We start from the raw sequence: 61,671 nt of genomic DNA, 5'->3' as shown, positions 1-61,671 counted from the left end.
GAGGAGTTAAAAAGGAATTATAGTTGTTGATCAATATATAAAGACTATAAATTGCCTTTCATCAGCTCTGCAGTACGTTACTGTGTGTTACGAAGACTTTATTGTTATAGGGCTTGGATTTGGTTGAAACAAATCAGGATATTTCTGGCTCTGGATTGTTATTTTTTGAGGGATCGTCATCGCTTGAATTGTTATGTCATCAATAATGAAATATAATTTAGAACAAATGAATTGTTTTCAAATCTAATTGTTACTTTGTCCTAACTGTTCACGTAATATAAAATACCATAAGCGCCATGGAAATAATTATCAAGCATTCCATTAACTGGCATTGTCTAATTAGAACAATGCAAACTGGAATTGATATGATATATTACGTATTCATTTAAATGTTGTTTTTTTTAATTTACCAATGCATATAATATTCCATTGATGAATAGGTGAGATAAAAATAAAAAAAAACGTTTAAAAAATAAGAACAATCGACATGAGACTGGTGTCTGGTAATTTAATCATACTGCAATAGGGGAACTTTTAACAGGCCGAAGTGCAACGCAGCCAAACTCAAATACATATCAAATACATGCCAGGGTCAGGTCCTTTTGCAGTGAGCTCATAGAAAAGATGGTTCAAACATTGCTGAATGCAAAGATAATTGTAGATTTTCCACCCTGGTCAGGATCATAGCTGTCACTGGAATTAGTTATACGGCTTCTATCAATCTGGGATATGCTTATAAGGTTTTGGTTTATATTCGTCCAGGACTGCTTGTGCAACAACATCTTGTTCAGCATGCTGTCCCATATCAGAATAGTAACAGAGATATTCTATACTATTACTGACAAGTTAGGCTTCATGGAGGTTTTAAGTACCAGGATTAAACACTCTTCTGAGTATTCCTTAAGGCCAAATGTCTAAGATACTATAATTGCCAGTTGCAATGAGACCTGATATTGTAATCTGTGAGACAAGGAAAACAAATATGGTATGCATTTATGATAAACAAATAGCAATACGAGTACGTTACGATCTGAAATGTACTGCAAGCTCAATCATCTCCAACATTGACACTGTATGTAGCAGTTTGCGACGAGAGAATTCTGCAGGTTTTGCACTGTCTGCCGGCATCAGGGCAGAGGGCATAGTAAGTGCAAGACATGGCGTTGCTGATTCCAGGCAGGTGCCGTAGCTGGTGTAACACTACACTAAGCCAAGGCCGATCAGCAGTGGAAACAGTACAATCTCACCCGAGACAAACTGGGGCACCTGCCTGCGCCCGCACCGCTAATGCGAGACCCCGCCGAGGACTTTGATTTCATGCCGACTCTTTTCCCCCCGGATCTCATTATGAGAAGGTCATCATGAGGCCATCATTGCTGGGAGGTTAGGAACAGATGAGACGATGGACCTCAACGATACATAGAGGTGAACATGTGGCAAGTAGAAATCTTTGTATCCATCAATTCAAATCCATCTGTTAATTAATGTCAGTTTAATATATATTATGTTCCATTGACGTTTGTTGTATGATATATGGTGTGCTGTAGTGTTTCTAGCTCAGCAGTATCATATCTTTGAGAAATACACAACATGGAGTTTAACAAGGCATAACATCTTTATTGTTATACACATAACTTCATCTCCAAAGATTTTGCACAAATCAGTGGGGTAACATGAACCTTGAGATATCAAAAGTCTCGCACAGTTCCTTGTTATATCCTAAAATACTCAAACAAGTACATCTGCCTTTTACATCCCCAAATGGTACATACAGTACAACCAATTAGAAATAAAGAATTTTTCCACTGTCAAACATGATCATATGTGCATTACATTACCAATTACAAACAAGTTATATTCATTGTCAAAATACAGGTGTGCAAATTGTTAGAAAAATACCAACTCATACCAGATTCTGGATTGTGCTCTGTAAAAATCCTTACAAATAGTATATAATAATCTATATATAAATGACTCCAACATGCAATGTTGCATTTCAAAAATTATCCCATAAACAGGCTGTTCTGTTAAACCCTCGGAAAACTCCAGTCTTCACCGTGCTCGTGTGAAGACAGTTAAAACAAGAAAAGAGGGTGTAGCAAAGACAGGGTGAAAAATCGTTATTTAATACATCACATTTGTAATATAACAATGTTTTTTTTTAAATATAGTGTCTTAGTCTGCTTATATTGTCTATTCCACAATTTGAATATATTCTGATAGTTACTTATGTGGACAGTTTGCAAACATCTAACAGACTGAAGCATTCTCCAAATGCAACGTGCTGCTCATTGAGTAACAGACAGTCAAGTTAAACTTCAAAACTGAATTGCAGCAAAAAAAAAAAAAAAAAAAACGAGACATATTAAAGCCCTTTTTATGATGACCAATGCTCACAAACACTTCAGTTGAATTTAATAAATTAACCTTGGTAGTGATGACAGTATATGTCATATAAATAACCACTTTTAAAATCAAAGAAACTCATGCCATACCTGCAACAAAGACTACAAACAGCTACAGTGAGGCAAGTTAAAAGCATGATTCAGGTGATGACAACAGTCAGAATATCCCCCCACAAGACAAAGTTAAGACAAGGATGGCATCTCCCAACCCCCCACCCTCCCTCCCAATCCTCATCTTTTTTTTCTGAGGTAAACAGTAGTACTGTTAAAGACTTATCAAGGCATCTCTCATTCTCCCTGGTGCCATATTTCCCATGGCCTCAACCTGAATAAATTCAACTTCCACTGTCCACAAGACCGTCTTGATCCAGGTTCACAAGCACACATGCACTGCTGGGCTGACAGAAGCTGCTGCCCCTTTGCATTTTCGTGGTATGCTGAAACATTGAAAGCAAAGAATAGAATGAAGGAATTCAAGCAAAAGGGTTCATCGACATGGTCAATGAAATCGACACGTGTAACGAAACGATTTTCCTTCTGATTTAATAAATAGCATAAGACATTTGTTACTTCCCTCTCACAGAGCTAGGTAGCTTTTAAAGTGTGAATCTCCTTCATAAACATAATGCTGGCTGATAAGTAACACCCCGACCTCAGAACCAGTCTATTCAAATGTTGAGTCTGTCAAAAATAAATGGTACATAGGATTTATGTAATAGTACAATAGCCCCCGCCCCTTTTTGGCAAAATATACTATTAGCCTTTCTTTGAAAAAAACAAAACATATTGCACTTTCAGTAACATGAACGTGTAATGTCAAATTACAACTCAATGATTAGAAATGAGTAAAATGTCAAAATAAGGGAAAACAAATGTGTTCACTCATTTTGAGAGGAGAGCTTTCCTGTTTTACTACAAGACTGCAGGTAACCAACATTCAGAGAACAACAACGAACAAAAAAACAAACAGAAAACAAACAAAAAACAAAATGTTAAAACTGTACCATGCACGGGGGAGTGTTTCAAAGCAGTGTACCTGGGGTTACACGAGAAAAATGCAGTGACGACTGGGCGAACAGAGTAAGACTGGCGAGTGACCGTGCGAGCACTGACTGCTGGCAACGTCCATGCCCAGTTTCCTGTCGCAAGAGTGGCGTGAACCCCAGAAAACGCTCGGAACACCCGAGCACTCTCGCGCAGCGACTGTTCCCCCCTCCCGTCCCTCCCTCCCGGCCGCCGGGCTCACATCTCCCCATCAAAACGTCAGATGGCAAAATAGAAAGGCAGCTGTTTGCTCCCGTCATCTAAAAGTGCATCTCCACACTCTTCCAGCAAAGTCTGTCAGCCCACCACTCTCTCTGCCAAGGCAGTGGCCTACAGCGACCAGTGCTTGGATCAGCACGCGTGTGGGTTTCAATTACTTTTTTTCGGACTGTGTATGTTTGGTTGCATTTTTTAACTTTTATTTTTATTTATTTTTTAAAATCTCACTAGACACAACATTTCACCTCGGCTTTCAGAGAAGCCAAAGGATTGCTAATTCACAGGACTGGCCCTCAAGGAGGCCCGTGACAGGTTGGTGGTAGTGAGGCCTTCCTCCTGGTTCTCTTCGGTGTCACGCTGATACCTAAACACCTACGGACGGCCACCCCTGTGTCTCACTGGCGCCATTTTCTTTTTGTTCAAGGCTGGCGATGCAACCATGCCGTGGTTTCACTGCAACATAAAACATTTTGTTAGGCTTTATTTGGCTGCTGGTCCAGTTTCAGACACACATTGTGGCCGACTGGACACACAAGACATGGAGTAGAGAGGGCTATTTATCTTTAGAAACACATTTATTATCCTTATTCAATTTGTGATGAACAAAAGTGTTGGGGAAACTGAACTTACCTGAGAAACAGCATCATCATGTCAGAAAATGGACGAATATAATTGCAAGGCCAATATTCAGCAGCATTACCATAGCAACAAGGATTGAGTTAGGACCCTGCAAAAAAAAAAAAATGACATGATGATAAAGATCAGATATCGCATAATAATCTCCAACAACAAACAAATGATATGTTGCTGCAGTACATCCGAACATAACAAGATTGTAAGAAACCATCTGGACATGAAGGACAGTATGAATGGAATAGCGAGATATTTTGGGAAATACGCTATACAATTATTTTTGCCAAAATCTAATACCAGTTATGTTTAAGGTTGGCATCAATCTCACTACTTACTGTTTCTTCCATGTTTTCTGCAATGTCCATACTGGCTTTCTTTGTGTCTGCGAGGCTCTTTGGCTTTAGGGAATCCTGCTTCCTGAGTTTCGGGTCACTCTTGTTCTCCCGGAGGGAGGCTGGCTTAGGAGGGGGGACACTATAGGACTTAGGGGGTTGTGGGGCCATACGTGCCAGGTCCAGGATACTGGGCTCTTCATCTTTTTCCTCCTCAGGCTCCGGTGGTGGTTGGACCCTTGTAGGGGTCTTCACGTAGTAACTGTGGTACTCGGTGTGGAGCTGGCCATTGACTGGCATTGTCGGAGGATGTGGAGAAGGAGCGGACGCTGGGGTTGGCTGCTGAATATTAGTGGGTTTATTTGAAGCCTCGACGTGCACATGAGAACTCTTAGGGCCATCGGTGACGGCCGGCCTCTCCTCTTTACTCAGCTTTCGACTAGACCGCTCATCCTTGCTGGTCTTATGACTTAACTTCTCTTCTTTGCTCGTCTTGCGGGACGGTTTTTCCTCTTTGCTGATTTTGCGGCTGGTGCTGTTGGCTAGCTGACCTTTCTTCTTGCTGTGGTGAGGCGAGGGGGGAGGCGTGGCTACAGGACTGGTCACAGGACTGGTCACAGGGGAGTGTGGAGGAGTGGTTCCTTTGCGGTAGAAGTGGGGAGAATCTTTATGGGAGTTGTCCTTCTTTTCAACAGGGACCTCTTTAATCTCCACAGGCTCCTTCAGTGGTTGTTTTAAGTACTCAGGTCCTGCAGAGGAGAGAGAGGTGATGCAAGTTAACACAATTAATACAAACCTAAACCATAAGCATTCTTCTTCTTATTCTTTGAAAAGGATTTTGGAAAAAGTTTTAAAACTGTGTAGCTTTCTAACTAGGGATTCGCCTCTCAGAAAAACGGGCATTTAGCACTGTGACTCGAATGTAATGATAACACATAAGGGCACAAACACCTGCTTAGCTCGCACATATCCTGACAGTATCACTTACAGGCCCACCAAGATTTGTATGCCACCTTATTGAGGTTCAGACAATTCAATGTTGACACTGGAAATCGAGCCAAACCCTGAGATTTCTGCCTTGGCCACTGTCCAAGAAGCCAGATTAGGAGAACAGAGCACTAGGCCTGCACTATTGCAATATGGCCCACTGCAATTTTCAAATCACTGCAGGCAAAATTAAGGCAACATTAATTTAAATTGAAATCCTCTTCATCATCATTTCAGGCTAAAGAACATATCTTTGTTTGGTACAGATTCCGGAAAAACGCACACCATAATAATTCTAATATTTTTGTCAATGAAAAGGTGAATAAAGATGTAAAGATTATCATTCAGAATCATGTGAAATGAGTCAAAAATATTTGCAATTAGATATTTCTTCAAAATGGTTGAGCGTCACAGAGAACTCCTAATTTGCGATCCACCCTGCCTGACTGGAGAGTTCCACCGCAAGCGAAATTTGAATCAGAGCTGGCTCAAAGCACAGTTGAACTTTCAATTAAAATATTCATGAATCAACATGATATATGCAATCATTCTGCAAAGACTGGGGGAGACAGGGGAAAATAGACTGATTAATGCAGGGTCACAAACACCATTTCACTAAGTAAGCCTCCTCTGCAGGCTCATTTTTATCATCAGCCATTATCTTTTATCAGCATGTTGTTTTCCTGGAAAGGCCCTTGTCTCATTCATTCTCAGCATCCAACCAACACGGCTGTACAGATAAAGAGAATCGACCCTAAGGTGCAGTGATGCCTAGTTTTCTGTCTAGGGAAGCTCCTACTGTTGGTTACTTCTTTTATCTCTCTTATGAGGTCCTGGGCTGTTCACACAGGTCTGAATGCGCACTGATCTACTCTACTGTATGTACTATATTTTCTTCACGGGCATTATGTCCTGTGATGTGTGGACACAATTTAATGCCTCTTGAATGTGAGAAACATTACACTTTATCTGTCTCTTTATTCTGTACTGAATTAATATGTATTAGAGACGTCAGGCTGTTTCACTTTGCCTCAATGAAATGGTGTCAGAGTGACTAAGAAAGAGACAGTGCTGCTTTGTTTGAAATACATCAGATGGCATGAGCCGAGAGGGATCCTGCATGTCCCATAAAGACAATTTCAAATAGAGAGAAATGTATCTAGAAATATAGATTGAACAAATAAGTAATAAAATAAAGGTAGACATAGAGGAAAAGACTATTCTGCTTGTTTTTCACTCTTCTTCACCCCCACCAGATACTAAATCCTGAGTCAGTGTACGGTGATGTGATTCTAATGTTCAGTATTGACTGAGTTATTGTGTTTTAAAACGGGCCAATTGCAGAGATCAATCAAAAGGATTTACCTTTCATATGCATGACCACTATTAAGTTTACACGCTATTATTCAGTGGATAGTATTTCATTTTGGTTTAGATTTGACACTTATCCTCTCAAGAAGCATTGTACAAACAACAAATAAAAAATAAGTAACAAGTGTTCCCAATCCACTATCACAGTAAACAGCCTTATTAGAATCTTTTGGGCCTCGGTACTCATGAGCCCGAAGTATTTTTTAGCTGCATGGCATTTCTAATTTGTTTCATGACAACCACAACCAATAAGACCCACTACAAAGAGACTGGGGGGACATTTGAACAATTGCGAGGCTTAATATATCCGCCGCGCTTAATTTCACACCATAACTCAATAAGAGTTAGGGCTCCGTGGGCGGGCCGGAGCAGTTTCACTCTGTTTGGGGACAGATTCCTGCGAGGGGTTCCAGGCATTTTCTGAATGGTTCTCGGCTCTAAAATGACCCCCAGCCTCACACTCGTGTGGAAGTGCAACAACGGCAGTCATTAAAAATGGCTTCCACTACACTTCTGAAGCAATGCTGTATTCCAGAACATGCTGAACAAGCTTTTTGTTTGTGTTTTGTAAACACTTTAGCATGTTGTAGATCTTGCTGTGATGAGTGAGGGAAGATCTTTCTTCCAGGTCAGCTGGAACATGTACTGGGACTCAATTACTCAAATGGTGTGTTTGTTTCTTTCATCTACGCTGAGTCTGCAGCCTCCTAGAGAGGGTCATTAAAACGGGCCATGGTATTCGCTATGACCAAGACAACAAATCTCATTTGTACAATTAGCACAAATAATAGCCTTTTTTTTAAAACTCAAATGTAAGTTAAGGGCATTTCATTTATTTTCAGGAACTGTAATATATGGTCTTTTTTTTGCCTCATTCGTTCTCTCTTTAGGGTTACTAGAATACACATTTTTGTTTAGGCTGTGGTTGCCAGTTTGCCTCATGTTAGTCCACAGCATATTTTCTGCTCCGGTGCACTCTTGGCAAAACACACTTGCTGACACAAACACAAACACACACATGCGATCATATACTCTCACAAAACCCAACAGATTGTCTCTTTAAGAGCTAGCCTAACCCCGACTGACCTGAATATGAGATGAAGAGAAGTAGTAAGAGTGTACATCCATGTAGGTGGTATGTTTAATTCTATGCTGCAATATATATATATATATATATATATATATATATATATATATATATATATATATATATATATATATATATATATATATATATATATATATACATATACATAAATGTGTTCAGTAAGTTGTGATCACAGCATGTTCTCTACACTGTTATATTTAATATTCCTGACATAATTTGTAGCTTTTTAGATCTTCTCTTTCTTCCTCCTACTCACACTGGCAGATGGGCAGGAGGAGCTGTTATTGTTTAGCCAGATTACATTACTGTTACATAGGGTGCGTTTACATGCACACTAGTATTTTGATTATTATCAAAAAGATAAGGCTCTGAACTGCGATGCTAATGAGCATATTAGCACACTTAGTTGCATTTGTACTCATACACACACATGCAAATAAAGTATGTCCCTTTGTCTGTAGTGGCTGGCTGTGTCTAATAAGGGCCTTCCTGTGCTTTGTTTGTAAGTGGCTCCATTGCAAAGAAGAACACGGGAGGCCTCATGTTCACGTGAGCTGACATGTGACTGATGGAAATAGAGCATGCCAGAAGTCACTGAGTCAAATCCGGAAGTGGAAAACAAATGATATGTTTCTTGGAAATGTGCCTTTCATACTGTTCTGATGCATTTTTTTCCCCTAAAAATGTATTTGAAAAAGGATCAGTTGAGCGGTATTGTCAAATAATGAATATTCAATATCTTTAAAAGAAGTTGCTGAATAACTTTGAAAACCAGCTGAACAGCTTTGAAATGTAATTTACGGCACCTGCTGCGATGAATATAAAGCAGCACCTGCTCATGTCTGGGTTTCAGCTCTGACAGGTCCAGGTTTTTTTGGTTCCACCTGGTCCAAGTGTACCTTGACTGGGTCAAACAGGGCGAAGTGGGATCCCTGCTCCCCCTCCAACCCCCGTCCTCCCAGCGCCCTGATGACTGGCTGAAGGAAGGGACAGCTGCTGCGCGTCAGCTTATGAGAGTGGCGAGGGCAGGGCCGAGCTCCTCTCAGTGCATAAGGATTTCAGCTATGTCTCCATTAGACCCCAGTGAGCACACATCGGCACCAAATATAGCCCAATTAACGTCACCACTTAGGCCACGCCTTGCTGCTCCCCCTCTGGGGTGCTGTGTGTGAACCAATCATAAAGGTCAGGGTCCCATTCCCTGTGACCATCTCTTCCCTTTTGAAGTACACACTCCCAATCTGGGTGATAATCTGCTATGAGTCTGAAATGCCAATTACAAACAACAAGGGGTTTAGACCTTGGTTGTTACCCTTAGAGGACTTACGAGAAGCTGCGGGATGAGGCTAAGTGAGAATATTTCCCCTGTATAGGTAGACATTGAGGAAGCAGAGCAGATTAGTTTGGGAAAGTCACACAAATTCTGCCTAATGCTTGGTACTCAGATTGAGTGGCTTTGTCTCACTGAAGCATCAGGATAGACAAATTGACAAATACTAAAATTGATTCTACACCCACTTGGAATATTTTAAAACAGTACATTTTTTTCTTTGAAGTCAACAACCATTGTGGTTACTTTGCCAGGAAGCTGCACATAGGGGATACTGTTTGCACATAAACATGGTATCACCTGCCGAAGCACAAAGTAGGCCATTCCAGATTTACATGTGTTCTTGAAGAATCCAACTTTAAATAATAACTTTCATAAACTAGAAATATAATGGATGTATAGGAAATGTCTTTGCTTTTTTTTGTTTGTTTTGCAGGTGCCCGTCTGGCTTTCGGCCGGGCTTACCAGACACTGTTACATAACTGAACTGAACACTGCAACTCAGATGTCGCCCCACGCTGCACATTATTATGACATCGGCTGCTTTCTCATTCATGATCTGACTTATAAGGCAAGGACACTCTCTGCACAGACCTGTGAACCCGGAGATCACCCGACCTGCCAAGCATGATCGCCGTTTTCCACAACACAAACAAGCCGCAGGATGTCTCTGGCCCGGGCCAGCCATTTCTGCGGCTTAGTGGAGGGACATGCTTGACTGGGTCCCATTGTCAATCGATGTGTCACCCACTATTTTATGGTGGCTGTTGGCAAGGGCCCAAGGTCGGCTAGCTCATCGGCCTAAATATATTACAAACAGTGGAAGAAGCAACCAGAACTTACGAGATAAATACAAATAAACAAAAAATGACACGCATGACATGGCACTTATGGCACTCCGATCCATCCAAATGACGACTATAGAACAATTTCAAATAATTCATTCAATATATGAGTTTGCTTTGTTGAAATGAAAAACGTATCACCAAAGATGGGTTGATCATTTTTCCAATTTTTTTCATGTATTAGCTGAAACAAACACAGGTCTCCTAATGCTTCCAGAAAAAAACAGAATGAATCAATCGAAAACAATAAGGTGATGCTCCATTAAAAACTCTTTCTTCTTTTCTGCTTGTCCTTTCTGTGCCCTTGTGTTCCACCTCTGATCCCACCTCTTTGACCAAAAAGGATTCGTACCCCTGACTGTTTGCGTAGTAATATATTTCCGGCATTGCCTTGTAAAACTCTGCTTACCTTGTAAATTAACTAAACAGAGTAGAGTCGACACCTGACCCTGTGAGCTGCTGTATACTGTGGCAGTGTGCCTGTTAAACCTCCATGCAAGGGAAAGATGAGAACTACTCGGTAAAGGGCACAGTAGGTTTCATTGACCTTCACACATACTGTACCTGTAAGACAATTCTACACTCCACTAAAGCACTTAAGTTTGATCCAAACATAAAATCATTTTGCTTTTCTTACTTGTTTTTGACAAAATGCAAGGCGACAAAGTTTAGCAAGCTGTAAACAACTTGCCCTTGAGAGCAAAGGGGAGGTTTCCATTCAGAATACACACACACATAGGCCCCTATTGTGGTGTCAGAAGTCATCCTCATTACCTCTCTAGTCTTTGATTACAGTCCTGGCACTGTATTATGGAACTGGGTAAATGTCCCACTGTCTCACAACTCGTGAGTTAAACCAGGCTTCTGTGATAATCTTAGCAAGGAATGCAACTTCATCTCCGGGTCAGTCATGTCTTGTCTAAAATGTCCGAAAACCTTGTTTGCATTCATAGCCTGCCAGGAGTTTATGGAAATGTAGCCACCAGTCAAAGATAGTCAAAGTATTGTATTTCATTACACACTGTGACCTCCCTGACCCCTCAGTGCACATGCAGTCCGAGTGTTTCTTTCACATTCAGAGTGAGAATATATCTAGTATTACTGCTAAGGCTGTCTGATGTCCACACTTTGCCTCTCGGAACACCCTTTAAATATCACACGGGTGCATGAATACTTGTTGTTAAAGGTTACCTGGTTGGTAGAAGTTGGGGGAGAGCTCCCGAGCAACCGTCCTGGCGATTTCCGAGTCATGCACAGCAGAGATGGCGGCCTGGTCTGCAGCCTCGCTTTTTGTCCTGGCATGGGCCGTTCTGGAAGAAGCACAATTAGAGACTATATTAGAGTTGCACGGTAACTCCAAGGTAAAGACAAAAAGAGGATGTATGGCACCATGTTTGAAAGAAGTGTGACCGATATCTAGAAACATAAGACGATTATTGAAGTGACCATGTCATCCATGACATTTACATCATCATCAGCTTTTCCCCTCCGACTATCTTTTTTCTCTTTCTTGCGCCTCCTCTACTTCCATACCTCCCTCTTTCTCCTGATCTTTGAGCTATATCACTCCGCCCGTCCCTCTTGGGGATAACACAACACCTCCCCTTGTGCTTCTACCGCAAATCCAAATCCTGATTTTCCAAATGGAGCGCAGCCACATCCAAGCAAGACCTTAATCCAGTCTGGAGCACTGCGCTGCTGCTGAACCAGAGCCCAAAAGGCACACACACACACACACACACACACACACACACACACACGGTACAGGATCATATAAAAGAAAACAATGTTCTCTATTAAGAATTACCCCTCGAAATGTTTCATTTTCAAGAAGGTCCTCAACAACAAAGGTGTGAACATGATGTCTTAGTTTTAGAATACATATATGTATATAAAATAGTGAGACAGACAAAATCAGGAGGTCATACTCAAACAGAGCATTAAAATAGATCTTTCTTTCATACGTTATAGAAAAGTATTCATGTCATTATTGAGATGCACAACTGAACCTATAGTAAGAAGACAGGAAAAAATATATGGATCGAATATTTAGAGGTAGATTATTGCAACCAGAGGGAGCTTTGAACATGAAGGCATTCTTAACTATTGAACAACTGTAATATATATATATATATATATATATATATATATATATATATATATATATATATATATATATATATATATATATATATATAGTGATGGATAGGTTTGAATCCCATCTGAAGGAAGGTGTTTTTAACTCTACTCAATAAACCTACAAAAGTAATGACGATACGTAGCCTTCCCAGCAGCAAGAGAAAAGCCTGCATCCACATCTGCACTATGCTGATGCTCAAAAACCAAAAAGGCAGAAGAGTAATACATTGTGGAAGCAATGTGGGCTTAGCATTAGCACTGACAGGTATTATGGCAGCTGCTCAACAAATCCCATGAAAACTTAACCGTAAGATACTGTATATGTAAACAGATGCATCATTACAGGAGGGCATATTCACTTGCAAGGATGATGCTACAGTTACAGCACACTGCCGCCACCAGACTCCCTTCAAAAAACACATAATTATGCAAAGATATGCATCAGTTAAAGCTAGTGGATTAGTCACTCACTGTATGAACAGCGAGAGCGCCTCTTATACAATACATGACAGTGTAACATGGAATGCAAGGATCCAGATGGACTGTCCAAGTATCACTATAAGTATTGACAGCTGTGCCTTGTGCCCTGCTTAACCCCACTCATCCATCTTCCTCTCTCTCTTTCTTTCACATCCCCTCTTTCTTTCAATCAATGCTCTTGTTTTTTTTGTTTTTTTTCCGATCCTTTTTCATCTGTCTATTGACGCTGCATCTCCTCATTCTCATTACTTCCCTCCCTCTCTCCATCTTTCTGTCAGAGTGACCCCAAAGGACAGATGTCTCTATTTCCGACTACTTCTCTGTCCTTGGACTCTGGACTGACCTGTTTTTTATGCGCTGGGACAGTAAGACATTAAAATGCATTTGGAGCCATATGCTGGCTGGAGAGAGTCCCTGCTTCACCCACAGACAAAGGACACACTCAGGCTGCGTTAACAGCCTCCTAAAAAACACTGACCAGCTGCAGATAAAAATAAGATCGAAGAAGTTATCACACAATGCTTTGCTTCTTCCCATGAGTTATTACAAACATAAGAATTTCAACGGCGTGGCTAGAAGCAGCTTCATAGTCTTACTGAAGAGCACTTCCATGTTTAAAATTGACATTAAAGCATTCCAGTTACATCACACTACTGATATGTATACCGTAGACATCCACTTGCCACTCATGCTGCCACAAGGACATACATGCTTCTATTTCTGAAATGTGTCAAATGTACAAGCAAACGAAAGGACGCTTGAATGCGTCATGAATGCATACAACGTGCCCGTGACATAGTCGAAGGATTTTAACAGTTCCCTTTAGGTAGAGTGGGCATAAAGTCACGGGCAGACCCGGGAAGCGATGCAGACTGTTCACAGACAGGATGTCTGGTCGTGGGAGGTGACAGGCAGAGAATGATGGGAGTAGAGGTGTGATCGAGCGGTGGAACAAGAGTGAAATGAGAGGCGAGAAAACATGGGCATGTGGAGCGAAGAGACGAAAGGGTTCGTTGGTTTTCTTCCAGGCTTCGGAAAATGTCTTCTTATGTTCACTTTTATTATAACTAGCGAGTGACACCAGCACCTTCCACAATGCATGGACTGTTAAACAGGCAACATTTAGATTTTTTTCTCCAATTGAAGGCAGTGTAAGAAGCGATAAACACAACGTTGACATATTGTACATCAATATGCACTGTCCGGCTTTTTACATGAACAAAAAAAAGATAAAATGTGTGCAGAAAGATGATAAAATCCTTCGTACAGCTGAGGGAAATTGCGTGGTAAGGGTTCATCGCTTAGAGAAACCCCTTTCTCACTGCACACATTCTTTTGTTAATAATAAAACATTGCTTGCAGCAGCTTTAATATGCATTCCCCTGCGGACTTGCGGCTTGCAATGACTGTCGACAATGTGCAGGAGGACGCAAAGAGACGGACAAATGCTTTTTCAGGCTAAATTATGTAATGCATTGTCACACGTACAAGGCAAAACAAAGTCTGGGTAAACAACAATATGCAAGCTGACGATTGACCTCTGGAAAAGTTTGAGGTTCTGTTACTTGTCAGCAGTCTGCAGCCTCCCTACTTGAAGCAGATCTGCCTCTGAATATAAAGCAACACCTGTTCATGTCTAGTTTTGGGCTCCGCCGGCGCTCCTGTCAGGTTGAGTGCTGGGGATGGGTCCAAGCAAATCACGGTATTTAAATCCCAAAATGCACCTGCTGGCACAAATGCAAATATCACTCAAACACACCCGCGCACCATTTTGTAGAAATTTGGACAAAGTGGAGAAAGGAGCAAATGCTTTGAGGCAATTGTTTTGGACCACAACACCGCTTGGTTGTTTCATTACTGTGACAAATGAATTGCTTGGTAAAGTGTTGAGTCAGTTTGGCAGTGAGTGTTGCTGGTGCGGCTCTTTCTCTCTGTGTGTCTTTGCGTGTGTGTGAGATAAAGAATGAGGGAGGTAAAAACACAGACCTAGAAAAAGGTGGCAAGGAGAGCCAGAGCTGCAGAGAGAAAGAGAATGACACCCGGGTATTTAGAACTGCTGAGTTATGCATCTCAGTCCCTCTAATTTTACTGCCGGGTTACATTTCAAACCCAAGCTCCCATGCCGGACGATGCCACCTCCTTTAAGGTTTGTTTTTTTTTATAACTAGGCCTCCCGCAGAATACAGTATCTGAATTCTGTGCCCCCAGTGTGTGATTGTGTGCAAATCGCCCGACACCCCCAAGTGACGCTTCAGTCCATCACTCCCCAGGCTATAGCCTATTTGAGGAATCACCATCACATATGCTGACACAGTTCTGCACCCCCTTCCTTCACCCTTTTGCTTCATCCAATAATGCCCCCCCCTCCTTCCTCCTTTCCTTCTCTTCATCACCATCTCTTTCCCTCTCCCCGCCAAGGCGGTTAAGCCTGGTAACTGAAATGCTGACTTGTACAGTATATAATAAGATAGAAGATTAGTCTCGACCTTACCAGTGATAAAAATCAGCACTCAACGATCTTCCATTAAACTTCATCACTCTCTTTCATCGCCCATGACTAAGAGCTACCACACAGCGGGAGTCATATTTCAAGACTGTGCTTCATTTGATGCTCCTGTTCGGAGTGAGCAAATCTGCTCATGAAAGGATATTACACATCAACAGAAATGACTGCCCTTTATCTTACCCAAACAGTCCCCAGGTCCAAAGGAACAGCACCGCACATCACAGAAAGTCTGCACAAATTAGCACTTAGTTTGCCCTGCACATATCTCTCATATCCGTGCAGGCCTGCTATTGAATTCCCGGTTGGTGCTAATTCAGGATTACTCAAGCGTGACTAACACCATTAGTGGTTAGCTAAAACCAACTCTGAAATTATTCAGGAATTATTCCTGGGTTGATGTCTGGGCTCACATTACCAGGGGCTGCAATGGTGGGGGACAATGGCGACAGCAAATGAGGCTTTAAATGTGAGACGAAGTGACTGTTATTATGAGATAAGCTAACTTTATCCTGATGAGAGTGCTATGGAGCTGTACAATCAGAATATTTGGGCATGGTTACTGTACTTGAAGCATTTTAAATCTTAGGACATCGTGGTGGTTTGGCAGACTGGGGCTCCAGGAACATTCCTTGTCTTTTTTTTCTTCTTCTTCTATCCTGTCATTTTTTGCAGTAGAGATGTATGCATGGCCAAAAGAGAAAAGTAGCATATTTCTTTCTCCGTTCTGGAAACTGGCCAAACAGAATTGTACTTTCTAACTCAGGAAACTATATGTTTTTCTTTAAACATACAAAGGTTGGTTCAAGGTAGCGTGACAGCATGCAAACACAAAGGCAAGAATAAAAAGAAAACAGGCACTTGAATAGTGCACATGAAGATATGAAGAACACTTGCAAGGGTGAAAGCATTTGCAGGGTGCAGGGAAACGGCTCGATGAGCAGGGATGATATATGGTTATGACCAGTTATGAAAATGTAGTTGTCTAATGCAGGCTATTGTGAAATGAAGGGGTACACAAGAAAGACACATGTGGAAAATCCCTGGAGAAAAATACTAATATTGACTATATGCACAGCCCTGAATAACAAAGCTTAAAGAAAATGATCCAATATTTGGGAAATACATTTACTTTCTTGCTAAGAGTTAAATAAGGAGATGATGCTCATAAGCTAAATATGAAGCTACCTCCAGCAGGTTGTTAGCTTATCGTAACAGACTGGAAACAGAAGCAAACTGCTGGCTGAGTTTTAATACAATCTACCATTATCATCTATACAGCTCACTAATTAAGTTTAAAAACACACATTTGTGAAAACCTAACTACAATATAATTGAATGCCTTGTAATATTTTTGTGTATCTCCATGATTCAGAATCCATTTTTATTTTGTCCCGAATAATAAATGTTTACTCGTGATACAAAGGATGAACTGGCCGTTAGAGACATTTCTGGGAAGAAGAATGAGAAGAATCCGTTTTGATTAAACTGGAGAAAAAAATCCCCAAACTCGACTGACATTTCTGGCTGTGGATTACAAACATACCTAATCTTCTCTCACTGGTGTTCTCTATTCAGGAGCTCTGCGCTGAACCCTCCACTGAGACTGCACCTGGCCTTCATCCAAAAGCACACGGTATAGGTATGTGTGTGTGTGTGCCTCTATATCAAGTTTTAAGTGTGTGAAAGTGTCAAGGTGCTTCTCAGAAACAACTGTGAATATGAATATGCATATATGCTGAACTACACTATTCTAATAAATACCGGGCGTGTGTTTGTGTGGTACATGTTTCAAGCTCTGTTATGCTTGAAGGTCTGATACGCACTCCTCTGACTGCAATGTGAGCCCTCATTGGCGCGTTGAGAGAGTGACACAGAATCCTTTGCTGAGATGATCCCTCTTGTTTTGGTGAAGGGCAATGGCAGCAATTCAGACCTCATCTCTGTGCTCTTTGTGTCAACACTGCTCGTGAAACATGGCCACAGCTGATACAGCTAATGACACAAAGGGGGCGGAGGCCGACGGTGGCCAAACCATACACTGCAGGAGAACAGGGATGTGGTCGCCTAACGGCTTGAAGCTTGGATTTGATTTCAATGTCGCTTTGAGGCAAACAACTGGAAGCAGGGATGAGGAAACAACCACTATTAAAGCTGAGACACCTGTCAATCAAGCCAACATGGTTTGAAATATCTCTCGTTTTTTTAAGCCTTGATGTTAGCCAAACCAAACCCCTATTCAAAATCACCATCAAGGAACATGTAGAACATGAAATACATGAAATAAAACATATATACATATAAAACATGAAATAAAACATGAATGAATTCTTTACTGCAAATGGAAAGGACACTTAAATGCAGGGCTAGAAGAAGTGCATCCATACAGTGGATTCAACTCTGAAACTAATATGAGAAACTGGCCATAAATGTAATTGTTGTAAATTAAAATAGTTGTCTGAAGCACACAACATCACTGAATGCAACGTTTAGTGGGGAATGCATAGTTGCAACTATTATTTCCATTTTCAATAATAATTTATCTGATTCTCTCACAATTGTTTTGTCCATAAAATGTTAGTGTTATTAAATCTGTATCGTTCCAGATGATGGATCCACGCTAATACAGATTGTTAAATTAAATTACTATGACATTATTATGAAAACCTGTGTCTCCGTTAAGTGATGGCGAGCTACTGACTCAGTTTTTAGCACCACACCAATCCCTAAGCCTTTTTCAAGACTTTATTAAATCCAGATAGTTGAAAAAGATAATAATAATACTAATAATAAGAATAAGAATGTAATAGGAGAGGTAAAGAGGCCACGGCTTATAAAACAGATCTCCCTCAACATAAAAAAACAAAAAAACACAAATAAATACACGACACAACATAGGTGCCAAAAGAAGAATCATGATTATAAACAATGATGATTTGACTTTGAGACTTAGAGAATCTCTATAAAATGTCCCACAATTCAATTAAAAATGACAACACAGAGATAGGAATATTTGGTATCCTTGCTTGACCTAAACAATCAAACAATTGTTAAAATTGTGGTTCATTGACTAAAAACATCATCATATCACATAAGTCAACATTCTGAACTTAAGATGAATCTCAGGACTGAATCTACAGGTTTATGTTTGAGTCAGACAACATCGTCTCTCTGTTTTCACGCACACAAACACGCACACACACACGCACACACACACACAGGGCTTTATTAATGTAAATCAAGACATGTTGTCACACAACTATACAAACATTAAACACCTGCAGCATACACACAATGCAAACACGCATTTATGCAAAAGCTTTTGAACTACGGAAGAAAAATGGGCTAACTCGCATGCAAATGTATGTGTTCACTCTGCTTTACACACAGACACACACACACACACACACACACACACACACACAAAATCTGCATGAGAAGTTGAAAAGGACCATTAGTTAGACATGCCGTAATGAGACCCAGTGGGAATGAGTGTAAATAAAGGTGACTCCATAGTGCTGCATCTTCCACTCTTTTGTAAATCCAGCTGGAACCAGACACGTCGTTCAAGCCTTAAAGGATGAATAAACACAATGTAAAACCAACACCGCCTCTTCACTCCACTACTTCATAAAGAAAACCAACAAATGGCTGACATGATGATGACGGCGGTGAGGCAGTAACCATGGTAACCACCCGAGACACTTGAGCAGGCTGTCCAACCAGGCATCTGGTCTGTATTAATGAATTTGCAAATGAACAAACCCACACTACAGACGCACATACACGCAAACGGTTTTTGAAAATGTGACAAATCTAAGTGTACTTTGGCAAAGTGAATCCACTGTAAATGGTTTACAACTTGGCTGAAAACGAGGAGACACACACAGACACACACAGACAGCCGCTCCGTGGTGTGTCTCATTTAACTACGAGGCTCCACATCCGAAGCTGGACCTCTGCGAGTGAAGGTCACATTGCTTGGTAACCACTTGAGCTTAAGGAATAGTTTTAATTATGGTCTGTGCGCTCTCCTCCAATCTCCTGCCACCACTCACTCCACTGTCTGCACACACAGACTCATGCACACCTAATCATAAACACACAACCATCAGTTTCCTCTTCAGTGCAAAGCCAAAAGGAGCATTAGCACGAGGTTACATCTTCACCACAACTGAAAAATGATGCTCCTGCAATCAGAAGACATGTGACTGAAAAAGCCAACAAATATATATACAACACATATGAACAACAATGCTTCATTATCTTTGACTGCAACTGAGTGGGTCATTGTGGAAAGGTGACAGTGAGTAGATATATAGAAATATATTCAATGTGAAGCCATGTGAACAGAAAAACAGACCGACTTGAACAAATCCTAAAGAAAACGCATCCCAGACTCACATGCAGTTATCTATGCGCGTGATTACAAGAGCGGTTGCATGCTCCACGAAGGGAAGCACAGTGGAAAAGCAATACTGTGAATCAACAAGAGAAGTGATGATTCCATAATCCAATCCGTGAACATCTGGAGTGAAAGCGGCCTAGCTAGCCAATCAGAGTGGCTGAACAGATTTAGCGGGGCACGTTAGTATCCAGAGGTCAAAGACGACTGCGTTAGCAGGTAGGAAAAAAAACCCAGACAGATTTAAGAGTTGCTTCAGTCGACACAGACTGAAATGGTTTTGTGTTTGTAAATAATAGCATACCAATGAATGCCATTATTTATCTGTGCATTTTATGTTGTTTTTTTTTTAAAATGTATGTATGTAATGTTATGTATGAGTAATGTTGATGATATCAGAATACATACAGTGAGACAATATCAGTCATAGCTATCAGTTTAGTAAGCAAATGCCGATAGTATTGTGCAACAGTGTTTATGGCGGTATTGAATTTTATCTTGATTAGTGCTGTAACTCCCAATCAATTAAAAAAGACAAAGCATCACAATAACGTACACTAAATTGAAACTTTGCCATATTGAGCTATAGCACCTTTAGCAGAGCCCAGAACTCATTATAATGTACCTGTTATGGTCTTGTAAATCAATGGCTGTTATCTGGATTCACCTCATCAGGAGACATTGATCCATATTGCACACAGTAGTATTGAGTATTGACACACAGAGTACCAATATAGAACAACATACACATACACAACAGTTTTTGAACAGGCGAATAGAATTAGACACGATTGCACATTGACATTTGGGATTTTTACATAATGCCTTGTCACGTCATTCTCAGGAGGACAGCACATACACATGAACACACACGGGGGAATCCTTGGAGATCAAGCTTACTGAACAGAAACGCTATCTGCGTGTACTCGTTATTGCCGTACATTTCAAACCACAGTGCGTGTAATACAATATCCAACTCACTGCACCGACTACGGTCCACATTAACCGCTGTTACATAAACACTTAATTCAGAGACAAGTAGATACGCTACACTCCCATTCACTGTTTGTTAATGGAGGGAGAGCAGTGTTGTAGGAAACTCTACATTATCTATGTTGAGGAAAGCTTGTCAAGGAAATTGAGTGGGTAAACCGTCTGTATAAGAAGTACTTTTACATTTTAAATAATTGCAGGTGAACCACTCCATGAGTTAACCTCTTCATAACAGTCTCGAACGCCACACGACTCCCCCCCTCGAAAACCACGAGCTGCACGTGAGAAGCTGCAGAATTGTGTGCCATACTCCGAGAGATTACAAGCCACAGCCACACATTGTAACGGCCTTTTGGTGAAACCCAATCCTATCAGCGCTGCTATTGGCGCAGGCCAGCGGTCCACTCACGTTTACACACAGCTCCCATGCTTTCTCCTCTACCCCCGTGGAAACAAAGCTTTCTTACAGTGTAAGTCAGACAATATGTCTATCTCAGCCAAGAAGTCTATCAGTAAAGTGTAGATTGTTCACACTTACTTTCCCCCATCAAACCCTGTCAGGTTGAGGGTTGATTTCTGCCTAAATGTTCTTCTCTTGGGGATGGAGAGAAAAAAAAAAGCTTTTTTACTCTCATAATGTATTCATTTTCTTTCTTCTTTTTTCTTTTACATCATTCATTTTTACTGGGCTGTAGCATGGCATCACAGTGTGTATCAATGGCAACAGTACTGTAGTGCCCTGTTTGTAGGATACAACTTTACTCGACTGTTAAGAGCCACTTAGTAGGAGCATGTCTGTTCCCCTCTGCCTGGAATATGCTCTGATTCTTTTTCCTTATACAGATGAAGAATTTGGTCTACTGCAAAACAGTGAAACACCATTAATTACTTTGAGCACAAGTGATTATTATGGTTGTCATGTACAAATATGAACATAAGTATCCCTTTTACACAGCCCTAATAGCATAGGCCAAATCAGCTTTTCCTCATATCAATTCCTCGAACACTCCTCCCGAAGTTCCATTGATTGTCATCTTTCTGCTCACTCTGATTTCCCGTAATGATAACATGGTGGAGCACAGAAAAAGATTACACATTACACAATGCCATTTTGTTTCACTGTGGCTCCTTTGAAATCTGCTCAACTATAACTCTCCCTGCGTGCGCCATTGCATCAGCTACATTATGAATAGCTCTTCCGTATGTACAAGCTGGCAGTGGTCATTAATGTAACTGATATAGATATTATGAGGCACGATTATTTATTGTGTGTGTGTGTGCATTATTTTTAATCCGTCAGCAATAAATGTTGTGTTACCTCACACCATCACATCGCCATAATTATGAGATATGTCAAGGGATAAATATACTGAAGGATGTGGCTCGCTTACTCTGACTCGGATTCAGACTACTGGCAGTCCCTTCCACAGTTACAGTTACTGTAAGCTCTGTGCGTCATTGCTACTGTACATTTTGCCACTTCATAAAGTTCAAAACTTGACATACTTTTGCAATGACAAGAGGTGGCACCATCACTAAGATCAAACGTGCACACACATACACACAAACAAACACAATTAACCCAATCCCTATTTGGAGAAGAGGAAGAAGCCGTGCCCATTGAGGACAGCCAAGGTGGAATCGTACGCGACGTACTCTGGGTTGGGATTATTTTGTTCACATTTTGAAACACAGACTGATCTATAACTCTCTCCAAAAAGGGCAGGTGGTGAGTGGCTGAGGTCATCACACAGCAGGTGATAAACAAACACCCCTGGATACAAACACACCACAAACACACACACACACACACACACACACACACACACACACACACTGCACACACTTTATCTGTTCTCTTGCCAAATGATAGTATCCCTATCTCATCTCTCACATCCAAACACACACAAACACACACACACACAGTTTCTCCCATTCTCTTCTCTTCTGACATTCATGTGAACACACACACACACAAACACACACACACACACAGACACACACGCACACACACACGCACACGCACAGGCATTCAGGAGAGATGATAGTGTGAGTGAGATGGCGGGATGCTATATCAGTGGTGGGACGGGTATATATTCCTGGCTGGTGCTGATAAGCCAACTGATGCCTTGCCTTATTTAGTCAGTCCTCACCGTTGACACGCTAGCAGAGTAGCACACGCCGCATGTATGTGTTTGTCTTGTACGTGTGTGAGGTGTTCCTGCTGTGTGGAGAGAGGTGAGTTCTGATTGAATGAATGCTTATAGATAGTATGTGTGTGTTTGTGTGAGTGTGTGTACGTGCGTTTGTGTGTGTGTGTGAGAGAGAGCGAGAGCGAGAGTACATGGATACACATGCCTAATGTTTTACTACTGAATAAAATGGCAATAGAATTTGTTAGATTTTTTTTGGATGGTCATCTCCTGGACATCTGTCAACCTACAATCAGGTTAGTTATTATTAAAGTTAGACTTATTTTGGATCGTCACCAAAATCTATCCAATTTCCCAACCAACAAAATCTATTTACATGTGTGAAAACAAAGCCCAAAACAGCCTCACTTGTAGAGGTGATGATGCTCAACACTAAACACTCCTGAATATCATTAGTCTCATGTTTTTGCTGATTGCAGTAAAGAAAAAAATAAGCATCGTATAAATATCTTTCCTATTCCAATGGACCTGCATATAAGGTGTTGGTTAACCTCTCACTCGAGCAAGCAGAGCAAACATTGCTATCAAATGGACACACACCCTTGGCCTCCATGCGCGGACTGGCTTTGACACTTTGTTTGTTTTAGCTTTTCTTTTATTCATCTGAGCATGAGCAAGGCAGTGTGCTTCATCACCTTCAACGAAGAAAAAGAAGCAGAGAGAAGAAGAAAGAAGCTGTGTAGAAATGTAAACCAATATGCAAATCTGTAGCTTTTGTAAGGTCATTTTAACACTGCACACACACAGAATTAATTTGAAGAAGTCTGCTCTTATGAGATAGCATAGGGAGTTTAGGTGGAACAAAGGCTATTACAGTAGATCACACAGCATATAGACTGACACAGCACTGAGCCACGAGGATACCTAAACTGCTGCTCTGTAACAAAAAGGCTTTGTGGGTGAAGTATCACGACACGGTAAACTCTTCAATGGCACTTATCTCAGTTCACAGGCCTCTGAAACACACACACACACACACACACACGTTCGGAGCAGAAGTGCATTTGACAGTGATAAGGCTGACTACAGTGAATGGGGGTCACAGACACAGAACTCCACTCCATCTAAGCGCACCAGTTCTCTATCGATTGGCTGGTCACAAGCGTGACGTCATTAGCTCCACCCCAGAGGCTGATGGGATAGCTCTTCTGGACAGTAATTCACAGGGTAAGGGTGGGCGTGACCCCTCCGTATCCTTTTTTTGTAATCTACTCTTTTCATTTCGGTCCACTCCAGACCTCAAAACCTCTTTGCTCAGCACTGGCCCTCCACCCCATATTATCCAATCACCATTTATCCCCTGGCTCTCAAACTTCAATCCATTTCTACTCCCTCCGTCTCTTCTACCAGCTCTGTCTCCCTCCGCTCCTCTCCCCTCCCTTGTGCGTACGCTCCACATTCAAAGACAGGGAGTCATGTGACGAGAGCTGGATCGATACGAGTGCATCTTTTGCCATGCACCGTATAACGAGACTTGCATAACCTGCTTACATACGACTGTCGCAGTCTGCCATTCTCGCTGTTCACTACACAAATACAGTCTCCGTAATATTCCGGTCAGGAGAACGTAGGAGCCTGTTGTGAGATTTCCAGCAGCACACGATGGAGCGGCACGTAGCAGGCAGTAATTTGATCACTTACTACAGCACAGGAGACCTTGTTTGCTGCCACAAGCACTTTGTATCAGCTTGAATGCTTCTACTGCTGTTGCCTCAACGTTATGCATCAGGTTATGTGTTTCCTTCTGCTGTGAATTGTTGCTCTAATGCACCAGCAAATAGGAGATCAGATGGCTTTTTCTTTCTACACATTATCCATTTTTCTCTTTCCCCAGTGGGTTTATCTCAACCTCGCTGGCCTTTGCTGATACAGACACACACTCATACTATCATGGGTGTTATCTGTGGAACAAACAGCATGCAGTGCTTTTTAAACTAAGCATTTTGAATCCACCTTATGTAATCTGTATCTTATATTCTTGAAATCTGCAGAATAATACATTTTCTCTCCCCGCCCGCTGGAGAGGAATTATTAGATTTGAAAAGAAAGTCGGGGTATTATAATAAAGCCTGCTATTCATCTGCTATTACTGAGCCCTGAGTTGAACTACTGGTATTCACTGTCTCCATCAGATAAAATAAATATTGATGTTGAAAGAACCTTGGTGTTGAATGTTGAAATAATAAACGCCATTACAAACAACCAGAGCACAAAATACTGATATACTTTTGTTTAGCTGGTCTGAGCAGCAAAGCCTCGATCCTCAAAATATGATTTCTTTAGCCGCGCAAGTGTTGTGACTCTAAAGATGGCGATGTCAACAAATATTGGATGGATTGCCAAAAAATCTTGTCTCGAGGTGAACAATTTTGGTTTTGAGTTAAAGTAGCTCAACAGCTATTGGTTGAATTGTTTGTGCGCGTTCATGTTCTCAACAGGATGTAAAGTCTTGTATCTACAACACATAGAAAAGAGCAAATCTGGAGGTTTGTGAAGCTGTGCCGAGCAGGATTAAACTGATTAACTGATTCAAATTAAATCATAGCTTATTATGTTTCTGTTAATTATTTGATTGACTTACTAAGTGTTTTCTAAATACCATTGTTTGTGTGAGTACGAGTGCACATTTTTGTGTCTGAGTCAGAAATACAATACACATGTGTTTTGCTTTGTTTGTATTATACATGCTTGTCTGTATATTTTCATGCATGCAAATTCATGTACACCCCTGGATAGAAAGAGAGAGGGAGAAAAATCTAAATATGCGTAATTGTATAGAGACCTTTTCACAGCTTGTACACATCCTTACAGTCTTCAGTCTAACGATTCCCTGATGCTATGAAACCAGAGGATGTCAAAGTGATGCTGCGTATGCTGAACTGTTTCCCAGTAGGAGGGAGGCTTTAAACGAAAAGGTCACATCTCATCCACCTGTTAAAGAGCAGATGCCACATCAGAGCAATACTTGGCCGGAGGAGCAGGTATCGTTATTGGGCACACGAGACGCACTTGGCACGAGGCGCAGGTATGGCTATACTGTTCACACACATCTCTCTCTCTCCCAACATCTCTTTCTCCCAAATTCACGGACACAAAACAGAAAAGATGCCCGACCCCTCTCACTGAGAATGAAAGATGTGGGCAGAGAATAGTCACAAAATGATCATACTGGCTACACAAGAGCCCTGACTGCTGATGATGTGTAAAGGTCGTCATGGGACTCCACTTACACAGGACTGAGCCTTCTCTCCGACCAGGACACATGTGTTAGGCCACCGCTCTGACTCCTCAGTGGTGACAATAAACTCCTGAGGATGTTGGCCTGGTGTTTACACAGTATACACCCACATGCACATACAGAAGCATGAATGAACACAAACACAGTACCTGGAAGCTGCTATTTCCACTTTACTCCTGGCAATGGCTGCAGCCCTCTGTGCCGCCTCCACAGCCCGGTCCACCTTCTCTTTGGTTTTGGGGTTCTTAAGAGGAATTAACTGCTTCCTTATTCCACGCACCAGCACGTTGTTTTTATACTTTCCTTCTTCTTTGGTGCCATCTGGGAAAACTGTGCACCCGTAACCGTGGCGTTTGTTGTTAAGCCACTCTCCCTCGTACTTCATCCCATTGGATCTCTCTGAAACACCAAATCCATTGCGCTTGTCGTTCTTCCATTCACCCATGTAGGTCTCGGTGGTGGTGGCGTCCACATGGTCCTCCAGAGGTAGGTCCTCATCTGGCAGCTCGCCATCGCCAATGGATATGGTGGAATTGGCGTCGCTGGAGCTGATGCGGCTCATGGCGGCGTCGCTGCGCGCCGAGCTGCGCTTGCTGGAGATAGAGGTCCGAGAGTCTGACTTGCGCAGCTGCCGAAGGCTGCCGAAGAGCGAGCCTCGGCGGAACAGGCCCTTCTTCTTACCGGTGACAACCTCGCTGTCTGAGTGGAAGTTAAGGACGAAGCCGCCACGACTGCCTGTCGGCATGTCTGTGGGGGAGGAGAGGTCCTGGAGCACTGTGCCGTTGCTCTGCTCAGAGCGCAGGGAGGCCAGAGACGTGCGCAGCGGAGAGCGGATGACTGTGGCCATGCCATAGGGAACACTCTGACGCACTCCATAGCCATGTCGCATCCCACCCATCCACTGGCCTTGATAGGTACCTGAAGAACCAAAAGAGGTCAGAGTCACTGAATCAGACTAGTTACAACTACATCAGAGCCTAGTGGGTCCCAACTGTTTTACCCCTTTAAATTAAGCATGGTCTGCTTGTGACATCTACTCACATGTTGTATATATTGATAAGTTGTGATTATTTCCACCAAAGAGTGGGTTTTCCCTTTCAAATTGTTTAATATGAATCTTTGAAGGGACTTAAAGAGGTCAAACTTTCCAGTTTTTCACAAGAAATCAGCAAAGATTAGAGAGAGATCAGGAGGAAATACATCTAAAACATCTTGTGACCCTTGGAGGTTCTGACCCTCACAAAATAGGATGAAGCAATGCAATACGGTATTGAAATGTACTTTAATACTTCCACACACGATATTTAAAATTGTATTACTCGGTTTTACAGTCCCTAATTTAAAATTGTGTCTCAACCAGGTCAATTTTTTGTATGTGTTTAAATCAAGGCTCTGAAAAGCTATCTCTGTAATGCATTAAATCCAAGAGCAGATGGTTAACATCAGCTGGCATGATAGAAAAGAGGTCTCTCAATGACTTTAAGAAGCAGCGTGTGTTTCTTTGCTTCCGAATAGGGTCTCTCTTTTATCTAAATCAATTGAAATAGTGTACACGCTTAGAAAATGTCTGCACTGAGGGATTTCTGTAAACTATCTAAAAATAATTGAAAGTACATTTACCGTCATAGCTACAGTGAGTTTCGCTTCATGTTGGTACTCGTGGGGACTGTCACAAGAAGGTGTATCTGTTTCTTCTGCATTTTACTGGCCAGATATTCTTGACATCTGCATTACATGTGGGAGCACTGAGGAGCCTTGCTGTCGGGGTGCAGAGTATGCCAGCTAATGAAATGTTTTCTCCCCTTCCCCTCAGATCTGGGACTGTGAGCATAACTAACTCAATCACAGAGATTTGATTAAGGCACTGATACTGAGGATCACTTGGGATGAATGTGAATCACTCAGCTAGGAGCCTATTTTCAGGCGGCCAATAACTCCTCCACTGACAGTAGGCACATTCACCACCATCCGTTTGTCTCTGACGACAGGGAGTTGCTATGACTCACATAATGAGAGGAATACTTCATTAATCCCATTTGGTGCTGCTGAGCCCAATGATCATGTGATGTCCTACTGTAGCTTCTTCAGAGCATCATATTACAATCCTGATCCTAATAATAAGAAAGGCTTGTTAAGCCAGCAATCGAATCTCATTGACCAACACAATTAGATAAGCCATAATGGTCCGATTCTAACAGAAAATGATATACTAGCCCAGGCAGGAATTTAGATTGATAAACAGTGTGAGATTAACAGGCTGGCTCTGCTCTGCAGTTCAAATCGGTGACCCTGCAGATCAAGTTATCAGGATGTTGCAGGGTCAGACGGCCAGATGTTCTGTAGATCCTCTAGGATCAGCTGATTTCCCAAGCCCAGTCCTTAGTAACCATCAATTGTGAAGCATTTATTCGGCAACATAAGGCCGCCGTTAGTGGAGTTGATGCTCACAAATCACCCAACGACTTGGATGTTTCATAACCAGAATGGACCGTCTGTAATAGGCTTTCTGCATTGCTTGCAAGCACTTGTGTTTGTGGGCGTGTCAGGATGTTTCCCCCTGCTCACACAGGTCTCTAGACAATCTGTGGACACACCACTGATTAGTGAGATCAAAGCTCTGAGAAGGGACTCGCACTGACCTCTCACATTAAGTCTCAGTCAGTGTCCTGTGTATGACTTGGCTGAATGCTTTTGGGTATTTTTAATTCATAATGTGAATTAGATCCAATGTGTATGACATTTTCATTATATTTTTTTTAAACAAGTGTCAGTGTCTTGCAGACTGGTTTAACTGCATTAAAAGTAACACTTTTGAAAAAAAGAAAAAGAAGTTAATTTCCATCGGGGAAAGCTGCCATTTAAGCATTTTGGATTCACCTGAAGAAGAGGTGTGCTATTGCAGTGAAATGTGAAAATGGTGCAGAAGTAGGTGATAGTCTGGCTATAATTGGCTCCAAACTGACTGCTTTGCTCTGATTTCCAAACTCCTTCTAGTCGGGGCATGGTGCCACTGAGCTGGCAACAGGAGTCACTCTCCTCCCACTGTTATATGAGGAGCAACCGGTTGTTGCCAAATGAGATGTGCATTGGAATAAGAGAGGAACTATTAACCTGAACTGTATGCAGCAAGTTAACATTAGAAGCGTGATAAGTCATTGTTACTTTGGGGGGGCTGAGGTGTGTGTGTGTGTGTGTGTGTGTGTGTGTGTGTGTGTGTGTGTGTGTGTGTGTGTGTGTGTGTGTGTGTGTGTATGTGTGTGGTATGCGCTGACCACGGTGCGCAGTGCGCAATATCAGCTTCAACTCGGATCATATCAGATGGAGATTCATGCACTGATGTATTTCCAATAGCCTCCCTCAGTTTGAGTCTGAGCATCCTAACACACACACACACACACACACACACACACACACACACACACACACACACACACACACACGCACACGCACACGCACACGCACGCACACGCACACACCCGTCGCATCATCAGTCGTTAAAGCGACACACACGTTGAACAAACGTTGGACCATGTTTACAAGACAGGGTTTCTTACCGCCGTCGCCATAGGTTTCGATCCCATATCCATCCTGCAGCCCGTTGCTCCAGGTGCCGTCGTATCTCGCGGGTGTGTTGTGGCTTTGCCGGATCCCGTAACGACCCTTAAAACCGTGACTCCACTCTCCGCGGTACATCCACTTCCCTTTATTCTCCACACCGAGCCCGTGCCGCTTCCCTTGGGACCAGTATCCCCTGTAGGTATTCCCGCTGGGCCAGGTGTACACTCCCACTATCTCAAAGCCGTGCGACCAGGACCCGGCGTACTCGCCCTGGCCCTTGGGTCCGGTGCAGATGCCGTGTCCGTGGGCTTTGCCATCCTCCCACCCCCCGCAGTAAGTGCCACCATCGTCGAAATCAAACCTTCCGCCCGTCATTCAGATATAGGCTGGAAATAAAGCAGATCGTGCGCTGCTACAGACTCAGGCGTCTCCAGGACCGTGGTTGGGGGATCCAGGACCGGTGGTGTGATGGAAGGATGAGCCAACGAGATGATGACTACAGGAACATGAAATAGCAAGGTGAGGACAGTAGGCTGGCACTTCCAGACACTGACATGCAATGCAAAAGGCATGCGTAACGGTAAGAGTACAGGTATGAATGGTGGGCGTCATTTACCGGAGGCGCACGCCGGATTCTCCGTTCTGTGTAGCTCGTCTCCCCCCTCTCACCCACTGACCACAGAGGGAGCGAGAGGCGTCGGGTCCCTGCTGAGGAAAGACACTGGGCCAATCGCAACGTCACGCCACAGGGACCTCCCACTCTCTCTCTCTCTCTCTCTCCCTCTCTCTCTCTCTCTCACAAAGTCACTATGTATTTGAAAGACGTACCTCACTTTACACATCTGAATTCCCACAGCACTAATTCCCATAACACCCGCGTAATTGTATCAATTGTCTGTTATTATCATTAGTGAGGTTAGCGTTACACTTATTTATGTTATCGCTGCAGTTACACAATATAGCAATACTATGACCTACTTTATCAGACTTAATAATATCAACTATATATACAGTATATACATGCAGGCTCAGTATTTTAGAAAACAATTGTAATAGCCTCATTATTGTTTGATTCTAAATGCTTTGAATTTCTCAAATTAATAATGTATTATTGTCATAATGTCTTATTATTACTGCTATATGCATATAGCAGATCTTTGCAGCGACTGAATGGGAGTGTTTTGGTAATGATTGCATGCAACGACCCATGGGACTTCAAAATGACTCCATTAACAACAACAACACTACAACACTTTATTGAACACATTAGTCAGCAAGATACTTTATGTATAACCTTATGTGACACTATATTGGCCTAGCGGCTGGACAAAAACAGCTTGTGTACACCAACAGTAACTTAGACATTAAATGAATAGATAACAGCGACCTCTGCTGTCCAAATGCAGTTATTGCATCACTGGAAGAGTATGATTGATATAAGCGTTGAACTGTGTAAAAGAGTCATTTCTAAACCATTTGCTGTCTTTATTTCTTACATTGTAAATGTGTCGACCTATTTCGTTTAAAGTCTTGTGTTAGTAAAGAATAGTTAGCTCTGAAATAATATTTCAATTACTATTAAGAAAAAAAAATCACAAGATGGAGAAGAACGTGTGAAAACTGTAAACATATGAATAACTTTGCGCAAAAATGATTGAAGGTATGTTCGAAATTCAATCAAAATGAAGAAGAGGATTAATGTACTCCAAGCCACAAGGGGGCGCATTCATGTATTGTTTGACCGTGATAAGGTGTGCTGCCCTCACTTGTCCCCGAACATACTGACAGATAAAATGGCGTCGGAAAACAGCCCGGAATCCCAGGAGGAGAAAACAGCTCTCATCGAGAATGACCCAGACGAAGATGCACATCAAGAATGTGGCACGAGCGCAAAACAAAGCGCATCGAAACTCACGCTGTATCACTGGACGCAGTCCTTCAATTCTCAGAAGGTGAGCGTCTCTGCGCGTCAGCACCACAGTCCAGTGGACAGCTCCTCGCCCCTGAGTCGATGAGACCTCTACAGACACGTTCGTCCAATGTTATATTTGTCATGAAGTTAATCGAGTTACCTGTGGACAATGTCATTACATCTGTTGGTAAAATGTGTGTCGCCTCAGAAAAGAACCATACAGTTTGTACTTTAATGCAACACTATTATCTGTTGTGGCCTTTTTTAAAAAAATCTGGAATCTGTACTTTAAATGTGTCTTTATGACCATTCATATATATTCCCCCAAGGAATTGCTTCACTTATCCCAAATCATTTAATCATTATTTATAGTACCACACGAGTAGATGTCTAAACTGGTTTTGCAGGTGCGTCTGGCCATTGCAGAGAAAGGTTTGCTCTGTGAGGAGTACGATGTGAGCCTTCCTCTCAGTGAACACAACGAGCCCTGGTTCATGCATCTGAATCCCACTGGCGAGGTGCCAGTGCTAGTCCACGATGACGACGTCATCTGTGACCCAACTCAGATCATGGACTACCTGGAGCAGAGTTTCAATGATGGTGAGACTGAAGGAAGACTGTGTGGTCACTGTTTTGATATGTTATAGCACAGCTGGATTACAAGGCAGGCTCCATTCAACCCACTTTACAACTTGTTTTCACACATCGGTTTCTTCTTTCAGTACTTTTGTTTATTCTATGATTTTGAATGAAATATTTTAGTTTAAATTTGCTGTACATTTCATATACATTTTTCAATTCTTCATTTCATATTATTTTTGAATCTTTCATCTTTTCTTTGTTCGCACTGACCCATGGTACCTTTGTTCTAAGAGTCTCACCCGGTCCCCTTAAAAGAAGAGAAAAGCTGGTAAGCATGGAACTATTTCCGCAAATGAAAAATGACGTGTTCAAAATACCTACCGTACTGTTTCTCCAACTTTTCCCAACTCGAGTGTATTCTCTCTGAGGCAAGCTTGCAATGTCCAAAAAACAAACACATTAATTCTCTTCTGAAAAAAGTTGTAAGGACACAACGTGATAGCATTGATTGTTCCTTTTGATGCCTTGCTTGTCTCCAGAAGGCACACCCAAGCTGATCCCTGAAGAGGGCAGCACATACTACCACAGAGTGCAGCACTACAGAGAGCTGCTGGACTCACTACAGATGGATGCCTACACCCATGGCTGCATCCTTCACCCTGAGATCACAGTGGACTCCCACATACCAGCGTATGCTGCCACCTGTATCCGAAGTAAGACCCCCTGTGATGCTTTTGAGTAGTTTTATATAGCTTTGGTCCGACAGCATTTATGCCCACATACTGTACAACAGTGTCCAATTTGACAAATGAACTTTCTGTTGTACGAGACAAGCGCCCTTATCTCGTACTGCACTACTCAAATTCCAAATGTGCTCATTAATTGAACAGCTTTCATTGTTGTCTGCTTGCTTTATATTTTACTGGTAACATGAAACGATCGGTGTATGATCAAGAGATGAAAGGGAAGTTATTGGCACACATCTGATATCAGCAGACTTTTCTCTAAAAGTCTTTAATCGCCCCTCACGTGATGCTGTGTTTTTGTGTGACAGCACAGATCGGAAACACACAGTCTGAGCTGAAGAAACTGGCAGAGCAGAACCCAGAGCTCAAAGATGCTTATATAGCCAAACAGAGGCGCTTGAAAGTAAGTTATTGGACTGTAGCTAAATCTAATCATGTTGGAAACTAAACAAACTAAAAACCACTGCTAAAGCTAACTATAAGCCAAGTAGCTGTCACTGAAAACTATTTTTGCTTCACACATTTAAATGTATTAATTTGTATTACATCGTACATGAATGCATTCTATTAATTTAACTACTAGTAGCTGAACCTGCAGACAACAGTAAATAACCCCAAACTTTCTTTTCTTTAACAAACGATAGCTGAACGAGTGCAGTTTGGGTTTTGGGGGTATTATGCAGGTTTTATAGCAATAAGTCAAACAAATTAGCCTAAAATGTATTCCATACATTTTGTATAAAATGTGTAATAAAGTAAATGTACATTACTGCATTTCTATATGAAAATGTTTTTTTGCAGTCCAAGTTGTTTGACCATGACAACATAAAGTACCTGAAGAAGCTTCTGGATGAACTGGAGAGTGTGATGGACCAAGTCGAGACAGAGCTACAGAGGAGGGTGGAGGAAACACCAGGTACACAACGATAATAGCAAACAAGTTACCATAAAGAGGGACACAATGAACTACACAATTTAATTGTTAATATTAACCGTAGTTGTTCTTGAAACCTAGTCAAAATTAGATGGCAGTAGCATTTTCAACATCATGCTATCTGTTTGTTTTTTTGTGTTTCTCGTCTCTTTGCCTTCCACTTGTAGAAGAAGGCAGTCAGTCCTGGCTGTGTGGGGATTTCTTCAGCATGGCCGACGTCTCTCTGGCAGTCACCTTACACCGCCTCAAGTTCCTCGGCCTCTCCCGCCGCTTCTGGGGCAACGGTAACCGCCTGAACCTGGAGACGTACTACCAGCGTGTGGTGGAGCGCCCGGCCTTCAGGAGAGTGCTGGGCCATGTCAACAACATCCTGATCTCTGCCGTCCTTCCTGTGGCGTTTCGCGTGGCCCGGAAGAACGCACCGGTTATTCTTGGCACCACCCTGTTGATAGGTGTTCTGGGCGGAGCTACTTACCTGGCTTTTCTTTACATGAAGAAGAGGCTGACTGTGTCCTTCTGAGGGAATGTAGTAATGAGTTGCTCTGGGATTGAATGTTATATAAACACAGACGCGTTTTAAAGTTAAAGTACATGGAGCAGAAATTAGAAATACGTAAATGAAACAAACGTTAATTGTATTATTTTCTGAGTTGCTGGTTGTACAAAATGCCCTTTTTTTGCCATTCTCAATGCGCTACTGCTGCATTACACATCAAAGGATAATACTGCAGTTTTTCATGTATTTTCCATAGATCTTATACATGTACAGTGTAGCATACATGTGGCTTTGAAGCTCTACATCTAGGAAATGAAAGGATAGGATAGGTAGGATATATACTTTATTCATCCCCAAGGGGAAATTTGGTTGTGGCAGCAGCAAGCAGAGTTACATAGAAGACATTTAAGAAAATTAAATAATACAAATGCAAAAATCCAAAGTATATGAAGTGTGTAAATATACAGTGAAATATAAGTATGTACAGTGACATATGAAGAGTTAGCTTCCAAAACAAATTGTATTCACACGCTAGGGTATTGTCACAGGTATGAATACATTAGATGTCAAAAGATTAAAAAATATACAATGAAAGTTGTTTGAATATATTTTGGAGCCATTTAATAAAATAAAATAAGGTAGAACTTTATTTATCCCGAACGACATTGGAAAAGCAGCGGCAACAAAGGAAAAAGAAATAAGTACAAATATACATCCGTGTATATTCATAAACAAATCTATAAAAATAGAACATACTTTGTGTAAAAAGACTGCTCGTATGTACCATTCCTCGCAGAAAAACATTTAAATACATGTCAAATAGTGGGACCTCTGACTGTAAGCCATGCAAATGGAGCATAGCTTTGAGCCAGTAGCTTCTCATACTGTATGCCTCCTGTAATGTGTCAGTACATAATGCAGACAGTATCGGACTTAGGTATATGGGTTGGAATATGCAAAAACACCAGCATGGTCAAACATCTGTTTGTGAACTTAATCACTATTATGAGCCCCCTATGTTTTGCCAAAAATGTTGTTTTCGCAATTTATTTTTTAAATATTGTCCATATTTGGACTATAGAAAAGAAAGAAAGTACACTCAAAGCCTGCAGCCTACTTTCTGTGACCAAGTCTATCAGCATATAATAAACTATAACAAACACTGTCGAATGTAGACTCAAGTTTAATCGTACACAAGCTTTGTAGGAGCGTCCTGTTTTCACACGCATCCACATTTACTGAATTACTGAGGCATAATTGTTTGAAATATTGTAACAATATTCAACAATATCTGAAGGGATGCTTTTTCAATGTCATTTATATCCTCTTCAGACCATCATCAAAATATATATTTCAAATACAAATTTCCCACCCGGTGTCATTTAATGGATCATCGTACATCATAAAGGTATTTATCTAAAAGACAAATCACATTCCCAAGGTCTGGCTGTAAATCAACAGTATGTTTGCCCCGTCAGAATAACATTTAACATATGCTCAGATTTGATTTTAACTCGCCCTCACGTGCGTCCGGCCCCGTACAACACAGACACATGCTCGAGCTTTCAACAAAGTCCATTTTTAGTGTTCAGAGGGCTGACGGGTGGAGCTGTCAAAGAAATGCCTCACATGTGTTAAAGCCAAATGTGAGCCAAGCTGTCAAAGGACCATAACCTCATACCAGAGTGTTAGCTCTGGAAAATCATACCCCTGCAAATGGCAACCAAAATGACATCACTCTTTTGCTACAAGTTATATCACAAAGGTGTCATTTTACTGGATGAGGGTCAAAGTCATTAATACAATGCAAATTTCAATTTTAGACACAACGTGAACATTTGAATTGTGTTTGTCTGCCTTGTTGAAAACTCATTTTGACCAATCCATGAATCCATACGTCTGACAAAGTAGCATTTAATTCTAATTCTCCTGATCATTCACAGAAGACTGGATCAGTGTTCAAAAGATGACGTTCAGTGGTGAATATCAACAAAACCTATAAGAAGACAAGTTGATTTCAAAACTCAATAGCTATGTGTTACACAATCTTAAAAACCTATATTTATTATCGACACTATACACTTTTGTCATTTAAAATAGGAAATCAACACTAATTCTGCTTTTGCTGTTAAGTGTAACCTTGAAAATGCATTTTGTCTGAAGAAATTAAAGAAGTAAACATGTCCCCACTAGGGGGCAGTGCTTCCTAAAACAACACTAACCTCTTTGAAGAAATGTGAGAATACCATTCATCCCATAATTTACTGGGATACTCCCTAAGCATCTGTGTGTTGAGAAGTACTTGTATTGTACCATTCTTTTAGAGAGCTACTACTCTTCACAACATTTAGTGACATGCATGCCATGTATAGCAACACTTTTATTTTATTTGAAGAAATATTTCTTTATTTGTGAACTGCTACATATTTAAGTTGCAGTTGCAGCCAAAGGTGATCCATCCAGCTGACAATACAAACCTCTTGGAGCTGGACTTGGTCACGTATTGTTTGAATGATTAGTGCTGACGTCTCTGACATCATTATTTATTTCACAATAAATAAGTTCTCCTCGCTCAGACTGAAAAGCAATGGAGATTTATTTATCTGCGGCAGAGTCAACGTCATGTAATACAAGAAGCTGTCAGCTTATTACTGAATCATTTAACAGTCCATCACACCTTGGTCCAATATGACAACAAATTTAAATAGCTCTTGTGTTTCTAGGCGCTGTTGACAGATATGATAAAATAGCAAAGACTGTGTTTTCCAATATTTAAAATGAATGCTGGAGAATTACTCATATGGAGGTGAGGAATTGGCCAGACAATGAGAGATTTTGGACAAGCATGTCGATTTCCCAGTTGAACCTGAACTATCAAACAATAATTTACCTGCCTAAAGAAGTTTATTGTTACAACACCAAATTAAAATGTGCAGAGAAAAAAATAAATGAGGTATTAAGGGCCCAAAAATAAATAAATAAATAAAACATGAAGAATGAAAAACATGATAAAGTGCGCTATATACGGTGCCCTTCGAGTGGAGAAAACATGATAAAGTGCCCTATACGGTGCCCTTTGAGTGGAGAAAACATGATAAAGTGCCCTCTCAGGTGTAACTTTTAATAGGGAAAACATGATTAAGTGCCCTACTGGATGCACTTAAATGGAGAAATTGTAATGTGCACTCCAGTCTAGAGCACCCTTCAAGTGGAGAAAATGTGATAAAGTGCCCAATAGGGTGGCCGAAAAATGAAGAAAACACAATGCCATATAGGCTGCCCTTTATGCTAGGAAACTGATGCCCTTTTTTAAAGTCTTTGCGTGCCCTTCACACAGCCTGAGCCCGCAACCCAGTTTGGCAGTTTCCAGGTACATGTACAGATGTTTTAACCGGCCCATTAACGTTGTACACTTGATTGTACATGAGGCGTTAAAAGCCGTGTCAAAGATGCTGCGATGAACGCTAATGTGTAAATGAAGAAAAGCCAAACAGTGGCTGACATCCTTGATGATGTGGCATGAGAGTTGAGTCACATCTGCACCAAAGCTTCTGTTGTACCGTAGTGCTTAGTCCAACTCGCGGATTATTTGTATTCCCATTCAAAGTGCCTTTAAACCCCCCTGGTGTACGCTGGAGATGGTGATGGCGTCAGCTCAGACCACTAACAGAGAGTTGTATGCAGTTTCTTCACTGCTATTCAAATAAACAAAAACCAACTGCGTCTCAAGGCATCACAGAGCTTCTCTATTTCTTTCTCACTTTAACTGCCTTTTCTCTGAACGCAGCTCTCCTCTTTTACTTTTCCCGGTAGGCAATGGCAATGTCTACGTCAGAGGGGATGGGCAGGGTGGTGCAGGTGTCTGTTTTGGGAAAGCGAGAGCTGCATGGAAACCCCCAGCAGACATGCTCGCCCACAGACAGACAAACAGAAAGTGGAGAGAGAGAGAGAGGTGAATTGACGTCTGCCGAAGAGTGTGGTATGGGTTTCTGGGAGTGATGGATGGAAATATGCGCGGTGATGTAAGCGAAAAAGGGGGAGCCAAGGACAAAAATGAAGTGGAATTGTTCTTCAAAAGTAATAATTTTCAATAATAGTCATTCTTTCAGTGTGGGGATTTCTTGCTTCATTGAAACTCTGTTTTACGTGAGCGAGGCAGGTGGACGGTGGGGTGATGATGTGTGATCCACAGACAGGCAGGCTGGGTAAACAGAAACCCACGCAGCAGCTGACAGCTCAGCCTACTTGATGTGGCTCTTTCCCCAGCAACCAAGTGAGTGGGAGCATGGAAACTTCCACAGACACTTGTTGCAACCAAAAGCTGTGAGCTGGGGTAGTGGTGGATTTAGGGGAAAGATGGAGCAGAAGGTAAACTGCGATAAAAACCAGAGGAACAATGAAGCAATCAACTATATTCCGCATCACATCTGCAGCACCAATCTTTCGTGCACTCTGTCTGGTTAAGACGAATATAAAATATGTCGCAGAAGATATTAAGCTTTAATTGTTCCTGTGTCTAGTGACATTACGTAATGTGATATTACGTAATGTCACTGTAGGAACAGGAAAGACATGGCAAGATGAACTTCCACAGTGAATGAAGCAGCTGTTTTGCTCTTTGTATAATGTCAACAGCAGTTTTGTCAGCATTGTCCAATGTGCATTTTGGTTGCGTCAGTCGTCAATCTTACTCTCTTATATGTCACTGTTATTTTTGCTCTCATGGTTACTTTGGCAACACCGCTCCGACTCAATGAGGGAAGATGTCCAAAGCCTGTTGGCACGATCAAAGGTGTTCTCAGAAAACCTCCGGGCCTTTCCAGAAAGCAGCCGTCACCGCCTTTCAGAGGGCCTGCGATCTACTGTTTGCTGAGTCGACAGTGGTTGGATCTCACAATGTTGACACTACTTTTAAAATGACCCCCCGTCGGCTTGCCCTTCGCAGCTTTATGATGAAATCCTGTGCCACCATTCATCCCCACATGTGCTCCTCAAATATTTAAACTTGTCCTACATAAACACTGCCGCGCTGGAGAGATGATACCCAACGCCGCTTGGAGAGGACCTGCTGCATTATAAATCTCTTTTCAATTGGCCAGATGTGGCCAAGTCAAACTCACCATCAGCTTTATCGTGTTAACATATTTTTATTGCATAAAAGGCGTGTCATTATTATGACAAGTGAAAAGAGGAATTACCTTCCCAACTTTGTGGGATCTTCTCTGCAAAGTGAAGAGATTTAACAGGCGGTGTCATTCAGAAGATAGTGTACAATGTCAGAACGAGTAACTTGTTGTTTGAGTCGCTGTAAAAGTAAGGTTAGAAAATGAGACTACACATGTAAGAAGGTTAGAGTGTGTCTGGGTGTGTGAGTTCGACTTAACACTGATTAATGGCCCTGTTGCTTTAATGCATCGTCTGTCTCGTATCAGAGGTCAGTGAAGGTCGCTCTACCTGCTGGGACTGTGAAAGCGAACACACCCTGTGAGGGGGCAGCCGAGGCCACATAAACGGATATCCTCATGTAAATATTGAGCTCTCCTCACGCTTTGAGAACATTTCCTGTCCCATGATCTCCTGAAGCAATAACGCCAGAGCTTCTTGGGAATCAGAAGTGTAATAATCATAGATGTGAACAAGAGAAGTCATGAAGAATTTACAAAGATATTGACAGACAAGTATGTTTTGGCCACTCCTGTTGCTTTATAGTTTGATGTTGACATTGCGGACACACCATAGCATGCAACTACTATACAGTATACCATGCTATGATTAAATACAGACGATCAAAGAGAGCAATATTGATGTCTAAGTACATGCCCAGTTATCATTTGACCACATTTGCTTTGCGTTTCAAAAACAAAAGAGCACTCATTGTGGTTAAAGAAAAAAGTCTACAGTAATAAGTTGCTGCTGACAATTCATTTTTGGTGAAACCAAATACTCTTCGGCTTTTCATTTCATAGAAATAGGCTGTATTGACATTTACTGGAGGAGGAAAAACATGACATCGAGACTTGTAACTTGAAATTGTAAGTGGTGTTCTTGATTACAGTAAATCCAGAGTGGCCAATCTGATATCCAATTGCTGACTATGCAAGATGGACACAAACAGTACAATAACTTCTTCATTTGTTGCTGGAGCAAAAATCAACGATCTAATGCCATTTGTAACATAAGCAGGTAAAGCTTGCTGCACAAACACATGCACGCACCTTTACTGCCCATCAGCCATTGCTCGTTGATTGACTTAGACTTATTTGTGTATTTTATCACCTGAGAAAATATGAAGATTTGAAAAACCAATCCACTTTGAGTCGTGTGTGTAGTTGCCTGTGTGAGCAGATTCACTCTATTGGGTCATTTTCTAGTGCAACCTATGACCTGGTGTTATGTTCTTTAGATGTTCAAATATCTTCAAAGAGACGTTCAAATTACATAGATGGGTAAACATTGGAATATTCTCATCAGTGTGTCACACATTCCACGTCTACGTTACAAACCAACACGCCATTTTTAAGACAGCTGCCAGAAAAGAGGCTTTGTTGGTAGCAGAGCAATTTAATATTGCCATTAATTACATTTCACGCTCAACTTCAGACTCAAAGTGATTAAGAAAACATTGAACGCACATTCTGCTGTTGTACGTTTTCTCCATAATAATAACAAATCATAAAACATGATTGTGTGGATGGCAAACTTTAAGAGTGAGTGGGAAATTCAAAAGGGAGAAATCATCATGAACATACGAGAGTAAATTAAATATTGTTTGTTAGGACCTAACCTGCATTTCTTTCGCTGGTCCATGTATGGTTCTGCTTTATCCAAAGTGCAAAGAAAGGTCAAACAATAATACCTTCAGTACCAACAATCACTCAGGACAAACCAAGAACCTCAGAGGATTATGCTCTGATGTAGACTTAAAAAATATATATATTAAAAAGAGCACTTTTAAATTAACAATACAATTGTATTGACCATACTTGCATGAAACACTTCATCAGCCAGAACATACTTCTAAAAACTCAACAAAGGCATGAGAACATGCTGACCGTGTGGATTATCTCACAGAATTGAGCAGGATAACAGGTGAAACTATATATGGTGTTGTAAGGAGGCATTGGCAAGCAGATTTTGCTTTGGCAGACTCTAAGTGGCCTCCTTGCCAAGCACAATACTCGACATAATGAGAAACACTTGTTTCAAAATGAACAATCCACCGAGTCTCACAGCATTCAAAAGCAACCGAGGGAGCTCATTTTTTATTGTATATCAATTAATCAGACAGCTCCATTTGCACTATCTGCACTTTTTGGACTACTTTTCTCTTTAATGTCTTTTTGTCATATTGATCTTGTTTATTGTATGTATATAAGTACGAAGAGCGAAGTGAAACCGGCGATAAATTCCATGTATGTGCAAATTTACATGGCCATTAAAAGCTGATTCTGATGAACATTGTTTATATTTTGAAGGCTTGGCTCAGAGCCATAGAAATACATTATTTCCATAAGGATTAAAAGTCCGTCGGCTTCATAAATGACTGAGCGGTGTGGATGGTGACAGGAACAGGAGGTGTGCAGTAATGGAATTTGATGGAAAAACTACGTATGAAAGTCTGCTGTCTTATTGCAAACATTTTATCTTATATGGACTCTTCCATAGTCCGACAGTGCCCAAAAGAAGAAAATTAATAAACAATAAGTTTATGCGTGAGGCCAAGAACAAATTAAACATTAATCAATCGAAATGCACAAAATCACCATTGAGTCTGAGTGACCTCCGCATGTTGAGTTCAGTGACAAAATGGTAAATGGGAGAAATGGCATTCGCACAATCGCTCTGTCAATGGGTTTGTGCGATGCCAAAGGTCAGTGCTTACCATTTCTGGAACAGTTCACAACACTGGGCTTTCAGAGTTGATGCATCTGTGTGAGACAGCTGAGAAAAATTGCTCCGTATTATTCATCGGACCCGAAATTAAGGGATCCATACACAAAGTGTCTGTGTTTGTTTATTCAATGGCAATTTAAATTCTGTTGACTTGTAAAGAAAAAGAAGAAGAAGAAAAAAAAGTTGACTCAACAAAAATAAAATGGCCTTTTAAAGTTTCTTGTTTGGCTGGGTATCTCAGCAGTATTTCAGTGTAACAAAGAGAGGCATTAAACGACAGAGGGTTTTATTGACATGGCTGTAGCCATGGAGGATTAGAGAGGTCGGTTTTCTCTAAGTAGCCTGAACCCATTCACACCAGCCAAGTGGAGGGAGACGTTTCTTTCCACTGTTTGGAGTTCTCAGTTTCGAGACGACCGCCAGAGAGATAGAGTGCTTGCTGTGACCCTATACGAGGACAAGGGAAGTGATGGTAATGATTTCACAGTGCAATTCTGTAAGGGGCTTTCAGGGAGATTGTGCATATTAAACCAAGCTTGTTGCATATTATGACTTTCTCAGAACAATAGACAATAGTCTCTTAATCGGTTATTGTGAGAGAAAGCACAAGTGTTGTTGAGGTTAATCTAATTGCATTTTGAGATGCACCTCAGGAGTCTGTAGCATACCGTCCAATGTCTAGAGGGGGAGAGTGCCAAACTATGGCGGTTTAGTCCGGACTGAAGAAGCTGAAGTGCATTCATTCACGGCTACGAGCAGACCGTTCAAGTTTAGATGCATTCGTATGCATCTTTGAGCCGTCGAGTTAACATCATCACATTCTCATTCATAATGAAAAGGTGACGCGCCGACAAACATCACAGTTGACTCTCATTTTTACAAACGGCAGCGACTGCTAACTCAGGATATTGAACTTTGGCTCGTCGGCGAACTCCACACTGCCAACTCCTTTTCTACAAGCAAGCCAAAGGATACCACGGCTTTCAGGAGGCGATGTGATGTTGAGACCCCTGATGGGCTCCAAACTGCTTCCAGCAAGGAGCAAACTGCTGCTGTGTGGAACTTGAGCCCTGATCCCTCGCCCGAACCACATGCTGCTGCTGCACTGCCCTCCGTTGGTTGGATCGTGTAAGCTTGTGACACTTTGGACTCCACACAGATAGTGATGTCACCGGCGCAAAGCAGGTGCGTCCCATCAGTTGTCAATGATGACGCATATTCTGTGACAGCAATTTTTGAACTGATCAAATTCAGTTTGACAAAATGGGAAAGTACAGATGGGACTAAATGGAAGTAAAAAGAGGAAAGGATGTGTGTCCCAAGCTGGACTTCTATAGTCGGGATGTACACACCTTAACACACCTTAGACAATGACAATGGTCCCAAGAAATACTTTAGTTGGCATGTTCATCATACTTCTGACATTCTCTACTTATTGATCTTCCACTTTTTACTTTGTATAGTTGTTCTCCAGAGAAAATGAGCTGTCTCCTTTCCTCTCTTATCTTCCAGAAGAAAACATTGGATTCTTCAAGCTGTATGAGAGGGTGACTGGGTGTTGGGAAGGCTGTGCATTGGGTGTCAAATAGATTTTAATAAAGTTAGAGAACACAGTAATTGCGAAATATGAATTACCATATAACGCCTCACATAAACCAGTCGGTGAAACATATGGCTAATTTCTCCATGTGGAGCTATGAGTTATCACCATGGCGTCTGAGGTGAGAAGTGAAGGGCCACTTTGGGGGCTTTTTGCTTTTGGAGGTTTGGTGTGAGGGCTCCGTTTCTGGATGGCAGTACTGTACTAACAAACATTTGCACCGATGTGGATTTGCACTCAAACCAACAAACTGCCAATGCAGCGTTTCAGTCCTGTGAGTCAGACCTCTCTGATGATACAGCGCTGCCATCTAAGTCATGTCTCCACACACTGTTGTATTATTCGGCCTGCAATTGGCAAGATCCGCCAAACTTAAACACCGGAGAAACTGAAACTCACGCAGAGATGATAATTAGAAAATGTCATGCTCTGGAATTTCTGGATTGTATAAACAGAATACAGCTGTTAAACGTCAATGGAAGAACAGCTATGGAAATTGTCCTTCAACAACACACACGAGCGTATTTAATCCTGCATTGCCATGATCGAGTAGTAATGTGTGCCCCATAATGAAAGTAATAAAGTCAGATTAGTCCATCACCTCTTTTAACACATGGGACAGAGAGGAAAGAGAAAATGTAAATGGTAAACCCTAAAAGGTAAGCACTAAAGATGAAGAGAGAGACAAGTAAATGCCATTAACAGGGATCAAGGATTTTAGAGAATCAAATTTTAAGAATCAAAAAGGGAAATACACAGTGAAATGAATCACTGTCTCCTCCTTCACTGACTCATTCTGACCGGCAACGAAGAAATGTTGTATGAACGGCTGATAAAAAGAGCTTTTGTATTATAATTTTCTTTTTTCAATTAATCAATATTAACTCACATGCACACAGGAGAAGAAGACAGAAAAAGGGTGTGGCTGCTGTAATGGATCTCTCACCAAAACCTTTAAGTTCAGTTGTGTGCAGAGAGAGAGTCTTTTTCTGACCACTGCTCTGTCCATCCCCAGCCAAAGCAAAATAAACCCTGAGTCAACTGAGTTTTGAGCAAGGTCATTAAGGTTAAAGAGAAATAGAGAAAGGAGAGGGACTCAGCTGTCGCCTCAAGAATTGTTCTCATCTGTCATAATTACAGCAAAATCATGAATCCACTAATTTCTAACACCTGCACATCAGTCTGTATGTACTAATATGGACACACACACACACACACACACACACACACACACACACACACACGCACACACTTATCATCTGACATGTAATCCAGTAAAAAAATGTCCTTCTGCTTCACAGATTTCTGCGAACAAACCCCACAGGCCAATCAAACAATCTCCTCTTCTCACTGTACATAATATGCCCTGGTGTATGTGTGTGTCTGTGTGTGTATGTGTGTGTCTGTGTGTGTCTGTGTGTGTGTGTCAACCCCTCTGGGAATTGCATGCATTTTACTACACCAGCATTTGTGCCAAGCTGCGTCATCTCTCTAATGACTCTTTGCAATAACACTGGCAGAGTTACGTCAGTTTCATCCGTAGGGAATCACACAGATGATGGGAAAACAACGATGTGATGCTGTTGGAAATAAAAAAAATACGAAAGAAATGATGGTCTTTATTAGTTTGATGCGATATACAGGAAATAAATGAAACACTAAGTTGATGTGAGCACAGTTTCCCAACTGTGATCCCACTGTTTCTCTGAGACATTTCCCTGAAACAGACGCATTAGAGCAGATGACACGACAAAACAGAAATGATATAAATCATCAAACCCAAACATGAGTAAACCAATCTTTATCGCCATTTAGAGGCACTCGAAAAATATTTGAATGCTTGAAATGCTTCCTGATATGTCCAACCTGTCCAACGAGCCGGGATGAGAGGGTAGGCAGAGAAGAAGGGAATGTTGTTTGGGAGTCTTAATAGTATTTTCTTTGAGCGTGTTTTACGTCACTACCACCCACGGCTTTTCCTCTACATATGGTGGAGTTCCAGGAATGTGTTTCCTTAGCCTGTTCTTGATGACAAGGGTCACCTCACTGACACTGCACATGCTGGACCGACCACTCGTGGCTCAGATCACTAGAAGGATGGATACTGTTTTCACTGCTGTTCGATGATAACCTGGAATTGGCGAAAATTTGTTTGTTTTTTTTAGTTGACAATGCACTTTTTAGGCTATTCAAGGAAAACATTTGCTTTGATTTTAGTGTTAGAAAAGAGTGACAATTTGGAGAAAGGATGGGTTAGATATTATGACATAATATTAATATTAAAAAATGCATTATTTCTTGTTGTTTGTAAATGTAGTGCATTATTAATACTGACAGTTTAAATTAAATAGCATAAGAGTTATTCCATCATATTTATTACCGTTAAACTTTGTCTTCAAGATAAATGAAACAGCACAAATGTAATTTGTGTTCATGTCTTCACCTCAGGCCAGTGATGTGACAGAAGCAGTATGGTAGTTCCTGGATTCAAACAGATTTACCATTTGAGTTTTATTTCCATGACCGCTCAATAAATTAGAATGATGGAGGAAGACCAAGGCAACCTCTCCTGCTGACAGGGTGGTTGACTTAACTGTCTTTGGCTGGACATCTCGTTCTTTTTCTCTCCATTTGATGAATATTTTACACCTGAAATTACAAAAAAAAAAACAGAATGAGGGATACTAACACAATAAAACTCACAAACTTCAGAAGACTGGAAATCCCCAATTTAGAGTACTTTAGACTAAATCCAGATATGCCATTGTGGCCTTTCCCATGTTGCAGCATTATCTCTGAGCATGGAAGAATCTTGAACAGAAAGCCTATGCAAAGTAAATACATTTTTATTGAATAATCCATTTCACGCCCGGTGGTGCTTGGTGTAAAGGCCGCCTCTTTGTCCAGCTGGAGGAAATTTGAGACAAATCTGGAGCTCAAAGTCTTCCAGTTAAAACAGAAAGCAGCGGCCTGTGGATTCCCACTTCGATGCCACTTGGATGCAGCTGAATGCAACATTTAGATCTTTATGTACAGTTGGCCTGTGTTTATACTGTGGTGTCCGCACTTTTCCAAGATTCTGCACCACATTTTATGGATCAACTAATATGAGGGGAAAGTGTTAAAAAAAATGCTTTAATAATGTGCATATATATATATATATATATATATATATATATATATATGTGTGTGTGTGTGTGTGTGTGTGTGTGTGTACTTTGACCTTTCCTCTGGTGCCACCATGAGGCTGACGTTTATTTTTATTTTTTTCTGAAATGTCTCAGCTACTTTTCAATTGATTGCTATTAAATCTGGTGCAGATATTCATAGGGTCCAGAAGATACATTTGAATAGTTAAAAGACACTTTTATCTTCTTTTTGTTTTACAAATAAGCAAATAGAACTATTCCTTTAAACCAGTAGAGAATCTTCATCCTCTTCAACTTTTACCTCAAGTGTGTACCCAATCTAGTGAAAAGTAACCTGGCTGGTGTCTAATTCATGGACATACGTAACTCAGAGTGCATTAACAAAAGCCTTTGAGAAAGAAAAAAGAAAAGTCAGTAATATTACATAATTTGTTGAGCATATGCGTCCTCACAGCAGTTGACACCATGTGGATCTGAATAAGACCACCTTCTTCCAAGGATTTCTTCAGCGAAACATGAGAGAATGAGAGCGGGAACGTGACTCCAGATACGAGTACTAAAGCGTGTCTATTTCTCCCAAAGGTCACCGGGGTCACCACAAGAATCATGGCAGCGATAGTGCATCCTGACATGTGAATGGCTATGTTTAAGAGAGCCTGCTTTTCTTATTGGTGGTGTTTATACCATTAGCGTATAACCATACTCATTAGACTGGATTCTGAGAGAAGTTCGCAGACCCAGCGGAAATGTAACTGGGTGAAAAGTCATTGCTCAGCCTGGTCCCAGTAGCCTTAATCACACATTGTATTGCACATGGTTTGGAATCATTTTTAACAGAAGCTTTGAGAGAGAAAAAAGAAAATCAATATGGAAATCACTTTTTAAACCGACACCGTTGAAGGAAAGTTGGGGCATAACACTAAATATTCTGAATGCATACACATAACTTCTATAGTCACTGGTTTTACTGACCAAAATTGAGGCGATGACGCTCTAACAGTGACGCCTTTGCTTCCACAGACTCCCTTCATCTGGAATCACTCTGCTACTGTGTGTCTGGGGACTGAGCTCTGTGGGTCAGAGGGTAGAGAAAGGTTTGTCATTACAACGGTGCTGAGAAATACCTCGGCAGGACACCGCTACTCTGCTGAGCCATGATCCATCCAATAACAACAATAGACATAGAGGAGGTGCAACACTAGCTGATGGGAATGGCGGTCTTTGTGAACTCCCGATTCGGGTGAAATTTCTCAATATTAAAATATTGATTTTAGCCGCGTTTAAACTTTAAGTAAAGTTGACTTAGGTGCCTAAACTTGCCCGCCGGGATGAAAAGCACTTGTGGACGCTGTGGGTTATATTCATGCAGCTGCTATGTGGAGAAATACAACAGCAACGTGCTTGTATGCAGGTTGGAGGAAGTTCAAAATCCAATAAAATGCATCCAAGGAACCGTCAAATTTTCACAATGTACCAAGTCCAGGGTGCCAGGAAGTGGGGTAGAACTTAAAATATGGAGGAGGCCCAGCACTTCCAGATGCAAAGGAGAAACACAGGGTCCTCTAAACTTAGGGGTAGCCAACAGGCCACATGGCAAACCAGCAGATCTTCACTACCTTGATATAAAGTGTATTAAGTTGTGACAGCTGGAAATAACAATCACACATCATTTGACCTCTGGGGCTAACGCAAAGGAGCGCCAGCTGAGAGCTGGAGGCCTCAGATAGAACAAGGTTAACGGTTTTGTTATGTATAGAACAGAAGGATCATGTCATATTTGGTGTGTCTATGTGTATGTGCTTGTTTTAGGGTGATGCCTGGGCAGTCATAGCATCAGTCATTTGAATAGTTGTAAGGGAAGGATATTTTTGGCTGGAAGAAAGGTAAATCACAGTTTCACATCTGTCAACCAAATCACCATAAGTTTTTTACTTCTTTTTGTTGTTGTCATTTTTGGAGAAATATTAGCTTATAAAAAGTCAGACACGGTTTGATTTAGTGCCGTGAAAAATGAGCATGGTTTTGCGTTCTCTGGCTTTTCAGATTTCATTGAGTCCTACCACCGTGAATTTGCTCTCATTCACCTGACAGCTTTAGGTTTTTCAATTCATTCACACCGCTGTTCCAAGCACGACACATTCTTCCTTTGCCAGAACTCCCAGAAAGCAAAGTATCGTCAGTTTAGGTTGGCTCTATTTTCATTCCTCTCGTGGCCTCAATTTCAGTCTTATATTCTGCTCATCTGGTTAAAAAAAAAGAAAGAAATGGACAATAAGATGAGAAAAGACCTCGCGCTAATTGTAACCATGTGCAGCTTGTGGGAACACCGACCACTTGTGCAGCAGAAGTGTTTCTTGATTAGTCTCTATAGCACTTTGATATTCAAGAGACAGGGACAGGAAGTGCGCATTGTCTTGGGGATGCTGTGATACATGCGCACTCCCTGACGAACAAACCAGAGCAGGAATCCAGCAGCTGGTTGGATTTGTTTTGGCCCAGGGCTGACCAGTCCATGGCCTCACAAGACCCAGACAAATTTCCTGGTTGATAACAAGCAATTTCTGTCACAACAAGCAGCACAGCTTTAGGAAGATTGAGTGCACAGAGTGTGCAATTTAAACATTTCAGAAGGGTGTGTAAGGATGAAGTCCACCCTTAAACACTTAAGTTACTTCAAGGTGCTCTAATCTATATTTTTCATATTGCAATGGACATGTGCAATGTTAAAAGCTTAGAAGCGTGTAGTTACAAATCCACAGACAATTAACAGCAGTTCCTCTCAGCTCAATGGAGCTTTTTAGCATCTTTCAACTTTTTCAATTGGTTTTACGGCTCCCAATTTTCCTGTTTGGATTCACTCGTATGGCTCTCATCAGCATTACTTCAGCTATGGTAGTTTTCAGCAACAACACAATGGGAAACACACTTTGCGTTACTTTTCCAGCATCAAACAACAACCCGGAAAACAGAGTTACTGAAAAGAGATCTGAGCTGCTAAAGAGCTAGATATTGTACATTATGTTCACCAGCTAGTTGGAAACTAATTCATACACGATGAAAATGTCATTATGTGGGAGCAGCAAAGTCTCGTAAAAAGAGCAGTAGGTAGAACATAAAAGGCTAAACTGGAATAAATGTTACATCCCATAGGGAAGACATATGATAGCTAAAACCCAACCGAGTCTGGGACTTTCCTTTAACAGCAATAACACAGTAAAACGGTTCAAAGCTTTGCCAAGCACATCAAATGCAAAAAGTGATACACTGAACACGCTGCTCAGGGCAGGGAGAGGGTAACATTTTAGCAGCGGTTTTCAGTTTAACAACAATGACGTGAAAAATAATGATGACCTTTGGATGGTCCTCGTTGTAGCCTGGCGAAGTTTTCTACAAACTTTGGATGTTCAGTACTACTGCAGAGAAACATGTAGATATCCGCCGCCAGCCTAGGAAATAGGTCAAACATTGGGAAGCGTTGACGGGAAGTGAAGAAATGTGTTATTTCCTAGAAACTTTGTGTTCATTTGCATACACCGCAGACTGAATGTCAGTAGAAGGGTCAATCATGGGATAATATATACTTGTGCCGATGGGAGACTGGAACAGTGTTTTCAGATGATTAAACCGCAATTTGTATGGTGAAAACTGTTTGGCAGATCAAGTTACCGTGAGACGAATGGAAGCAGCAGAGAAGTCGTGCACTTGCTGTTGCAAAGGAGGTTAAAACCACGACAGCAACTCACAACAGCCAGACACGCAGCGGCATATTTACGCGACATGGGTCAAAGGTTTATGGAAACAAAGAGAACGTTTATGGAAAGATCCAAAGGGATAGAATTACAAAACAGTCCTCGTGTGATGTAAGGTTTTGAATGAAAGTTTGACTCATTCATGTTGAATGAATTTTAACCCAGGTTAAAGACAATGTTGATAATACGCTGCTGCCATTAACATTCACGTAAACAGCAGAAATTTAAAGGGGAAGGAACAGTCAACACAAACATGACAAATGAAATGGAAAATATACAAAAGCTGTATGAACCCCATCATGCAGATGTAGAAGCTTTCAACATTCTCAGCTCTCTTACTGAATAATAGCTTATTCCTCGTTGTCAGACCTTTGTTCTTATCCAAACACTATTGGTGAGCGTCTGGATAGCATTTTGCTTCATTACAGGGATCATTTTTTAACAATTCTAAATACACTTCTGTGATGATCGCTCCTGCTGCAACACAACTTATAGAATTGTTGATAACCATCCTGCACATACACACATTTTAATATTGTACACTTACAGTAATAGTTTTGGTTTCTCCCCATAGAGTATGTTGACCTTTGAACCTCATTACATCGACAGGAGATAAAGGACACATTTTGTTTCATGCATCACACTCATCACTCATTTTAAAACATTCATTCATCCATCCATCCATTATCAGCTGCCTATCCGAGGTCGGGTCGCGGTATTCATTAATACCGAAGCTAATTGTCCTCTTTCGTTTTATTTGCAGTGTACATGGACATGTTTGACTAGGTCTGATTAGCATTTATGTAATCTTTCCTTTGGGTTTAGTTTGTTAGGTCACACTTCAGATCAGTGGGTGGCGGTAATGAACACGAAAGCTAAGTTAGGTTAGCTCGTAATTTCTGTTCGTTTGTCTTCTTCTATGGGCCCAGAACATATTTTGTCACTTGTTTTTTTTGTTTTTTGGAGTGAATAAAGGCTTATTTTTTTGTCACTCCTCCTGTGACTCTTCATGCCTACCAGCTCGGTCTCTCACATTTTCCAAGATTCATTACTGCCCCAAATGTGTAACAACTGACAGCAAAACACATGCCTTAAAAATGCACAATTTTCAATGTTTGGGTAATGTTTCTTAAGCACAGAGATGTTTTAGGACATGTTTTTGGCACAATAATAACCACTGATTTTATCTTCTACTTTACAGTGCGTCTTTACAACATGAATAGACATCCCAGAGTTAAAATAACTGTGACTTTCTCAACACATCTCAGAGGTGACACCAAATGAATAAAGCCAAGATTCTCTGTCATGGTGCAATCAAACTGCAGGGACCATGACCTCTCAGTATTTGCTCCATAAAACTTGGTTTGTTTGCATTGAACCAGAAGAACCAAGCCGTAAACTCTTACGAGGGATGCCACCTGCCACAGTGGGTTGAAGCCTGTGTGGGGAGGGGGTCACCTTGTTTGGACCAAAACAGTCTGAGAGAGAGGAAGATCTAGTATCCAGTCGTAAGCAACCACTAAACCTCTAAATGGTTATTTTCAAAAATAATCTTTCACCGATCATAAAAACACAAAAGTCGTTGACAACCATGTCAAAGAACAAGCCGGTTCTGGTCCAATATTTGGGAAATATTCAATAAATGTATAAAAACTGCACAAAGTCAACTGCAGGGATGAAGAAGACAAGAGGCCAAACTGGGGACTAAGAAAGAACACAGAGTCTTTGCTTCATCTTAACTTAAAATCCATCACTTCCATGGAACACAGCACACAAGAAAGATCAAGCTTTTTCTGATAAGCTGGATCCAATAAAAACACTGATGTCATCATAAAGACTGCCTGGGCAAGAGCCTGCTCGTAACAGATTGATGTTTACTTTGACGTCACTGACCCAAACTCATTTGAGATATCTACGCAAGAAGCCTGTCTGATTCTGAACATCTTATGTTCTTTAATGATTTCATTCGAGTCAAATCAAGAATTAATCAGTTTTTTTGCATCATTGTTGTTTTATTACATAGCTTTCTGAACTCTCCTTGGACTTTGATGCTTGAGTCACAGTTCCCTGTCATCCTCAAGGCCAAACTCAAGAGAGCACAAATTAACTATGGAAGAATGGTAGAAACCAAAAAAAGAAAAAAGAAATTCAGAAAAACACATTTTGTTTTGACTCGGTTTCAGGTCTAATTGAGGCCTCATCTGTTTCTGAGCTACAGAATATTAGATTAGCACACAGCATCACACCAAACTGTACACAGGAAGAAGTACATGTATTCCCATCACTCTACACAATATTCTGAAACACATTGGAGCTGGACAACGTCCCAGCTTGGTTTGGCATATCAAATCAACTTACATCACATCAGATTCAAACAGCTTGTTGAATACAGTGCCAAATCCATAACGCAGAAATCCACTTTAAACCTAACTACTGTTAGATGAAGGTTTCTGTAACAATAGTGTCTACTTAGACCATGAAAAGATCAACCATGAGTGTAACAATGGTATCACTTGTGTCATTGTACTTTGCTGCATGTACTTCTGGCAGGTCGCTGCTTGAACGGCTCTAATAGGATCAAGGAAGAAAAGCTGACATGAAAAATAATCCAAGATAACAATTTGCATATTCTTTAACGATGAATGGTACAGTTCACCAGATGTCACCGCTGCACTCTGGACGCAAATTCTGCAAGCTGCAGTCCTCGCCTGTGCTTTCCAGCAACACTAAAGCTCTTACCAGGTGCCAAGTGAGCAAAGATCAAGTCTTACACCACCCACGTAGGGATCGGGCCTGAAGCTTTTTTTTTTACTTTGTGATAATGGTCACTTCTTCAGGAGGAGGTGGAACTTCAGTCGAATCATAAATCCCAGGCAATTTTTGTTAGAGGAAAAACAGACTTTCGCAGCTAATTATTTCAGTATAGGGATCAGAAGGTATGTACGTGTGTAGAAGTGGACTTAAGCATGAGCTGGTTTATGATCTGTTTTCAGTTTTATCCTATAGAATATCCTCAATTAGAAGCATGCATTACAAAGGCTAGGGTGTCTCACCTGGGAAGAGTCCAGTGCATTTATCATTTCTGCCAGGGCCAAGAGTCCCAGAGGCCCTGCCATGCCCAAGAGAGTCCCAGCCACAGGGCCTGTCTGCCAGAGCCCAGCTCATTGCTCATCTGCTGTCTAGACTGCCTCCAGGACTACCCAGCCACAGCCTGATCCAGCCAGCCGGCCGGTCAGCCAGCATGCATCTGACCCTGCCTTGTGCTCCCAACTGGCCAACAAGAAATCCACCTTTATCAGAAGAATCTGCAGTCATTAGAATGCTAAATGTGTGCCTGCAATTTGAGAAAAGCTCTTGCTCATTTTCGTTCAAAGAGTTAAACACCACTCTCATACTGAATGTGTTTGCTAACTATAACGAGTCAAAACTCAGTTTACTACTAGTTTAGCTTAGCAGAATGTTAGGGAGCATGGAGAAAAGCTAGCTAGCTACGTTTTTGTCGCATTTAGGTGGCAAATATTTTATATATCATTAAAAAGTATGTTTTCTTAATCACTTCAAAATAAGACTTGTTGTGAATTTGTTACCTTACTATGAGGCGTCTATATCTATATACCGAGCGGGTCCTCTTCACAGCGCAACCCTAGTTTCTAGAGTATCCCAGAATGGACGAAACTGGCTCTTAATAGGTCATTCTGTTTTTTTGTTTACATTTTTTTATCAGCCAACAATGCTCTTCTTCACTCCCCTGTTAAACCAAAGCTGCTCGTGTTCATGCTTTCTACGAATAAGTTGGCCGTCTCCTGACTCGACCTTTATTTAATGTACAGATAAGTGGCATCGATCATCTAACTCTCTGCAAGAAAGTAAATAAGAGCATTTCCCTTAAGGTTTAAAATATAATGTCAATCCATGAAGAAAGTCTTGTAAATCACATAAAAAATGGAACGTCAATAATGACGCATAATCTCCTGGTACAAATGCACAGGTCTATCACAGCTTTCCAGACAACTCTGAACAGGTTATTTTAGTGTTGGCAGCTCTCTCCTGAGTCCCAGGTGATATTTTTTGTTACCTGCTGTCATGAAGATACATCATAAAACGTCTCAGCTCTAACTTTAGGTCCTGCTGGATTTTTCATGTTTGCCTGTCTCTCTCTCAGCTGACATCTGAACCTCTTGAGAAATGTCTGCGTGTGACCAAGCCCGTCTCTGTGCAGGCTTACAAGGCCTGAGCATCAAAGATGGTTGTAAATGTCTTATAGATGGGTGAGAATATCTGGGGGCAAAGGAATGTAACATGTCAAAAATAGATCCACAAGCTGAGCAACTTATTCCTGACGAAAAAGAGTTGCCCCTCTAGTAATCCCTCAGGTTTTTTTCCCACACTCTAAACAGTGTTTTGGGGAAGAGGGTTTTTAATTGTGTATGTTCTGCTGACATTATGTTTGTTAAGATTGTTTGAAGCACTTTACAGGCTCTTGCATAGAGCTTACAGTGTTGCAAATTGCTAGTTTTGTATTTTCTCTGGTCTCTTACTTTTTTTCATCTTCTCTTATCCACTTCATCTGAAAATAAAAACTATTTTTGAATCAAAACCTCAACCAGTTGTTTGCTTTTTACTCTGGCTTTAAATGGTCTATGTAGTGTGTCTTTTTCAGTGACTGAAGTTGAGGACAAAGTCACCTTAGAGTCCACTGAGCAGCCAAACAATAGCCAGACTTGTAACTAGACAACAGGGAGAAAACATCCCGTCTGGGACAGATTTTCTACGGTCTTGTTTGTGGAGGTTCCTATTCAGTAAACACAAGACAATGTGGCTTTGGGTTATATTGGGTAATCTTTCAGCAATAAGCCCTACAGTACCAGCTGGCATTGCAGGAGGTCTCTCGCAAGTTGGATTCTATGAAGAAAAGGTATTTTATCAGCGATGTTATATTAGCACCTTGGTATAGATACAGTCCAAACACTGCTGGAATTTAATTTTGAATCAAATGGAAGCTCAGCAAGGGCCCTCTTTGATCAAAAGACTCAGATATTTATTGACTTCATTACTGTGCTTGTTACTCTTTGGACAAAGGAGGAGTAATAATCCACTCCTGAACTTCTGACGGGGACACAGGGTTGAAGCTTTCTCACCGGCAGGTTTTTTTCAGTGTCAACAAGCCTTCGACCCGTCGTAAGTTAGCGGGCTGTGTGAAACATACAGTATTTGCTATGTAACTGCATTTTGCACTGATACAATGTTTAACAGCTGTGTGTGGAAGAAAGCAGCCTGGACAGTTTGAAGTTAGAGACTGGGCTTCTAACCAATGTAAACCACTCTTGAAATGTCACTTTTTCTTTTTGCCCCCTGGCCAACAAAAACCAACTCATGACATAACAACTTCCAAGCTGCCCCAATACAATTGACCTTCAAGAATCCAATCCAAAATATTACTTTCATATTAATACGTATTCTCTTTTATCAGATTTATAGTTGCATTACTTGGCATGACTGATTAAATAACCATCCAACAGGTTGGGAAGTAGGATTTTCTTCCTTGTTGCGAGTAGGTGAGAAGATTAATTGCTTCGTCCATTCACATGCTACTGATCTGTTAGTGACTTTCCAGTGCACAGTGGATGCTGCCAGCGCGGTAACAATAGCCTTTGGTGGAGTGCACCGCTGAGCTGGCGTTTACAGAAAGTGCTTTGATTGCTTGAATACTGGACAGAGCGAAGAGCCATCCTTTAGAGATCAGTTACTTATTTAATTGTGCAGGTCAGGTTGCGATGCTCCAGATGGCGGCCAAGAACCGTCCAAGAGCACTTATTTGCTTGAACCTGCATGAAAAACAAACCATTGGTTGTTTTGAATCCTGGATTTATTGCACATGATGCTCCGTGCTAGTCAAAACAATGCAAACTCTATTTCCCTGTAAATCTTTTAGTTTTGAATTCTTCTGCCTTCATTGGATGAATCTAGCATCTTAACCAATGCAACACTTGTTGAATCCATCTATTATCGCGATGCTATTCCTCTTCTGCTTTCCCTCTTGCTCACCACTGCGCCTCACTCTCTCTCTGCTGTCCCTGGCATCGACACTGGGCTCCGAGAGGCCTCCGGAGAGGGGGAAAGCATGGGGGAAACTTGGAACAATATATTGTAGGTAAATAAATGCTCTGTCTGAAAAAGAATGCCTTTCCAAGACAGACCCAATGCCCTCTTAGCACGTGCCTTGATGATGCCTTAAATAATGCCCTAATTACTCTAATAATATGATAGTAAAGCTTCGACCTTATGCAAAGTCACTGGGTTCACTGTCTAAACAAGTACCAGCACTCTGAGACTGAGGGAATATCATGGGGCTTGAGGAGGCTGCTCGTGTGTGTGTGTGTGTGTGTGTGTGTGTGTGTGTGTGTGTGTGTGTGTGTGTGTGTGTGTGTGTGAGGAGGGGGAAGGGGGCAAAGAGGGGTAAAGAAAGAGAGAAGCAGTGGAAGTACAGTATTCTATCAAATCCTTAAATCCTGGTCTTCCACTATGAATCTAAACTTTTGACTCAATCGTTGAGTCTTTGATCAGAAGCGTAGTACCAAATAAACATAACGATAGTGTGAAATGCTGTGAAACAGGTGTTTGTTAAGATAATCTGATAACACTGACAACAATATCGCTATAAACCCGGCGATAAGAGTTCAGCGCTGTGTTGATCAGAATCTTTGGCTCACAGGCCGTGCTGGCTGGCCGGACTATTGATACCAGATGAGAGGGTTGATCCAAATACTGAGCAGATGGTCCATAACAGAAAGAAAAGAAGAAAAAACAGTATGTCAAAATATATTTCAGGGATTAAATAAATATATTGCTTGTTGGGTATAGTTTAATAACAACTTGAAAATGTAATAAAGCGCATGTGGAAAAACCAAAAAAACAATGCCCATCTTTTCAATACAAATCTTCTATTTCACTCCACGTCACCAAAGTCTAGAATCCGGTCTATTGAGTTAAGAATTAACGCTGAAGTTATATGCTTTCTCATTGTGTCACATTTTTCCTATTTGGCTGCTAAGGTGTCAGATATGTTACTTAGGTAAATGTAAATAAAGCCAGCATCACATTTTCAATCCTCTTGCACACCAATACTTTTACATTTTTTAAGTTCTATACCTGTGAATAGTCAAGAGCCGTGGTATTAAGCAGGACCCTTGACCAGGTCTAGAAAGTAGACATATTCAACTGCTCTGTCATGATTTATCTGACATTTTTCCATCCCAGTGAAACGTCCAGTCTGTTCAGGAAGAGCAGCAGTGGAGAGAAGGAGCTGAAATGTATAGATGGAGTGAAACGGAGGAGAAAAGCTTGAGTGATATATCCCTTTCACCAGTTCCAGCACCTGAAAAGTCAATCACTTCCAAGACGATACATTCTGGGAAAGCACCAGTTTTCTGCAAAAAGAGAAAAGGAGAGAAAGAAAGAGAAAGAGGAAAAAAGGGAAAGAAAATTGTTCCTGCGTCACGTTTCTTTAATTTGTTCACCAGCTGCCAAAGAAAAGACCTGAAGAGTTCCCCCAACCCCCCTTTTTTTTGGCTCTGCATCTGCCCTGGCAAAACTCACAGCTGGATCCACAGGATGAACAAGTATCATCTTTATAGTGTAATGAATACCACAAAGAAGGCTGATATGACACATGGAATTAGCTTTGATTGGACTCATACAATTGTGAGTTTATGTGGCTGTCCTGACCGGTGACGGTGACCAGTGGAGCCTTTTTAAAGTCTAAAGTGTTTATTGCAAGTATATTACACATACAATACAGTTGACTTGGTAGAAGGTACACAACAATAAACTAACTAAAAACACAGAGCAGTGAGATATGGAGTTTATAAAGTTTCAAATATGAACATAAAGCACATCCACATACAGTAATATGCTCTTAACGCTTTGATGCACTCTATGCATTCAAGCGTTGTCCTTCACATCAAGCAGCATCACAAACCTGAAGCAGATGTCATGATCAAATTAAGATTGGCCAAGAATGGGTTCGGAAAAACCAAACATTTAATGTGTTTCAGGTGACAAGGAGGGGCTGCGCGTCTACCTCCGAGGCAGACGCACTTCCTGCATCGTCCACGGCCGTAGCCTATATAAGCCCCCATAGACGGGCTGTTCCTGAAGCACTCACAAAGTTTGCAAAGCTCCAGACTTTCCCTCCCTCCTCTCTGCAAACCATTACTGAGGCTTTCGAGGTGACACAGCCTGGACGACGCAGGCACAGGGTACCACTCCGCGAGAAAAGGTAGGACCAGAGACCACGTGAAGGGATGGGACTGATATTTAGGACGTAATGTCTTTTCTCATTGCAATGCATCTTTACTTTACAACACTTCAAGTGTGTCCTCTTTTTTTTCTCCCCTTTTCAGGATCACTCTTAGACGCGGGATATTTTGACTGCAGTTTCCACCACAAAAACAAAAAAAAAAAAAAAAAACGAATATGAAACCTGAGTTACTCGCAGTAGATTTAATGCTGCTGTGCTTATCTTGCGGAGCAAGTGCATTGGCAACGACTATTCCGACTGTTTCCACGTTCATGCCAGCCGCCAATTTCACCAATCATGGCGCCCTGCACAGCTATGGGACCGATGGCACGAGTATTTCTAAAACCAGGAGGAAGCGTTATATTAGTCAGAACGACATGCTTGCCATTCTTGACTACCACAACAAAGTAAGAGGGAAGGTCTTTCCCCCAGCGTCCAATATGGAATACATGGTGAGTGAAAGCTTCATTTTGTGTTTTTTTATTATTATTTTATTTTTTATGAATGTGCATATTTCCACTGAGTGTATGACCCATGTGCCATATTATACCTCCTCTCATCTTTTATTGTCATGTGCATTTTCTGGTCGTGACCAAAGTGCATGCAGCAAGTTAACTAGTTAGACGTATGAAGTGATGGAAAATCAGATTTGCATAGCTGTAGTTTTGCAAAGAAATAAAGTGACAAAATTGTCTTGAAGTTTCTTGGCATCTTCTTCAGCTGTTGAGCAGATTGCAATGCAGGTGACCACCAGCGGAGTCATGGGTCATGTATGGTGGAGAGAGCTGTCGTGGTCACTTGATGGAAAAGTCTAAATCAGATTTTTTTTTATTTCCCCATATTTCAGCTCCAAAACAAACTGTCAAGGTGTGAAGTAGTATAATGCTCGTTTATCTTTGAAAGTTGGTTCCAGCAACTGTTTCAGACGAATGAGCTGACATATTTCCATTTCTAAAATTGGCAGCATCTCCATCCTCTATTTACTGTAGAATGAAGTAATCAGAGGGAGTTTCTCCTCATGTCTCCAGTCACAGTCCGTGATGGCAGTAAATGGTTCTGATTTTGACTTTCCAACTAAACCATACATGAGTGTGGCTGATGACAAGTTTGGGGATCTGGTATTCTTCATGCCCAACTCCAGTGAAAGAGTGACATTGGACACTGGGCTACTCGCTCTCTCTGCTTATGCAACTGATTTTTTGATGGATGGCTTTTGCGTCTTGCCATGGCAACACCTGTAACAGAGCTACGAACTCGACTTCCGACTATTATCTCACATCTCACTGCTGAATGAGAACCCGGTGTTGATATTTTCAGTTGTGTGACGGGTTTCCACAATCCCATGTGTGTGTAGGTGTGGGACGACACCCTGGCTAAGACAGCTGAGGACTGGGCACATGCCTGCCAGTGGGAGCACGGGCCACCTCACCTCCTCAGGTTCCTGGGTCAAAACCTCTCCGTCAGGACAGGACGGTGAGTGACCTTTGACTCCCCTCCCCGACATCTGCTGCTCCTCTCAGGGATGACTCTCTCTCTCTCTCTCTCTCTTTCTCTCTCTCTCTCTCTCTCTCTCGCTCTCTCTCTGTCTCTCTCTCGGCAGTCATGGTCGTTGCCTTCTTCTTTCTCCGAAAGGGTTTTTACACTGTGACCCGGTGACTGCTTGAGGAATGCTCCTGTGACCCTTCAAATAAACAAAAGTTGTGTTTTCAGCCATGACCCCTGAGGACAAAAGCGCATCCCTTTAGTGGGTCTTGACTTTCCATTTGGAGACACAGGGTACCTTCACATGTTTCTACACTTTTAGGTTTTATTGAGGAACAACATGAGACTCAAGGGAGTTCAGCTTACTCTGACTATTCCTTGTGACTCGTGTGAGTTCTACAGTGAGGTTATTTCCTAAAAAATCGACTAGATCTAAGTAGTAATACGATTTTGTTTACTTACAGAAAATAATGTAGAAACAATTCTTTATTTTGTAGGGAAAAGTTTCTCAAGCTTGACTAACTTTTCTGTGACTTGGAATTCACTGAAGGCTCTGCACTGTCTTGCACTGTCAGCGTTTTGCGGCGCAGAACGTGTTTGAATATCTTACAAATAAACCGGAGAATTGCAATCATCCTAAAACACCGTGACGACTGAAAAAATAGAACATTCTCTCAAATTTACAAGATATATTAAAACAAAGTTGGTGGCAAGTTACTAGATTTCAATAACTGTATAAACCGAAGCAGCTGAAGGGAACTGAAAACTGGTAACGCTTCAGAAACAGGATTGAGATTATAACCCAAGAGTTTAATAATACAAGATCCCAGTCAAGTTTTCGTGGTTCCTTAAATCTTGAATGCACCTACAGCTGAATTGCACAACGACCTCTTACTCATTTGTCCAAAAATATATTGCTAAATGACAAATCGGACATCAGGTTTGAATCTGTATTAGTTCCTTATCACCAGTCGTGACGCGTGCAGTGTGGTTTTCTGAACAGTTTTATGTCTTCTGTTCACAGTT

The 61,671-nt window shown here is 41.4% G+C and overlaps 3 protein-coding genes across 5 annotated transcripts in view; 2 read left to right on the top strand and 1 right to left on the bottom strand.

The window, feature by feature from the left end:
* Window positions 1-1,596: 1,596 nt before the first annotated feature.
* On the bottom strand, window positions 1,597-30,523 carry jph1a (junctophilin 1a). 2 transcript variants are annotated; one of them, XM_068581495.1, is made up of 7 exons: window positions 30,420-30,523; window positions 29,800-30,299; window positions 26,395-27,163; window positions 11,466-11,584; window positions 4,637-5,382; window positions 4,299-4,395; window positions 1,597-4,121 (listed from the first exon to the last, which is right to left on the bottom strand). In XM_068581495.1, the coding sequence occupies exons 2-6, from the start codon at window positions 30,176-30,178 to the stop codon at window positions 4,315-4,317; spliced, it is 2,094 nt and encodes a 697-aa protein (XP_068437596.1). In that variant the 5' UTR covers window positions 30,179-30,299; window positions 30,420-30,523; the 3' UTR covers window positions 1,597-4,121; window positions 4,299-4,314. The 2 variants fall into 2 exon arrangements, with proteins under 2 accessions (XP_068437596.1, XP_068437597.1); XM_068581496.1 differs by having other exon boundaries at window positions 29,800-30,471.
* Window positions 29,781-35,807, top strand: gdap1 (ganglioside induced differentiation associated protein 1). 2 transcript variants are annotated; one of them, XM_068581499.1, is made up of 7 exons: window positions 29,781-30,322; window positions 31,592-31,755; window positions 32,123-32,315; window positions 32,837-33,010; window positions 33,352-33,446; window positions 33,845-33,959; window positions 34,145-35,807. In XM_068581499.1, the coding sequence occupies exons 2-7, from the start codon at window positions 31,597-31,599 to the stop codon at window positions 34,495-34,497; spliced, it is 1,089 nt and encodes a 362-aa protein (XP_068437600.1). In that variant the 5' UTR covers window positions 29,781-30,322; window positions 31,592-31,596; the 3' UTR covers window positions 34,498-35,807. The 2 variants fall into 2 exon arrangements, with proteins under 2 accessions (XP_068437600.1, XP_068437599.1); XM_068581498.1 differs by having other exon boundaries at window positions 29,781-31,755.
* A 23,207-nt stretch (window positions 35,808-59,014) lies between these two features.
* Window positions 59,015-61,671, top strand: part of pi15a (peptidase inhibitor 15a) — a 4,834-nt gene continuing 2,177 nt past the window's right edge. The window contains exons 1-4 of the mRNA XM_068582135.1: window positions 59,015-59,142; window positions 59,267-59,615; window positions 60,518-60,636; window positions 61,670-61,671. The exon at window positions 61,670-61,671 is cut by the window's right edge and continues 131 nt beyond it. Coding sequence (XP_068438236.1) covers window positions 59,340-59,615; window positions 60,518-60,636; window positions 61,670-61,671 — 397 coding nt within the window. The 5' untranslated portion in view covers window positions 59,015-59,142; window positions 59,267-59,339. The remainder of the gene's footprint in view (window positions 59,143-59,266; window positions 59,616-60,517; window positions 60,637-61,669) is intronic.

This window comes from Clinocottus analis, unplaced genomic scaffold, assembly GCF_023055335.1.
Source record: "Clinocottus analis isolate CAN_PGR_092001 unplaced genomic scaffold, fCliAna1.0.p SCAF_18, whole genome shotgun sequence".
Lineage (NCBI taxonomy): Eukaryota > Metazoa > Chordata > Actinopteri > Perciformes > Cottidae > Clinocottus > Clinocottus analis.
The sequence above is the reverse complement of the archived record's forward strand: the minus strand, read 5'-3'. Positions and strand labels throughout refer to the sequence as shown.

What these genes read in the sequence shown, in the direction of transcription:
- jph1a (XM_068581495.1), bottom strand. Translation starts at nt 30,178, where the DNA reads ATGACGGGCGGAAGGTTTGATTTCGACGATGGTGGCACTTACTGCGGG. An exon ending in GTGGAAATAGCAGCTTCCAG is followed by an intron (nt 11,585 to 26,394) that starts GTACTGTGTTTG and finishes TGCTTCTTCCAG; the next exon opens with AACGGCCCATGCCAGGACAA. An exon ending in CCCCAACTTCTACCAACCAG is followed by an intron (nt 5,383 to 11,465) that starts GTAACCTTTAAC and finishes TCTCCTCTGCAG; the next exon opens with GACCTGAGTACTTAAAACAA.
- gdap1 (XM_068581498.1), top strand. Translation starts at nt 31,486, where the DNA reads ATGAAGAAGAGGATTAATGTACTCCAAGCCACAAGGGGGCGCATTCAT. An exon ending in AGTCCTTCAATTCTCAGAAG is followed by an intron (nt 31,756 to 32,122) that starts GTGAGCGTCTCT and finishes CTGGTTTTGCAG; the next exon opens with GTGCGTCTGGCCATTGCAGA. An exon ending in GAGGGTGGAGGAAACACCAG is followed by an intron (nt 33,960 to 34,144) that starts GTACACAACGAT and finishes TTCCACTTGTAG; the next exon opens with AAGAAGGCAGTCAGTCCTGG.